General features: G+C 34.8%; 5 protein-coding genes and 1 pseudogene across 5 annotated transcripts; 2 read left to right on the forward strand and 4 right to left on the reverse strand.

The window, feature by feature from the left end:
* Window positions 1–16567: 16567 nt before the first annotated feature.
* LOC147395008 (GDA1/CD39 nucleoside phosphatase family protein) lies at window positions 16568–21917 on the reverse strand. The gene is made up of 8 exons (XM_086453766.1): window positions 21139–21917; window positions 19791–19903; window positions 19505–19612; window positions 18149–18203; window positions 17761–17901; window positions 17576–17673; window positions 17256–17452; window positions 16568–17148 (listed from the first exon to the last, which is right to left on the reverse strand). Exons 1-8 carry the CDS (start codon window positions 21752–21754, stop codon window positions 16878–16880), a joined length of 1599 nt encoding a protein of 532 aa, XP_086309892.1. The 5' UTR covers window positions 21755–21917; the 3' UTR covers window positions 16568–16877.
* A 1992-nt stretch (window positions 21918–23909) lies between these two features.
* LOC147395009 (pentatricopeptide repeat-containing protein At1g08070, chloroplastic pseudogene) lies at window positions 23910–26087 on the reverse strand (annotated as a pseudogene).
* A 7069-nt stretch (window positions 26088–33156) lies between these two features.
* Window positions 33157–37304, forward strand: LOC147395010 (protein DEHYDRATION-INDUCED 19 homolog 6-like). Its single transcript, XM_086454177.1, has 5 exons — window positions 33157–33341; window positions 34114–34256; window positions 35116–35193; window positions 35299–35540; window positions 36941–37304. Exons 1-5 carry the CDS (start codon window positions 33263–33265, stop codon window positions 37041–37043), a joined length of 645 nt encoding a protein of 214 aa, XP_086310303.1. The 5' UTR covers window positions 33157–33262; the 3' UTR covers window positions 37044–37304.
* Window positions 37305–37823: 519 nt separating this feature from the next.
* Window positions 37824–39336, reverse strand: LOC147395011 (cryptic loci regulator). The gene is made up of 2 exons (XM_086454178.1): window positions 38832–39336; window positions 37824–38310 (listed from the first exon to the last, which is right to left on the reverse strand). The coding sequence occupies exons 1-2, from the start codon at window positions 39213–39215 to the stop codon at window positions 38116–38118; spliced, it is 579 nt and encodes a 192-aa protein (XP_086310304.1). The 5' UTR covers window positions 39216–39336; the 3' UTR covers window positions 37824–38115.
* A 497-nt stretch (window positions 39337–39833) lies between these two features.
* On the forward strand, window positions 39834–45466 carry LOC147395012 (uncharacterized). Its single transcript, XM_086453051.1, has 2 exons — window positions 39834–40225; window positions 43823–45466. Exon 2 carries the CDS (start codon window positions 43912–43914, stop codon window positions 44830–44832), a length of 921 nt encoding a protein of 306 aa, XP_086309177.1. The 5' UTR covers window positions 39834–40225; window positions 43823–43911; the 3' UTR covers window positions 44833–45466.
* Window positions 45467–52903: 7437 nt separating this feature from the next.
* LOC147395013 (uncharacterized) lies at window positions 52904–60370 on the reverse strand. Its single transcript, XM_086453096.1, has 9 exons — window positions 60203–60370; window positions 59731–60107; window positions 57398–58110; window positions 56638–56843; window positions 55520–55600; window positions 55335–55421; window positions 55071–55203; window positions 54902–54973; window positions 52904–53253 (listed from the first exon to the last, which is right to left on the reverse strand). Exons 1-9 carry the CDS (start codon window positions 60233–60235, stop codon window positions 53057–53059), a joined length of 1899 nt encoding a protein of 632 aa, XP_086309222.1. The 5' UTR covers window positions 60236–60370; the 3' UTR covers window positions 52904–53056.
* Between the last annotated feature and the right edge of the window lie 578 nt (window positions 60371–60948).

Raw genomic sequence — 60948 nt, forward strand, 5'->3', positions numbered from 1 at the left:
AAGCTTATGTTTGATTTATTGTTTTTATCCTCACTTGAGCACTAAGACTATTTGAATAAGGATCCATCTCTTGATCCAATTCCCTTTCATCAAAACAGTTTATTGGAAACAGTAAGTACCATTAAACTCTCATTTGAGTACTCTTCTATTATATCGCATCTGTTATTTGTTAGGCGTTCCAATGGCACTGTTTTTCCAATTGAAGCATATTCCCCCCTCCCCCACACACCAAAGCAAGTTCAGTGGAAGAGGTTTTGGCTATCACATTGCAACAGCGCAAAGCTAGCTAGACAATTGAAGATGATTCTAAAGCTTTCAAGTCCTCATAAAATGAGGAAACTTTGGTTGCGTAGACTCCCCATCTCACACTAAAAGAGAATCGACATGATGGATTTCTTGGAAAAATCTATTTTTTTGTTTCTCATGTAACAAACTTTTTTTTTTTTTGAAGTACTTTGGATCCAAATCAATAAAGAAAAATTCTTTACATTTTAGAAGAATATTTTTGTAGTTCCCTCTTCATATTCTTTATTGTTTGAATTCTCAAATGGAGGGATATCTATATGTGATAAGGGAATGCTAATGTTGCATCCTTTTTCCTTACTAATGGATTTGTTCATGAGGATAAGATTTCTGTTGCAAAATTTACTGTAGTTGTAAGTGGGTAGCTAATATAACTGAATTAGTAATGTTTGTATGCATCATTGTCACCTAAAGAAACCAAGTATCAGTAATATTTAAATAAAGTAGTACTAATAGCTAGGTGTTGTGGGGAGTTTATCCTCATACTATCTTGAGATACACATTCAATGGAGTTCTTCGTAGATGATTCTTCATTGACACAAGCAAAAAACTATAGTCCAATAGTGGGGAATTAATAAGTAAGAAGTTTGTTGATGTCTAATTTGATGACCACATCCTTGGGGTACATTCCTCATAGGGATCATCATCATCAAAGGTTTCAAACCTCCTAAATATTTGGGATCATCATCAACCCCCCAGACCTTACAACTAAATGTACAAATTTTAACCTAAAAATAAAATAAAATGTACAAACTTCCTTGATTTTTAAAATATTATGTACACATGATCTTTTGGAGATGAATCAAAATATGGATAAAAGAGGGGCACAATGTGAAAAAAAAAAAAAAAAAACCCATATTCGACGGTCCAATGCTGTTGAATTTCATAAAATTAGACGAACCAAAAGTGATTTTGTTTTTTGGCGGGCCAAAACCATCAAATTAATGGAGGATGGGAGAAATTCGATGGATCTAAGCTGGCAAATCTAGGGAACATAAAAATTTTCAACGACCCTGGGCCGTCAAATTCATTTGTGGGACTTGGCCCATCAAATTTTCATGTCGAATTTTCCAATTTTCATGTAGTGAGGAAATCTAATCCCACTCAGAAAAATGTCATGATCCATAACCACCAAATGTTTTACTTGGGAAACAAAAAACAATTAAAATTAACAAAAAGAAAAAGAAAAGAAAGAATAAGAGTTAAACACGGTTAATCTTCCTCCCTTCCATCCCCAATTAAACCACAAGAAACACGAGGCAGAGGCCTAGGACTCTTCAATAAACAATCATATGTTGACAGATATAACAATGTAACACCATTTTCCAAGATGTGTCTTCGATTGAGCTACTTACCAGTCAGTAGATATCAAAATGGTGCAGACAACTTCATACATATTTTTATCCAAACATTTTTAATTAATGAGGCAATGTGGGAATTAAGAGCAAAAAATCTCTTATTATCTCTTCAAATTAATTTACATATGGACCGAACAGTTTTTTCATCACCTCACTAACATTCATTAGTGTCTACATACGGTACCAAAAATCCACTCTCTTCCGTACATTGAAGAGCGTAAATGCTCTAAGATGCACCATAATCGTTTAATTAAGTTGTTTATTAGTGGAAATACATTATTAAAGAGCTCTGGTTGAGATATTTACAGTGTTTATGTCTTACAAACATTGTTATCTAATTTTAAGGATAACTCAGTGCATCTTACTCCCACTAATCGACCACAACTGTTGGCTAACTTTTTTTAGTCTAAATTTTACCAACAAGCCTCTTTTTAAATGAGTTCAGTAACTCGGCAATGGTAGGAATTATACCGATGTCTATGGCAGAATTGTCACCCATAGACTTTACAAACTACCAATTTTTATTTATTTATAAACTTTAGTTAATCCATGAAGTTCATTTATCAAGTCGATTCATTGTTTAGGTTCACCAAGGGACGATGATGTGTCATACACCCATGGGTCATGGGTCCACAATGGACATGAGGGACAAGTTTTCAGTAACAAATACCTCCGCAGATTTCCCCTCTAAGCAATTAAAATTCGAAATTAATTTTTTTTACTAAGCAAGCAAGATGATTTTACAAGAAAAAAAATTATGGTATAATATGGAAGGCGGTATGAAATATAATACTAGCCATGCGTCAATTGCTTTTTGGGCTCACTCCAAAGAAAGATGGCTTGCATGTGGAGGATGTGTATTGATTGATAGAAAATCAACATGATGACAATGAAATGTTGTTCCTTGATTGTCGAATTTCTTGGATGAGACCCTTGTCTTCATGGGAGACCCTTGGCATGACAGTTTTGGAGGAGGGTGATTATTCAATTCCGGAGTCGTGGATGCTAGACTATCCGATCATTGAATGAGGATTAGCAAGACCATATAATGAGACAATGAGGAGGATCTATGATCTTGTGCAGTCTCATTTATTGCCGGTTCATGATGTAGAAGACCAATTTATTTAGCGATGTATTAATTCAAAAGGCGATTTTAGTACAAAGAGTGCATGGGAGTCTCTTATGGCTGGGATTTGTGGATTGAGAAAATGTCATTTGGACCAGAAGAGGGTTCCTTCCTCATCATTCCTTCATAGCCTGGATGGCGATTAATAAAAGCTTCTTACAATAGAGAATCTACAGAAGAAAGGGATCTTTTTAACATCAAGATGTGTATCTTCCCGTTTACCTAGTGTGTTTGTCCAAGATTTATTGTGTGGGGCATCTTCTATTTCTCTCTATCATATATGGTGTGAGTGAAATAAACCAAACTTTACAAATAAAATGTTCAACAAATCAGTTTAGTTGAAATTCATCTCGGAGGATTTCGAAGCTTATCTTATAGGGCTGTTATCAAAGATGATGTTTCAGGTAGAAGCAGGATTTTCTTTGAGAAATGGGGGTGCCACCTATAGGATTTTCAAACTCCATTGAGGTCTATCTCTTGGAGAGTGTCGGAGAGCGAAGATGTCAAAATAAATATATATGGCTCGCTATCTTTGGGAGTGTTGATTTTGGCTTTATTAGGCCGTTTTACGTTTGAGGTTGGAGGAGGTGTTTCCTCTAATGATATCATCACCATAGAATTGCAAGCTATTGTAGAAGCTCTTAACTTTGATAGTTAAAAGAAAGTACTACTGATCAGATTGTGATCAGGACTCTTTGTATTTTTTTTTTTTTTTGGATTGATAAGCTGGGGTTATAGGGTCCCTCCCTGAACATTACATCATTGAGAATATTCACAGCATAAATCCTCAACAAGGATTTTCAACAATTCTTGTTGAACACACTCCACATTTTCAGTAACAAAAAAACCATTCCCATGAGAATCCAATTTTGCCAAAAAAATCAGCAGCCCCATATATTTATTTTGATTCTTCATATGTTGTTACTATCATTAATGGGGAGATTAATCCTACGTGCATTGATTTATGTTGTCTTCGTTGGGCACATCAGAGAACTTGGGGGAAGAATTTTTAATTAATGCAACTTTGAGTTTGTATTGGCGAGAAGCAAACAAGGTGGCTGATTCAGCTCTTACGTAGAACGTTTGCTTCTTGTGATTTCAAATTCTTTTGGAGGGAGACTACCAGGGCTGCTATTTTTTTTTTTTTTGTGCTAAATTAGGCGTTTTTATTGATCAATTTTATGTAATCGAGGATGGAAACCTTATTCCTCAAGAGCTGAAGCGTTTATTGGAGAAAGACCTTACTATTAACTACATTCGCTGGTAATGTACTTTTTAGAATCCCCAGGTTATTAATAATATAAAAAAACTACTAACCACCTATCTTACCTAGAAAAAAAAAACATAGAAAATTTTCACATTTCGCTTTCCACTAATCGACAACAATAAATACTTGATATGTATGGTGAGATTAGTTAATATTTTACACTTGACTGGTTCAAAGTTTTGGCTAAACTTGTTAATCCATGAACAAATCATCGGGAAAAACATTGGATTTTATGTTCTAGAATAAGATAACTATTGAGTCGAATAGCTATCATTTATCAGATCGATTCATAACCAACAACTGTAGGGCACAATTAATGGCCAATGCTTCTCTCCAAAAAAGAAGAAGTCTGGAGTTCAAGTCACTTTGAGCGATTTTCATTGAAATAATCTTTAATGGTTAGAAATTATCCGACCCAATTGACCTTAATCAATTAATTTGGTTAAGTCAGATCTGGATATATACCAGTTTAGTGAGAGCAAAATTAGTCGGATGATGAAATGCCATAATATTTTGGGTGGCATTTGGCTGCAAAAGTTAGGGAGCTAATTTTGTCCTATATGACTTAAAAGTTCAGCCCAATCTGAAACTTTTAAATCTGTCAAAAGTGGTTTACTAATCACTTTTGATGGGGTTAGAAGGTTTAGATTGTGCTGATTTTTTGTGAGGATGATCTCTTCATCATAGAGATCATCCTCACTAAAACTCAGTTCAATCCGAAACTTTTAAGCCATATAGGACAAATCGTTGGCTCCGCGTTGGCTTCTTACTCTTGCTTCCGAACCTGACCCGTAAAATATTTATGAGCTATTTGTAGGAAAAAATTCTTAGGCTTTGTCATTCTATTGCACCCATTTCCTGGGAGGAAGATTTCATCTTATTTTCTAGAACAGCATATGGATTTAATCACTATAAACAGATCATTTTCATGGCATTTCATCAATTTCGTAAGTGAAGATGAGATGGATAAAATGTCTTGCATATCGATTTATTTGTAGGAATGATTATCCTAATTCTTTCTAGCAACTCTATTCATATCACTATAAACAGCTCATGTTCATGGGACTTTATCAATTTCGTAAGTGAAGATGAGATGGATGAAATGTCATGAACATAGATCTATCTGTAGAAATGCTTATCCTAATTCTTTTCAGCAACTATAGCCATTTTCTATGAAGTAAGAGATCATTGAAAATGGGTCTAAAATGGGTCTTTGTAGAGTGATTTTCAATCGATCAGATCTTGGCAATAGACAGAGATGGAACTGAGTCTAGATGAGTACTATTTGGGTTCTTTGCTTCTCGATTGATTTTTAATGCAAATGTTTTAATTATATTAATTTTTTTAAGCTATGGATGGTGAAGTTGTATTCGACCTTATCTTTTCATCCTCACTTGGGCACTATCACTATTGGAAGGATCCATCTCTTTCTATTTCATCGACAAACAGTTTATTGGATAAATCAAGTACTATTGTACTCCCATTTAGTTCTTTTATCTTCCATTTTATTTTCAGGTTCGGGACTCCAATGTTATTTTATCATAACAGAAGACCCTATAAAGTTCAGAAAAAGAAGTTGAAGCTATCACATTTGAACAGAGTGATCATCCAAAATGATTCTCAAGCTTTTCAAGCTCTCATCAGTAATGTGTGGAGTGTGGACTATCTTTATGCTGGAAAATATCCATATACAAAAATACAAAATGATGAATTCTTGGGACAAGCTATTGTTTTTTTTTTTTTTTCCATTTCTGATGTAATGATGAATTTTTTTGAAGTGCTTTGGATCCGGCCAGATCAATAAGAGCACTTCTTCACCAATTAAAAGAAATATTTTCATGGTTTCATCTTCATATTCTTTATTGTTTGAACTCTAAAAAACTTGGGTATTTATATATGACAAGAGGAATGCTCATGTTATTTCTTCTTCTTCTTCTTCTTTTTCTGTTTTTTTTTTTTTCTTTTTAGTATTGGAGTGTTCAAGATGATAAGATATTTATGAGAAAATTTTCTGAAATTGTAAATTGTTACCTAATATAATTATATTACTTTTGTAAACATGCATTACTTATTAGTGGGATAAAGGAAAAAAATAAAAGAAAAAGAAACAAAGTTTCTAAGAATTACAAAGAGAAACATATGGCTTTTATTGTGAAACAACGAAACAGTAATGAGAGCAAAAAACACACAAAGATTTACGTGCTTCAGCAGTGTGCCTATGCTCATAGATCAGAACCAATCTTCTATACTAAGAAATCAAAGTAGAATAGTACAAAAAATACCTAATGTTTTAATCCCAAACCCTGAAACCATGTACTTCCCTCCCCTTCTCTCTCAAACCCTAGAAGAAGAAAATCCCTATAGCTTTTACAACCCTAGATATCTCTATTTTATACAATTGCACGTCACTAAAATGTGTCTATCTCCCCAATAATAGAAAAACCTCTTAAGAAAATCTTACATAATCCCCTTTTTAATACCCCTAAAAAGGAAATATAATACAAGACAATTGCACAAAATTTATAAGGTTCGCTAATCACCCAATTTGATGACTAAATCCTAGGACTCACTAAAGCATTTCTATATTCTCAATCTTTTTACAAGTTTTATTCGTGTTTCCTCATACAAGTGATAACTGGACAGAAAAGAGGAACAATACCCATTATATACAATATGCATGGATGAAAAAAGGAAAGGCTTTTGAAAAGCATCATCACCTCAATCCTCACCCCAGACGGCCTTGGTACAACTCATGAAGTTGTGAAGGGACCCCTCTTACTTGCGAGTATAATTGCATGTTATATCACTACTATACTTCTCACAAGCTCTTATGGAAAAGAATTAATATTTGATTAAGTCAAAAGCCAAAAGCCAACTCCAATTTAAGTTTTTAGGCTTGTAATGGTTTAGAATGGCTTTGTGATTAAGCTTAGAAGTAAAATCTCCCTAGCTTAGCCTACTTTTCCTCGGCACTACTAACTTTTAATCGTAGATAACATCTCAATGGGGGGAAGAATTTTGAACCTAGAGAATCACATGCTTTTGTTACGCCAAAATAATGAAAAGAGAACAACAAGAACAAGGGTGGTACGAAAATTAATACAAGCTTCATCTATCAAGGATGAGGTTTTAATCAAATTACTTAGACCAAAGGGGATCAACCAAGGAATATAGCCGTAATTTGGCCTACAAAATTTAAAATTCGGCCTTCTTGAAGTCCACTTCTATTTTCTTTCTTTTTAGAAAAATAAAATAAAATTTGTCCTACATGTGTAGCGTATCAAGCACATCATCAAGCCAAGGAATCAATCAATAAAGAACAATATTTCAACATTATCTTGTTGATTGCCTGGACACATCCTCCATTGTGCCATCTTTCTTTAGACTGAGAAGTGTGGACTTGAGGCAAGGACTAAGGCTCTCTTAAAAGAAACCCTATACATACTTGAAGTGGGGTCCATTGTAGTTCAGTTTGGGAGTAGGGTGAATTGCTTGATTTGGAGATCAAGTTGATGCTTGAGTATCTGATCATGCAAAGGAAGATATAGGAATGAGTGGCATAGATAATCTTGTGCAGTCCCATTCATTGACGATGTGGAAGGCCAATTTATTTTTCGTGTCAATTCCAAAGGTGAGATCACTATGAAGAGTGTATGAGAGAGTCTCTAAGGTCGGCCGGTTGGGTTTGTGTGGATTGGAAAAACCTTTATTTGGAACTGGATGAAGGTTCCTTGTCATTCCTTCATAGCCTAGATGGGGATTAATAAAAAGCTTATTACGATAGAGAATCTATGGAAGAGATGTTCATTTTGACTCCAATATGTGTTTAGAAATTTAGCATGCCCCTTAGGACTCAAGACCACAACGACCTTGGCTCAAAGCCTGTCTTCTCCTACTAATACATACTGAAATTAATCCTACATGACTAGCATAGCAAATTTAAAATAAAAAATCACCTGAGGATGGGCTATTCATGCGCTAGGTGAAAAAAGGGGTAAATTCGACTCCAAGGTTCGTTGAATTTACCCCTTTTTCACGTAATGATGTGGCAATGGATTGTGGGTTCAAGATCAACACAAGGATACCTAAAGTTTCCTTTTCTAAGCCATCAACACTTAAAATTTACATTAGGTTAATGTGAGAGAATTTGGACTATTAGTTAATAGAAAATGCTAGCTTCAACCCATCAACATAACCATTGGGATGTTAGAGAGTCCCAACAATACATATCCCTAGGTAAAAGTTTGTTAATCCCTAAAAGATCGGAACTGATTTCTAGGAAATCTGCATTTTTTCTCAAATCCTAACAGTCATGTTGATGGAGAACCACAATTATGGGTTGAGGTTAGAAAAGTCCTTAGTTAATAGGAAAGATACAATATATCTTTTTGTTTAAATGCATTTATTATCCTTCTATATATGCTCCATTTATTATCCTTCCATATATGCTCATGGGTGTGCCTACATAAATGGCCACTAGGAAACCACCGTCTTCACCAAATATTTGAAGTGTTACTTACTACAATGAGATTTTATTTATGGTGTTTCATCATTTTCCTGAAACCAAAAGCCCTACTTGCAACAATTGGTGATGAAATGCCATAAAAAATGAGCTCTTTGTAGGATAAGTTTCTTTGGTTTTGTCATTCTATTATCACCACTTCTTTGGATGAAGATTTCTTCTTATTTTCTAAGTCAGTGTAGGGATTTAATCACTATAAACAGATCGTGTTAATGGCACTTCGTCAATTTTGTAAATGAAGATGAGATGGATGAAATGTCATTAACATCATCTATTTGTAGGAATGATTATCCTAATTCTTTCCAACAACTCTCTATATCACTATAAACAGATCGTGTTCATGGCACTTCATCAATTTCGTAAGTTTGTAAAAGTGAAGTTGAGATGGATGAAATGTCATGAACATCGATCTATTTGTAAGAATGATTATCCTAATTCTTTCCCACAACTATCTATATCACTATAAACAGATCGTGTTCATGGCACTTCATCAATTTCATATGTTCGTAAAAGTGAACTTGAGATGGATGAAATGTCATGAACATCGATCTATTTGTAGGAACGATTATCCTAATTCTTTCCCACAACTATCTATATCATTATAACAGATCGTGTTCATGGCACTTCATCAATTTCTTAATTTCGTAAGTGAAGTTGAGATGGATGAAATGTCATGAACATCAATCTATTTGTAGGAATGATTATCCTGATCCTAATTTCCAGCTATTTCACTATGCAACGAGAAATCAAAGCAAATGGGTCTACGTAGAATGATTTTCGATCTATCAAATCTTGATGATAGACTGAGATGGAGTAGGACATATCGGTCCTTTGCTACTTTTATTAATACCAAATACAAATGACTTGATTATACTTTTTTTTTTTTTTTTTTGGTAATTAAATCTATGGATGGTACATTGTTGTTTTATTTTTATTTCTCGAGCTTATGTTTTATCTAATGTTTTCGACCTCACTTGGGCACTAAGACCATTGGAAGGATCCATCTCCTGATTCAATTCCCTACCATCAACAACATTTCATTGGAAATTTTGCTATTAAATTCTCATTTGATGACAATTCCATTCTCTCGCATTTGTTCTTTGTTGGGCCCTTCAACGGCATTGTTATTGCAATTGAAGCATATTTTCCTCTATTAGGCGTTTGTTGCGGATCAAATGGGTCTCCCAGACCGTAGGCGTTTGTAAAGTTTGTTAGTTTTTTTTTATTATTATTATAATATTCCTTTCTTGATTAGAAAAAAAAAAATTCCCCTCTGCCCTTCACACCTTAGCTGATTTCCTCTCTATATAATTAATATTTGAAATCATTTTTTTAACTAAGCAAGCAAGATGATTTTACAGGAAATTATGGTATAATATGGGAGGGGACATACCCCTTGATCACAAAATGTGATTTGCTGGGATCACCAAACATGCATCTTTTGTGCACCAATCTGAAGATCGGATGCCAATAAATCACAAGGGACCTCTGATTTGATGACCCATATTAGTATATGAAATCTTACTATTTACACCTTCAGAGATTTAATTCTTTGTGTAAGCACATTTATTATCTTGTGGACCTTTTGGCTAAGAAGTACATTTATAATTTATATTCTCTCCATCTTTATGAGTTCCTATATAAATGGTCACCATGAAACCACCTTCTTCACCATGGTTGAAGCGTTTACTTTCTATAGGAGATCATGTTTATGGCATTTCATCAATCTCTTGGAAGCAATAAATTTGGTGATACATGAAACGTCGTAAACATGATCTTTTGGTAGGAAACACTTCTTAGGTTTGGTGAAGATCTTATGATGATCCAACTCGATAATTTCACCTTCTTGATCACTATGGTTGATGATAAGGTCCCATAAAACCATTTTTTGGGGCCATAATTACATAAGAATTATCAACACCTAATTGCTATTTGTCCCAAATAAATATAAATTATATTAATTTGTCAAATTATTTAAACTAATAGATTTTCTTATTATTTGTAGGTAAAAATGGTAAAATTCGGAGGCAAATATTTTTGTAACAGTTTTTGTTACAATATACAAGTCAAGAGGGAGCATCCAACCAAATCTCGGAGCAAATAGTCCCCAAGTCACCACACGGCGGTAGACCCCTAGTGCTTTGTGGTAATCTCGAGGATTTATGCCTCGAGATTAAAACTAAACATTTTAGACGCTTTGGCTGTTATAACTGAAGGTCCTTTTCAAATCAACTCAAGCAAAAATCCGATCTAATAACCCGAATTAAAAAAACTATAAATTGAAGGGTTGTCCTTAAAGGAAGGGGTCCCTCTTCTTCTTCCTAATTTTTCTGTATTTTATTTTTTTTTTTTTTTTTTTGAGAGAGAATTCTTGTAGTAGTGAGAACATCAAGAGTTATTTATTCATCTTTCTTATTTAATTTTCCTCTGCAACTTTCTTGTAAGATCATAGAACTTGGAATCAAAGTGCAACATAGAAGTTTCTAATCCTCTTTTCCACCAATATTTTACTTGTTTTACTATTGTTGCAACTTACTCCTCATAATGATCGGCTAGACTCTCCTTAGAAAGGTTAATGACGTCGGAGCGAGCTCATCTCAATATTGCTATTTTAATTCTATTATCCCTTCTTTAATTGTGTCTTTGTGATGCTCTTATGGTGAGATCATCTAAATTATATCTAATATTCTAACTTTGGTGATTTATGCTTAGATGAGTTCAAGCTTAATCATGCTTTGTGATGAATTTGAAATACAAATTAGATAATCTTCTTTAAGTTCAGGATTCATATTTATATTTTCTAGTTACGTTAAAGAAATAATCAATTTATCTTCCAATCCACGAACAATGATTTGTTACATGGATTGAGTTAAAATTAGAATTACTCAACAATATGATGACTTATAAAGGTTGATTTGATCTTTCTAAGCTTTTTTACATTGTTTTCAATCCCTATTTTTGTTTCAATTTCATTTTATTTCTTAGTTGCAATTTTATATCATGTTTTAAAGAATCTATTTTCAAATTCTGTTTTGGTTTCAATTCGAAGAAAAAGTTAAATCACGATTGTTCCTGTGAAACGAATCTTACTTACCAAAGTTTCTTATCATTTTTGTTCAATTTCACATCTGCAATCAACAACTACAATTCATTGATCAGTTGATGAATGTCATAAACAATTATCTTTTTTAAGGAAAAGTTTCTTAAGGTTTGGTAAAGATCTTACAACAAATCAATTCGATCGTTTCAAAATAGTGCATGGAATCTAATAATAAGAAGACCACTAAAAAGAAAAAGTAGAAGAATCATAAGCAATAATCTCTCTTAAGTACCTGGTCTCTATTTTTATTTTATTTTTTTAATGGACAGCTTAGTTTCCTATTTCAATATTTATTTATTTTTTATATTCTTTAGCTAGTTTTCTAATCCATAAAGGAAACCACCTTAGGAGAAGAACAATTTCCAATCCCAATCAGAGTCAAGAACAAATGAAGATCAATCATTGGAAGAGGAATCAAAAAACAATATCAAAACGTTGGCCTGCGTCAAAGAATGGGATAAATGGAAGATTAAATCTAAATTTGTATCAAGACCCAAAAAGAGGTAAATCAAGGAAGGAAAAAAGTTATGGTCCTATGATCCTATCAAGGCCCCTCAAATGGCTCAAAATTGAGAGCAAGAAGATGAACGTTTATATGCTGTTTTAGAGCGTTGGGTCAAGTGCAGATTTTGATTTCGTTTAATGTTGTTTAAACTAGTATAGTTTGATCTTTATGGATTTTTGATGTTTTATTTTTTAATCTAATTTGTGTTTTTTTAGGGGAATGCCCCTATCTGTCTATAATTCCTTTGCTTGCTTAGCCAAAAAAAAAAAAGTTTGTAAATATGTGCATCTTTTTTAAGGAAATCTCTTATCCTTCTTTAATATACTCATATTGAGAAGTCTACTTATTTAGAGAAACTCAATTTTGTATCAAAGCATCCATCACGGAAGTGGTACGTTGTCACTGTCATTAACAACATGAAACCATCCTTATCTACTTTTCCTCAATTTTTCTCGGCACTCATTAGCTTTAAACATAGAAGATGACTCTACGGTGGAAAGGATTCTTAACCTACAGAATCACGTGCTTTTGTAGCTCAAAAACAATGAAAAGATAACAGGGATAGCAACATTGGTATGAAAAATAATACTAGCTATGTGTCATGACGACGAGGGTTAATCAAGTCACTTATACCAGGACAAATATGGCTAAAATTTGGCATACAAGCGTCAAATTCAACACAATTTAAGTCATCTTCTATGCTTCTTTTGTTCTTTCTAAATTTTTTCCCTACATCAGTGAAGCCTATCAAGCAAGTCATCTCCCAAGGAATTGGACAACATTAATATTTCTTCGTTATATATCTTATAAATTGTCTGGCTATTGATGCACTACATAATCTTGTGCTGATTCATCCACTGTCGGTTCAAAATGTGGAAGATCAATTTATTTGGTGCATTACTAAAAGAGTGCATGTGGGAGTCCCTAAGGCCAGCTTGGTTAATATATGTGGATTGGAAAATGTCATTTGGAATCAGATGAGGGTTCCTTGTCATTCCTTCATAGCCTGGATGGCATTTAATAAATAGCTTCTTGCAATAGATAATCTGCGGAAGAAAGAAGTGTTTTGACATAAAGATGTGTCTTGTGTTGGCATCTATCCTCACGTTAACGACCATATTTTTGTAGATGCCCATATGTCAATACTAGCCAGATTTGGAATTCATCTGGTTTGAGGAAGCTGAGTTGATAAGAAATCTTCTTTTTCCTAGTAAGTCTGTCCAAGATTTATTGTGTGGAATTTTCTATTACTACCTATCATATATGGCTACATGAGCGAAATAGATGAATCTTTGGAAACAATCAGTCCCACAAATTAGTGTCGTTGAAATTCATCCCGGAGGATGTTTGAGGCATATTTGATCGGGGCTGCTATCAAAGATGATATTTCAGGTAGAAACGAGTTTTTCTTTGTAAAATGGGGATGCCAAGAGTAGTTTTTTTCAAACCCCATCCAACTCTTATCTTTTGGAAATATTCTTATTCAATTGTAAAATTACCATTAATCCATGAGTAGATCATCAAGGAAAAAAAACATTGGACTTTAGGTGCTAGGATAAAATAATTATTAAGTCGAATAACTGAGATCATTTATCAGGTCGATTCATCGTATATGTTCACCAAAAGGTGTGCCCACTTGCCAAGTTTATTAAAGTTTGTCACTGTTGGTGACATGGCCTTGGTTCAAAACCCGCCTTCACCTGCTAATTATTGATCAATAATCTAGCATGCCCAGGAATGGGCTATTCAACCTTGGATTGTGGATTCAAACATCAACACGCGCGAAGGCCAAGTTTTCACTAACACCTCAAGTTTCCTTTCTAAGCCATCAGCATTTGAAATCTACATTGGGATACTATGAGAGATTTAGGACTATTTGGTTAATAAAAAAAAGATATGTAGATCTTTTTATGTAAATACATTTATTATCCTCCCATGCTTATGAGTGCCTATATAAATGGTCACTAGGAAACCACCTTCTTCACCAAATAGTTGATGTGTTAACTTACTATAAAGAGATCTTGTTTATGAAGTTTCATCGATCTCTTGGAAGAGGAAAAAAAAAAAACCCAACTATCAATGATAGGTGATGCCATAAAAAATGAACTTTTTGTCGGAAAAGTTTCTTAGGTTTGCTTCTATTGTTCTCACTTCCTCGAACAAGATTTAGTCATCTTACCATTTTTAAACAGTGTGTGGAATTAATCACTATAAATCGATCGTGTTCATTGCACTTCATCTATTTTGTAAGTGAAGACGAGATGGATGAAATGCCATGAACAACGATCTATTTGTAGGAATGATTTATCCTAATTCTTTTCAGCTATCATGTCTATTTCACTATGTGATGAGAAATCATTGCAAATGGGTCCTTGTAGGATTATTTTCAATTGATCAAATCTTGATGATAGACAGAGATGGAGCTGAGTATAGATGAGCATATATGGATTCTTTGTGAAAAATTGTAATAATTTATAGGAAACATCAATTACTATAAACTCTCAATTAAATCTTCTTTTATCTTCCATTTATTCTTTGTTTAGGAACTCCAATGGCATTGTTGCATTTCAACACAGAGCAAAGCTAGCAAGATCGTTGGGTTATGAACAGGTTGTTGCCGAAGGTGATTCTAAAGACTTTTCAAGTTCTCAAATTATGGGGAAACATCATCGCATGGAATCTCTATCTTTTGCTGGAAGAGACTCAAAATGATGAATTTGTTGGAAAAAGCTAATGTTTCATTTTGGTTTCCGTTTTATTCGTTAAGTTACTTAACCGCACCCACCATCCAAGGCAATAGCATGTCTGTCCAAATGTACAAGCTCGGATACTTAGATCCAGTGATGTACATGTGATGTAAAACAGCTAAGAAATATTAAATCAAGAAAACTAATTACAAGCTTTATGTTATTTGACTATGTCTACGTCCCCAGATGAGAAAGTTCCACTTCATTTTAAGACTAATTACAAGCATTAGTAACTGTAAGTTTCCCAATCCGAAACCAACTCTATTGCCCTCCCTACACCCAAATTTCCAAAGACCGAATGGCTTTTCCTCATATCTCTAACATTCATGATTGTTAATTATATGCCTGGTCGCAATGAATCCACTCTCCTGCACATTGAAGAGTGTTCTTGCTATAAGTAGATCATGTTCTATTTTAATTACTTATTTCTAATTATTAAAAAAAAAATTGATTTGTTATTAGTATACATCTGATATTCAATTACTAGTAGAAAAAGAATTGCAATATGTTTTTAAGTACATTTATTATTTCTCCATGATGCTCATGAGTGCCAACATTAATGGTAACTAGTAGTAATGTGTGATGAAATGACAGAGACAATGAGCACTTAATAGGAAAAGTTTCTCAGGTTTGATTCTAGAGTCCCCATTATCATTATCTGAGAGGAAAATTTCATCTAATTGTTATCAATAGTGTAGAGGGTAAAATTGGTAATTAATCAGGACCCTACACGTGTCCTGATCCAGACGTAAATCAGGACAGGTTAGAAGAGAACTTGACTAGAGTAAATGGTACCCAGGTCAGATCAGCAGGTCAATCCAGTCTGCTCTGACAGTAAGGCAGAGGAAAGTTGATAAACATGCGTAGACCTTGGACTATTTCAGCCTTTTAAAGGATAAATCCCAAGAATCCAAGAGCGCAAAGCAAAGTATTCCTAATTCTGTTGAGTTTCCTTTTGGATAAGAGATTCCCCAAAATCAGATCCCGAGTTTGAAGGAATCTAGATGGGATTCCTATTCTAGGGGAAACCTTATAAGAAGGGGAGAGATTGAAGGAAGAGGTGTTCTTCCTTCAGAAAACTTGAGAATCTACCTATCTTTTCTAATAATCTAACTTGAGTGTTGGAGGATTCTTGGCAGGTACCACATCTTGAGAATCTACCTATCTTTTCTGATAATCTAACTTGGGTGTTGGAGGATTCTTGGCAGGTACCACATCGGTGCCATCAGACAACAGAGGGAGCATTCAGTGGAGCTGCAAAGCAGAATCGATAAAATAACCCAGAATCTCCTCTACAGATCGATATTGAAACCTTAAGATTTATGACATCTATTCCTCACATTTGATCATTCTGACTCTTATGTTAGATCTTGAGATGGCATAAATTATTACATGCTTCTCAAAGTATACTCGGAAATATCTTGCCAAAAGCTATTTCATTTTAAAATTTTCAACGAAACAAATCTACTTGTGGAGGCAATTTTGAAAATTCAGGCAACATAAAGGATGGTTGCCTTTCTTCTTTATGTTACCACACCAAGTCTAAAACAATATTATACATGTCCAAATGAAGTACAAAAGTGCCTTGGTGTTTAAAATGTCATGCATAAGAGTTCTGTTGGAGATGAATATAGAAATATCGATACAAAGGAAAACCTCTCTTTATCATTATATATAAGAGCTCTGGTGGAGATACATATAGAAATATTGATACAGTGGATATCTATCTTTTACAATAATGACCTTGGTTTGTAATTTCCTGTCCTGTGAGAAATCCTGACTAGAAAGGTCAAATGGCCCCATGAATATGATAACCTCCCAAGGGTTTACTTTGGGTACCAAAAAAATAAAAATAAAAATGAAGGTTAAACAACGCTAATATCACACGCTTCCTCCCTCCCATCTCCAAAGCTCAAGAAATGGGCAGTGTTCTAGTCTTCAGGAATCGATCATCTGTTGACACGTGTAACAATGTAACGTCCTTTTTCAAGATCATAGATTGTCTTCAATTGAGGTCTACGCCACTTCGCTACTGACCAAGCTGTAAATATCAAAATAGCAGAGACACCACATAATGACAACAATGTGGACGAGTTATAACCGAATATGTAGACAATCCAATCAGGTTGTTCTCTGTCCGAATCAGTTGTACTCTGCAAGATGAAAGCTCCTAAGGCCCAATCAAGTGGTATATCCCCCACCTGATTTGCAAATCCAATCCTGTTCAACAATAATTCCAGTAGGACTTCAAAAGCTCATCACAAGCTACATTTAAGTATTATGAGGATTGCAATATAGATCAGTCTAAGTCACTTCGAGAGTAATACCTTTTATCATCCAAAGCAATTCCCAGACTGTCATGAAGTAGAGCTACAATATATGCTGAAGAGAAGCAATACCGCAACAAATCTTCATCGTCAAGAGAGTGGTATTTCATTTTCAACTTTGACCAATCTTCTTCACAAAATTGTTGGCCAGCAGACATCAGATCAGAAAGAAATGCAGTTGGAGTCAGCCCAAAGAACTGTTCCAACAGGGGAAGAAATCTTAAAAACATCAGAGATGGTCAATTAATAAATTCCTGAATTTATCCAAAAAAAATCTTGTATTGAAGTCTAGAGTGGAAAATTAGAACAAGAACTACAACCTTTGATGTGTAGAAGAAATTCTCAGTAGCCAAGAACTTCCCTTGCAATTCAGGTATGAAAGTTGAACCTATGCGGCACTGCTGATAAGAGCATTTCTCTGCATATCAAACAGAAGAGATCAGTTATTTTTTACTAAATTTTAACAAAATTCTCTGGTTTGCAAGCAGACTGACAGCATTGCAACCTGTTCCTTTATGTAACAGCGTCAGTGCAGCATGTCTACACTCTGTGAAGTTACCACCGGAATGGAGAGTTGGAAGGCTGGGTGAATATCCTTTAGGAGTACAAGGGTCTACATTTAATTCATCTCGAATAGATTCTGATGCTGCAATAAGGGAAAATTGGTTAAGAATTTCTGAATGTAAAAGCCACACACAAAAAAAAAAAAATGACAATAAAATACAATATGTTTGAAGATAAATACTTATTCCATCTAGTAAAAAATTATAATGATTGAAATAAATAATAGAACAGGAAAAAAGATGTCGGGAGCCTTCACCTCTGGAAAACATTAATCTTTGCTTTATCATTATATGCACAATGTAAAGAAAAAAAAGGGCGTAACCACTCACACGATTTAAGGTGTCTCGAAATAAGCAAGTCCTGTAATGAATCGTACGCAACATTCTGTAAAAAATGGATAATTTATGAACTCCTATGACCATATTTGAGTGCCTAATTAAACAGAGGAAAGAAAATGATAGCAAGAACTAAAAAAGAAAATTGTTGATGCATTACTTCAGACACATACCTCAAAGTAAAAGATTTATTGGAAGCACTTGACATATTAGTAGAATATAAACACATACTATAAACCGATAAAAATAAAAATAAAAACAAAAAGATATTAAATGGATTTAAAGAGAACCACAATAGCAGACAAAGTTACTCTGCCATGCTAATTATACAAGCAAAAAAAAAAAAATTGGTGTGATTCTAATCATGGTAATAAATGGATTTAAAGAGAACCACAATAGCAGACAAAGTTACTATGCCATGCTAATTATACGAGCAAAAAAAATTGGTGAGATTCTAATCATGATTAACTCACAAGTGCTAATTTTTCAAGGCTAAATGACTCATAAACCATAAGGTCATGACATGTACGTGATTATGTGACCTGTCCAAGGTATTACCATGCCACACATGTAGAGGGGCAGGTAGGATTTACTCGTGACTTTAACTTGTTAAAACCCAATTGAAAAAAAAAATTTAAAAATCTAATTTTGTGGCATCCGTACTAGTTTACATGCCCACTGAACTTGAAAGAAAATTTCTAGCAAGAAGTCATGACTATAATTTGATAGAGATTCTAGCAAGTGGATACTACATTACATTTTTTCCCCTCATATGTTTCTGCATGCATTTACTAAGTTGTCATTTTCATATTTGAGGTAGCATATCATTATTTTTTTACAACTAGCTTCTATGTAGTGAAGGTTGAAGGTTCTAAAAGGATAACAGAGGCCGAACATCAAGGTCTGGTACTTGAATGCTTTACATCCTTGTTAATCCCCCCCACCAAAAAAAAAAACGAATGTAATAATAATAATAATAATAATAAATAAAATAAAATAAAAACCAATCCTACATTTACATCTAAAGTATGATTTCCAAAAGAAAATTTTTCTTTTGGTAATTCTAGTAGTTTTGGTGCTAATATTCTAATTAAAAAGCGACCCGAACGAAAATATTAAGAAATCTTAACCAAAATACCTCATTAACAAGTTATACAAACAGAAAAACATAGTGGAAGAAAGTTAGAATAACCATGCAGACAACATAAGATATTGCAAACCAAGCAATAAGCAAACATCGTATGGAACATTTTGAATACACAAGAAGAGTAAAAAGGGTATTCAAGATAAAAAAATAAAAAATGTACAAGTCCCACTATGTAAATTAATAAGTTTGACGTAAAAAATCACCTGACCAAAATCAAGCAAGCTGTGGCTATAGAGGTTGTAAGTGAACTTTCCGAACTTAAGTGTGCGTGCAAACGCAGGCGGAAGCAGCTCACTTGAAACAAATGTCACCTGGAATTAGAGCACCATCCATTTAAAACAGAGATTTCATATCACATGCCTCTACTTTAATTGTACAAAGCATGCACAACTACCTTCCAGCAAGGCAGCAACACTAGAACTGGATAAAGTTGGGATGAAATACATTATCACGAGTAATCCTGTAAAAGTAAAGAAAAGGAAACTAAACCTGAGCAGATGCCCCACCAAGTTCAATTATCCCAGTAGTTTGTTGAGGATCACCTCCAAGAGTGCCAAGGGCGTAGTTTGCCGCAGCCCAAGCAAAAATTCCTTCATCAGAGCCTATAACAATCATGTCATCTAATAGTAAGCTTCTAGATTATGGACAGAAGTCTGAAAACAGATTACAAATACAGCAATGGGAGGATGAAGAATCTTTTTTTTTTCCGATAAATAGAATTTTATTGAGAGCTAAGATGTAGAATCTTGAGAAATTTTTCAAGATAAGAAGTAGTAGTTATTTTAACTAGGGGAAGGCACGCAACACACCTGTTGTTTAAGTTATAGCATTCCTTAGTTTAATGATATGATTAATAGATTTTGAAAAAAAAGAAAAATTACATGCATGGATTTAGAAATCTAATTTCAAAAGAAAGAAAGTTTAGCCGATCGAAAAGGAACTCAAATCTTAAGATGTGTCTAAATTCCTACATGAGCCTATAAAGATCGTGCCATCTAATATTCAGCTTCTAGCATGGACTAGTCTGAAAATAGATTACAAATGCAGCAATGGTACAATGAAGAATTTTGAGCAAATTGTTAAGTTGCAAAGTAGTAGTATTCTGAATAGGGGAGAAGCACATGATGCACGTGTTGCTTAAGTCGTGGCATTGTTCGGTTTAATTATCTTAAGGTAGGCCTAAGCCCCTCCCATGGATACCCACCCCAAAAAGTAGATTGTTAAGCAGACCCACAATTCAAGCCATCCAACAAACATCCATCTCACCCATCAAAAAAAAGAAAAAAACAAGCATCAATCTAGATCTGAGTAAGCATGAAACTCTCTCTCATTTGACAGGCCTCACAAGATGATTTAGCACATCAATCAGGATCCGTACAAATTAGAGATGCCGTTTGGGTTTAAAATACATCTAATAATCTTTCACATATCACGTTAAAACCAAATTAGAAAACCATGTTAGTATGTTACAATACAAAACCAATGCCCATCACTAATGACAAGAGTGAGGAACAGGTGCAGTTTGAAATCTATACCAATACACCAATCGAAGATGCGGAATGAGAGAATTTTTGCTTATTACAATGGTTCTGCCTTTTAAAACATAAATTAAAAGATTTATTTATTTTTTCTTTAATTAGTGAGTAAGGAGAAAGTTAATTGCATTTGGCACATTTAGAGGATTGGGTTTCTTCAAATTAACCCTTCTCTTCTCTTCTACTTTACGTTTCTTTAGTCCATTTTAAAAGTAGAATTCTCATATATTCAACTTTAAGGTGATTTTGAATCAACAAAAAAAAAAAAATTACGATGAAAGTAGCGAAAAGAATTCTGTTACCAGTGATGACAGAAGCCCAATCATCCCGAAACTTGAAACCCGAAGACCTCAGAACGACCCTACATGACTCCAAGATCCGATTTTGAACTCTCATACTTAATCTCCGCAAACCCGCAGTCGCCATAAGCCTAATTTCAGTCTCTACCCAATAATCCTTAGTAATTCTTCCCTTCCCAAACTCCAAAAGCTCCAACAAAGACCTTCCAGCACTTTCTGGATCCCCAGAAAATGAAGAAAGACCTGGATTTACTTTCATCGACGCCATTCCCTCCTTCCCAAAGTCAAAAACTGGCTTACCTCTCTCATCGATCGAGAACTCGAACACATGAATCCGAGTCCCTGTACTACCACCATCAATAATAATCCCAAATTTTCTCCTTAAAGATACAGAATTACGAGAACCTCTTGGGATCACAAAGAGATAACAGAATAGAGCAAGAATCACTGTGATGATGACGAAAATCGAGAGATTTCTTCTGGTTTGTTTCCAATTTGATGAAGAAATTCGAGAGGAAATGTTGGTGGATCGAAGGGCGTTGGGTCGAAGTTGGAGTTTAATTGAATCCATCTTTGGGTGGAGATCAAGTGCGGGAGTGCGGGCAATCGTTCTTCGCATCAAAACCCCAGATCTAAGAGATGGAAGTGAGGGATTAGGGTCTACGAGAATCTAGGGTTTTCGAAAATGGTGGCGACCGTACATGGAGAGAGAGGCTGTCGAGGAATCTTCGCTCTCTCTCCCTCTTCTCGCCACTCCTCAAGAGTCAAGAGGAGATACTTTCCTTTTGTTTTCTATGCTTTTGAAAGGAAAATGAGAACCTATGTTATCAGTTTGGCACACCAACTTTTGCTTTTAACACATCATTAAATGAAATTAAGGGCAAATTACCATTTAGTGTGTTGAATAGGACAAAACTCCGAATCCCATACATTATTCATTCTAAGAAAATTTTATTGGCACACCAAGAAATCCTAAGGCCCCTAATTTTAGGAGCACATCTTAAAATTAAAAAATTAAAAAATTATTGTGATTACTTCATGTCTAAGGGCACCCCGGCACTCCTCTCATCTTCCAACGAGTTCTACAACTCAGGCAACTCCATAAAATTCGATGACGATCGAAGAGAGAGAAGGAGGAGGAGGAAGAGGAGAAAATCAGATAGAGAGAGAAGAAGAAGAGATCAGAGAAGGGACGATTGTTTTGCGTAGCCATGTATTGGTTCGCTAGAGGACATAGAGTCGTCGAAGAAGACACACGAACCAAGAGTTCCCTTAAAAATAATTTTTTTAATTTCTTTCTAAAATTTGACCCACTCTTAAAGTTTGGTGGCATGTCAATAAAATTTTCCTTCATTTTAATTCTCAAAATATGTTTTCAAGCAAGTTCATTAGTGGTATTCTAATTTAAAGTGATGATCTCATTGATAATTACCAGTGTCTGGTTGTTAAAAAATAAGGATATTTGTCTTTAAATTTATCAGCAAGATTGTCACTTGACATTAGAATACCGAACTCACTTAAAAACATATTTAGAGAATTAAAATGAACAATGTATTGAAATCAGATTTGTTGCCAAAGTTGGGTACGTTTGAAAAAGAAATTTGACTAAACTATTTGAGAGATGTAAATACTCATTCTTTATCTTTTACTAGCGCACCCCATTTTTCTTCAATTGCTTGAGGAAAGTCAATTAACCATGTTCTAGAGTATCATTGATCGAATGTTTTTTACATCTAGAAAGAGAGGACCAAATTTATTTCTTTCTATGAATTTTTTTTCCATAGTTTTATGGAGAATTTTTGAAGGGGGTTCTATTGCCACACCACTTTCTTACCTAGAGTGCTCCAACTAATTTGATTTCACTAGAAAGTAAGGCACATCTTAGGTGTTTTATGTAAAAGTTGGTGTGATTGAAGAGAGAGCGACCTCATTTATTTTCGTCATATATTCTCTTCAAATAAGAGGGAGAGAAATGGATAAGATTTTTTTGTGAAAGATTCATTCATGGTGGATTCTTGAAATCTTTCTTACAAAGTCAATTTTTCATTCAATATTTTTTTTTTTTAATATACGATATTTTAAGGGTGGATCTCCATTTCGAGAACCGAATATGATGAAATTCTAGTTTTAGTATATTGTTCATTTTAATTTTCAAAGCATGCTTTTCGAGTGAATTCGCACTTTTATAAGTTACGAATTCGTTAATTAAATACCAACGATCTTGCCTTATCAACGATCTTACTAGTAATTTATCAACGAATTTGTTGATTATAAAAATGACAAATTTAGGAAAAGCATGTTTTGAAAATTAAAATGAACAGTGTACCAAAATAGAATTTGGACATAAGTTGTGCATGTTATTCATTTGGAGAAATTCTATTGCCACACCAACTTTTACATACAACACACCAATTTTTTTTTTTTTTTATAGAAAATAAAAAAATTTAAGCAGTCGTTTACATATAGATTAAGCAGTTTTTTTTAGAGTTTCTTCTCTTAGACTTTTCAAAGAAGCCAAGAAGATGTCTTTGGTTTCTCAACTTCAGTAGAAAATATATCATTTGATTAATTCTTATGCGAGATTTAAAAAGTTGATGTGTTAGAATTATGGTTTTAAAACTCATTCAACATGAATTATCCTTAACATTGACTTAAAATTACTCAATCTCTCACTTAAATTTTATAAAGTTTATTTCTTTCTTTTTTTTCTTAGGTTACGCAATCACTCAAACAAAAGATTTCACGCTGCGACTGTGTTAAGGACTGCAACTTGATGAATAAAAAAGGGCACTTCATTAAATGAAATTATTAACCAACTAGGGTTTACCAATAATCATTACAAGAGCAAGACCCGTCTTTGAAATGATGGAAGCGGTTTCGATCCCTAACGACAATCTCTCTATCAAAAACCTTTGATATCATCTTCGACGCAGTGTGGCAATCAGTACAAACTCTGAGGTTCTTCGATATTCTAATCGTAGTTCCGGGTGATGTTCTAATAAGACCGAAGGCAATGGCTAACTTCTCACTATGGTGAGACACCGAAGCTTCCTTATCGTCTTCCTCTGCATCTAATCTTGCCTCTGCTGTGTTAGCCACATAACCTGCCGACTTAATTCGCTTCATCATGTTCTCAATTGCAGCATAAATCTCATTCGATTGAGGATGAGCACTATCTTCGGCAAAAAACTCATGAATCGCCCCATCAATCTCAATCAAACTACAACCCGGTGTCTTCTTGATTCCTTTCTCCTTCATTCGGCTCCTTACCCTTAATGCATCCTCCCACCTACCTATTGATGCATAGATATTTGACAAAAGTATATGATCCCCACTATGTGTGGGCTCCAATTTAACTAATTGTATCAAAGATTCTTCTCCAATATCAACATTTTTGTGAACCCTACATGAAGCCAACAACGTTCTCCAAACAATGGCGTTAGGTTCCATGGGCATGTTCCTTATGAACTGATGTGCCTCTTCGATCAAACCAGCTCGACCAAGAATATCAACCATGCAACCGTAGTGCTCAATTCTTGGCTCAATACCAAAATCTCTACTCATGCTAACGAAATACCCACGACCTTCCTCTACCAAGCCTGCATGACTACAAGCAGAGAGGACTCCAATGAAAGTCACGTCATTTGGTTCGACATTCTTTTTCCGCATTAGAGAGAAGTAATCAAGAGCCTTTCTTCCTTGCCCATTACTAGCAAGCCCTGTGATTAGCACGGTCCAAGACAAGACATTTTTTGAAGGCATATCCTTGAACACTTCGATTGAATTCTCAATAGAACCACATTTCGCGTAGAAGTCCATTAGAGCGGTCCCAAGGGTAACCGTGAGCTTCATTTTCTTCCTCTTTATATAGAAATGAACCCATTTCCCCGTTTCAAAAGCGCCCAAAACCGCACAAGAAGAGAGAACGCTAACCATCGTAATCTCATTTGCATCCACGTTTGACATTTGCATCTCATGGAATAGATTAAGTGCCTCTCTACACCGACTAGATTGACTATAACCAGAGATCATGGCACTCCATGCAACAACATCTCTTGTGGGCATCTCATTGAACAATTTCCTTGCAGTATCGACCCTACCACATTTTGCATACATATCTATAAGCGACGTAATCAAATTCAAATTCCCCAATAAACCCTTTGCATCTATATACTCACTAATCCATTCCCCTAATTCCAAATTCCCCAATCGCCCACACGCCGTTAGAACACTAATCATGGTGACTTCGTCAAATTCAACATGAGAATCCAACATTTCACGAAATAATTTTACAATCTCCTCCCAGTAAGCACTCTTAGAGTACCCAGCAAACATAGAATTCCAAGTGATGACACCTCTTTCAGACATTTCATCGAACACCCGACGAGCAACTTCAACTTTGCCACAATTACCATATAAATGGATCAAAGTATTCTGAACAAACCCATGAGACCCAAAACCGAATTTGACGATTTGGGCATGAATTTGTTCCCCTTCTTTCAATGCTTGTAATCTAGAACAAGCTTTTAAAATGCAAGGAAAGGTATACTTATTGGGGTTTACCGAATTTTCTCGCATTTGTTTGAATAGCAATATTGCCTTTTCTGGGGATTGTTTCGAGGTGAAACCTCTGATCAAGATGTTATAAGCTGCGGGTTGAGCTTCTTCGATGCCATTAAAGATGGCGAGAGCGTAATCCATGCTTCCAGGGAGAAGAATTGCAGAGGATTCGAGGAGGTTTTCGACAATGGAGGGGTTGATGAAGAGGCCAGTCTTGATGATGTGGGCATGGATTTGATTGAGATCTTTGATTGTTTTGCATTGTTCCAGAATAAGGGTTTTAGGGTTGTTGGGGAATTCGGAGATGGTAGTTGTGACAGTAAGGGTTTTGGAGGGACATAGTGGAAGAGTAAAAGCCATCTCTCTCTCTCTCTCACCCTCTCACTCTCAGTCTCTCTCTTCTAAGTAAGAACAAACTCAAGTCCATGGACTTGGTTTGGACTAGGATTTTGGACATGGTTAATTAAAGTCCGTTTAAGGCCCAGTCCATTAACACCCCTAGCTACTCTGCACTAGGTGGACTTAAATAAATATGAGATCGACTAGTTGCAGATCACCTAATGCTGATTGCACTCCATCACTTAACCATTTTGATACTACTCTACCTTCTTACTTTGGAATGATCGAGCAACAGATTGAATTAGGGGTTAAGTTGATTCATTCTATCAAATAGGAGTGAGTGAAAAGCTCTCTCTCCTGCTCCTATTTTTTTTTTTGGAAGGATGACTTGAAGAAAAAGACTAATGATTTCCCTCTCGGTCCTCTTTTGAATCAAATAAGCATCGTTTTGTGTGAGTCATCCAGAAAGATAGATAAAATAGCCATCACTCCCGTGTTTTCTGTTGATTTTAAGGAAGCAAAAGCCCTAATCCTACTCATTCAATCGGTGCTCACCTTAGTCCCATGTCCATCCTACTCATTCAATCGGTGCTCACCTTAGTCCCATGTCCATCCTTCTCATTGCAGCACCACATATAGGGTGTTGGTAGGGAATTCTTTGTCTCTTTGAATTAAAACCAAATCTTTAGATAATGAAAAGATATCTTCTTGTTGTTGTTTAAGTAATATTTCTTACTTAAGGAAGAGGAGAGAGAGAGAGAGAGAGAATTATTTATTCGAATAATGTTGAAGTGACCTCAAGATTGTACTTCATATCTCACTTTCGTGACATAGAAGTGTGTAGGAACCAAAGAGAGAGATTATTTAGTTGAATACTGCCAAAGTGACCTTAAGATTGTGCCTTATATCTCACTTTCCTAATATGGAAGTGTATAGGAACCATAGATGTTTTTCATTGAGATGTAAGTGAAAAAGTTTATGTGGTTCCTACATACTTCCATGTCAGGAAAGTGAGATATGAGGTACAATTTTGAGGTCACTCCAGCACAACCCTACTTATTTACTATGTAGCTTTTTTTTTTCTGGGTCAGGATCCCTTGACTCCTAAGAATGACTCATGAAAAAAACATATGATCCCAATCATTTAAATGCAAAATCCAATGATTGAGAATTATCATCAGGATATTTTTCGAGATTTGTGTTATCAAGATACTCATAAATCTCAACCATTGGATTTTGTGATTAAAGGGTTGGGATCATGTGTTTTTTTCATGAGTTGAGTCAACGGATCCCAACCCTTTCTTTATATAATATAACCACTAAAACTTAAAATAAAATTATAACAAATAAATATATTTTTTAAGATAGGGATGCAATCAAGAATTTTTGAGATGCAAGTAATTAGTCTCATGAATATATATTAATGGAAAAAAAAAAATAGCCTCAAACCACTATCAAACAAATAGTTGAGATGGGATGCCAGTTCGGTTGTCTCCCTCTCCCCTCTGCCGTACAAGGAGATGTTGGAATTTAATCTTAACACAAAATTCAAGGATAATCTCCGACTTCATTATCTTTTTCTCTTCTCCTCATTTTCAAGAATATCCCTCCAACATTATTGTATTTCCTCTTCTTTTATGCATATTTCTTTGACTTTATATATTATCTTTCTTTTTCTGCCTCTTTTCTAATAATATCCTTCCAACTTTATTGTCTTTCCAAACAACATAGGCCAACTCTTATTCTTGTATATTTAATATTTTAAAATTGAAAAATATTACTTTAATTTAAAATAACATTAAACATATAATATTGAAGTGACCTCAGGCTGGAACCTCATATCATACTTCTTGACGTAAAAAAACGAGTGAAAAAACATATACGGTTCATATCCATTTTCACGTCAATTAGTGCACTATGAGGTTCTAGCTTAAAGTCACTCCAACACGTCTCTTAACCATAATATATAATTTTTCTAAATTTCTAATCCAACTCAGGATTTCCCCACTTGGAGTTGGTCATACAAATTTCAACACTAACTCAAGATTAAATTGTCTAAGTTTCAAATCAAAGAGTTTTAGAACATTGGTTGTATCCATTGAATCTATCACAACCTTCAAATGAAATATTAGAAAAGACAAAATCCAAAGTCATATATCAACATAAGAAACGTCTTGAATTTCATTTGTTGATAAAGTAAAATTGATTAAGATTGTGGGAATATTATATAACAATTATGACTTTGATGGTACCATTGAAAAGAAAACCTAAAGTAAAAAAAAAATTGCAATAATCATGATTAATTGAAGGTAATAAGAAAAAGGTTCTAAGATTCCTTATTCGCTTCTTTCCGAATCCTCCCTAATTTTTCCACTGAAACTTGATGGTCTATTATTAGAAAAAAAAAATATTTTTTAATATCCCCTCACCTTATTTTCACTTGGTGAGACTAACAATTTAAATCATTGAGATCAGTCTTTGTTCCTATCATCAATCTCTACTATTGAACATGAATCATCAAAATTAATAATTCAAATTGTCAAGATCAACCTTCTTACAATCATCGATCTTGACATTTGAAAATGAATCCTCGAGATCAATGATTCAAATTGTCAAAATCGACAATATGATTGATTGATCTTAATTAATCATTTGAAATATCAACCTGGATGATTTGAGACGGTCTAGTTTAAGTGCTACACTTGACGTTTCCGTCAGTCCCTTCATAAGCTATCAAATTTGATTTTTATTCCAAAAACCCTAGGCCCAGAAAGGCGATGGTCCTTGGGATTCACATCATACAAATCTCAATGACATTCAAAGGTTGGATCTAGGAACAACTGCTACATTATTCTCCTAGTGAGGATAGCATATATCATTCTTTTTAGAGAAAATATGCCAAAGCACCATTTGAGGATCCTCTATAATACATATTGGATGTCTATCAATGATTCCCTTGGGAAATTCTCTAAATTTTGTTGAATTTAAGTCGTCCAGAATTTCTGAGAATGTGATGCTTGATATAGAAAAAAACAAAGGAATCAGATGCAATCTTATCTTCTCGGAATATAAATTACTCTATAAAACAAAACAGATTGGCTTACAACTCAATACACGTTTGTAGTCATCGAAACAAGTATGTCTCATAGAAGAGTTGCCTTCGAAGAAGAAATGGACCATCGCGATGGTTGGCACCAAAGTGCCCCAGATGGGTATCAGGTTCGTGTTTCTACGACCGAATGGGTCAGCACCGTTGATCCTCCTCGTTACCCAAACCTTCACATGATGTTCAACAACAATTTACACCAACAACATGTAAGGCATCACGAGGAACACGTTCCCAAGGATAAAGAGGTAGTTCATGCAACAAAGCATGTGCACTTTGAGGAAGCTAAGGAAGGAAAACACAAGGTTTATGATGAAAATATTGATGTCGAAGCAAACGATTTCATTATGAAGAAGCATAAAGCCTTCGAACTGAGTAAATTGATGTCGATGAGGGGGTATTAAGAGGATGGAATTTGTGTAAGCTTAGATTAATCATCCATGCCATTAGTTATGTAGGTCATGGGTGATTAAATAGGCTATTCAGCTAAATAATGTTTCCAATATCCACTTAATTACGTATATAAACCACATATTTAATACGAGCTTTTTTTGCCTTTTTAATGGATGTCATGTTGTATAAATCAAGTTTCGGTTGAAAATCTAACTAATCAAATTTATCGAACTCTTCTTGCTCCATCTCTTGCCAACCCAGACATGAATCGTCAAACCAAGACATCAGGTGATCCCGCACCCTAGCTTCCAACTGACATGAATCACTTCTAAAATAAAAACATGAAAAAAAAAGTTATGTCGAGGCCTAGAACGAGATAAATTGTGAAGAGATGTTGTTTAAGGGGGGTGGATCTAACTTTAGTTCGAAATCAGACTTTGCTATTTTTTATTAATTTTTATCTTGCTTATTTGAATTGTTTAAGTGTCCTTGGAGTTGAATTCATTTAGGATACTATCATTTTTTATGAATCGTGATAATCTGACTCCCCCCTCACATATTCCCCCATACTCTCCTGATGTGGTATGTGCATAGAACCATAGCTTTTTTCCCCGGCATACATAATTGCATATCCCCATAAATTTATGCAGTCTTGTATCCCAAGAAAAAAATCTATGATTCCATGCACACCCCACGTCAAAAGAGTAAAAGGGGAGTATGTCAGAGGGGGAGTCATCAGGAAATCATTATTCTCACTATTTTGATTTTTGAAAATAAAGAAAAACTTTAGAAAGGTTTCAAGGAATAAAACCCAAAAGTCAATTCTACAAATCTACAACTCAGCAAATTTGGAAAAATGTACAATTGGATTTCAGACCAAAGAACGAATGTATTTCTAATAATAAGGTAGAAACATCACCACATCCACATTTTAATATACAATTCCTTATAAAAACCATCATCTCCATCCAAGATAAAATAAAATCCAATTTCTCTCCCATACCCATTTATCATAAATCAAAACATATGGGTACCTCCCCCGGGCACGTGCAATGCCCGCACATCACACACACCAAATAAGCGAGGATGCACCCCCACGAGTGACCCCAAGGAAACACTGCTCATATAGTGGGTATCAAACTCACTACCTACGGATTCTCAACGCTTATTGGATTCAAAATTGCCATTGAGCAGCCCACTCAGGCCTGATGATAGAAAGATCTAGGACGGCCCAAGATGATCCCTCGAAGCATTGCATTCTAATTGAACTATTGAACAGCACTGATCCCTAGGAAAGTTTTTTTGGGGACCATCTCAGCTGTGGATTGAGGTTTGACAAGTCAAAATAAATGCAACTAACAGAAAATGTCCCACAACTTCTACTTAAAAGCTTAATTGGGGACAATGGTTTATAATGGATGGATGTCCACAATTTCATTTTCAGATACACATCACACCTAAACCTTTTTCAATGTAGAATGAAAGGTTGCTATAACACTACAAGTCATCGTCTCTGTCCAAATTATTAAAGATATTTTCTTTGTCAAGTTTTACACGTGTCACAATGAGCTCTACTAATTCTTTGATTGATGTTTACTAGAACGGATCTGTCATGGTTTGGGTTAGCATGATATCCACAACCCAAATTCCTTATATTAATGACTTACGACCATGATTTTAGAACTCGTTTTGATGTCCTGTCTCGAGCAAGATATTCGATTTATTTGAGTTGTGTCAGACAAGATTAAAAAAATGCCTTAAAATTAGAACAAATCTTGTTTTTGAGACGGCTTGTCAACTAGTCTCGTTGGTGGACAGTACTGAGACAACTTGACTGAGTCATCTCGATCTCGGACGAGATTTAAAACCATGCTTTAAAGATGTCATCTAATACACTTTCAATTATTTTGTCATTAATTTATTATCTTAGAATTATAATAAAAATGTTTTAATTATTATTATTATTAATTAATAAATAAGAGTATTACCATTGATTTACATTACCTTAGAAACCCTCAAATGCCAAAAGTTGGAAAAGAATGAGCTTCTGATCGATTTCTCACACTTGTCAAAAGTGCTTTTAAGATATTACCAATTTTATTGTTAAAAAAGTGATTTTAGGTGCAAGAAGCGAAACAAAGAGAGCATCTCGATCTTGTACCTAACCACTATTTTAATGATAAGGATCTCATTTTAGGATGGATTGTTTCTTGTAGTTTGGTCATCAAGACGCTTTATGGTATGAAATTGTTATTGATTGGGAATCGATCTTCTGTGCAAAAGCCATAAGTTGAAAATGATTCAAAAAATAAGGACTTATTTGTTACAACTTTTTCGGAGAAGCATGTTTGTTAGTAATGGCTTTTGCTTCACTAACTTTTGCAATAAGTCCAAAACTACATTTTTGAGAAGTCTTGTTGGGGTTGCTTTCGCTCATGAGCCACTATGAAAAGTCAACACCGAAGAACATATGGGAATGAAATGACGATTTCATCCCTCATTCTTCGTAATTCATCAATTAAACAATAAAATCAATTCAACCTCTCTCTACTACTTTTTCATCAACTTCTTCAACAAAAAATTTCACCTGGACGCAACTTCAGTTTTTTGCTTCTCCTAGACACAAAATCCTGAAACAAAATGTGGAATCTGTAACAAACAGACCATAAATTGTCCTGGCCAACTTCATATTTTCAACATTCGTAAAAATGTTACAAGACCTAAAGTTTGATATTCTGAGATAAAAATACCATCATTTTTTTATTTAATGATTGCATTACCCCCTCACATCCATAATGTTCTTAAGATATTAAATTAATAAAAAATATTGTAATAGTAAAAAAGAAAATTTTGTTTATGAAAAAAACACTATAATCAATTTTACGGATCTCATCAAATTGATTAAAAAAGAAGTTCTTTTACAAAAGGACTTTCACCAAATGAACCATTATTGTCAAACAAGGCCTCAATAGATAGAAAATATAAAAGAAAATAGGACTTTTCTTTTTGGATCTAGAGCTACCAATGAATTGGATCGAGTTCAAAACTAGAAAATGCCCACTTAGTAAGTTGGTAAGACGTGTAGAAAGTGTTCCCATGTCTTAGGTTTGACTCACTTGGACTCCAATTTCACGATTACCTTTCAAAAAAATAATAATAATAATAAATAAATAATTCAAAACTGAATCAGATTGGATAGATGATCCGATCAAATCCGGATTAAATCCAACTTGAAAGAACATAGCTTATGGGCCATAGACTATACTTTTGGGTATGAACCCCAAAAACCATAAATGATTGGAAGCAAAATATTAATTTATTACGAATTAAATATTAGTAAATAATAAACCAATCAAATATTTCTAACCACATACAAGTATGGCCACGTGTCCTGTTAAGAATAACGACACTTCACCAGCCATCAGGACTTGAATGTCATTAAATTTCAAAGTGTTCACATATGCTAACCGACAAAAACAATCTTCCAGTCTTCCAAAGTGTCTTTCTTAATCTCTCACTCTCATCTGGTCTGTGTTGCCAACTAATTCAATTCTTAAATTGACACGTGTCAAAATAGCAATCATTATTTTTTACTTTTTATTTTAGAGATTGTCAGACCCTTATATATAGGGGAGCAAAAGAAATTCTGGTGTTTCTGTTTTTCCATTTTCGCCGGGAACTGACACTTTGGCCGGAATAATTGACACATTCCGTGTAGAAACTGACGCCATGGACGCCTATTTCTGGGCTTCAAGGATTCAATCAGCCAAGCATCTCACTTCCATGCAAGCCTCAAGGCTCAACTCTGGTACATAACATAACCCCCAATTTCCTCTTTTTCTTCTAATCTCTTCTGTACTTAATTGGGTTTACAAGAGTTATCTTTGTTTGGGAAATTGGGAATCTTTGATTGGAGTTGAAATTATCATTAAAGTTTTATTTTTTTGGTGGGTATTTGATCATTGGTGGCAGTTAATTGGGTTTGGATGCTGTTCTTGAGGGTCTACTTTTGCAAAATTTGGGGGATTTGGGGTTCAGTTGGTTTAATTTTTTTAGTAATCTTGAAAGCTTATCTGAGTGATTATACTATCTGGGTTTAAGAATTTGAATAGTTCTGATCTTTTTTTTTTTTTTTTTGGTAAATTTGTTGATTTATCTGTGGAGAGGTTTTTCTGATAAAGAAGAGAATTTTATCTTTTCTTTAGAGATACTTCAGGTTCTGATAAAAATCTTCTTGGGACATTGGCTTTTCTGGGTTGGATTTTGTTAACTGAATTATCAATTGAGAGTGATACTTTCATTGTTGTGGGTGTGGGCAAGGTTTAAAATGTCGTACCGATTGAATGTTTCGATTAATTAAAAACTGATACGGTATCAACAAATATATACCCAAATTATGTTTTGTATCGGTCTTGGCTGATACCAATATGTATCATCTGATACATTCTGATATTTTAAACCACGGGTTTGGAAAGTTGAATTATGGATTTATATTTTGTATTTTTAACTTTTGTGAACTTTGTAGTAACTTGGTTCTGAGACGATTGTATTTATCAGAAAGTTGTTCTAATATCCAACAGAAAATCATTTGAGCTTGGATGATTATGAAGGAGATGATGATGCACGAGTTAGCTTGCCTTGCCCCTTTTGTAATGTTGATATCGAACTGCCCATACTCAGTAACCATCTACAGGAAGAACACTGCTTCGACATAAAAAATGCGGTAATTTCTTCACATTTAATGAGATCTCTATTGGACTATTAACATATGTACTTGAAGACATAATTACACAGACCAACAGCTATAATGGGTTGGATGACTAACCGACACATTTAATCCAGGTGAGGAAATAAACATACTACGCGTTAGTAGGTGCAGGGGCAGATTTAGAGTGGGGGCTGTGGGGGCAAGCACAAGAGTTTTCAAATTCTATGGATTTATGTACTATTGAAACAGTTTTTAGCGGTGGATAAAGAAATCTGTCACTATTGCCCCCACAATTTTTTTTTCCACTCTTAGTTGCCCCCACAACTATTTTTTTCACTCTTAATTGTCCCCACAAATTTTTTTCTACTCTTGGTTGCCCCCACATGAGCAAAATCTTGGCTCCGCCCCTGAGTAGGTGAGCACCAATTGTTGAGTTTAACGCAGCCGAAACCCACAACCTCACAAGTACATTGATCACACATATGATCAAAATTGATGCAATTGTACAAGATCAGAGAACAGAATAGAATAGGATCTTTTGCTCAATTAAATTTTTTTTTTTTTTTTTAAAGAAGTTCCTAATCTAGGCAAGCAAGGTGGTTAGTAGTCAACATGAAAGTGGGTTCAACAAGATTTGAACTTAGGTCGTGGGATCAACACTCCACATGCCTTAGCTAAGTTGGCACCTGCAAACACTTTTATGTACTGTTAGTGATCTGAAATACAATTAATTGAGACCAGTAGAAAAAAAAAACTGACTAACTGTATATGTTAACATATTTATGTTGATTTTGTATATCCAAGTACATAGTTCCTCAAGATGATTAGAAATGGTCATCTTTACTAGTTGTCACCATCGCGTTGCTATTTGCAGGTATGCCCTGTATGTGCAGAAAATTTAGGAAAGGATATGATTGGACATTTTATGTTGCAGCACTCACATTTGTTAAAGGTACTAATCGCTAGGTTGGGATCATGGGTTTAAAATTTATTTGTTCTGGTAAACAAGAGTTTATATATTTGACATGTTCGATTATTGTCATTGTGTTGTTTTCAGCGAAGGCGAAAATATCACAGATCAGGTCTATGGAATAATAGTTCAGGAATGATTGGCAAGGAACTGCGAGACCTAAGCTCTTTTCTTGGAGTAACCTCGAGAAAAGGTGGGAGTAGTACACTTGATTCTACACCTGATCCACTGCTCTCACCATTTCTATGCAGTGTAGCTCTTCCTGACACCAAGGATCACTCAGACATAAACTCCAGTATCGGTGTGTCAAACACTTTGGATGTGAAAAGGTATTTTCCTTACAATTGATGGTTTTGTAAGGAATTTAAGTGTTAGGTGTTATGGTTTCTTATATTGTGATAATTCTCTGTGCCTAGAACTTTACTCCTTTTATGTAGCTGGAACTCATCCTCAAGTTATTTCTACTATTAATTCTTATACTGCAAACTAGTGAAATTTTCTGCACTGCATGCATGATTATATTAAAGAGGACTAATGATTCTAGAGCATGTATTTCCAGCACAAAAATAAAAAATTATGCTTATGAAAATGGTTGATGAAACTTTAGGGAAGTGAACCCAATAGAAAAAGAACGATAAATATGGTATTTAGAAAGTTGTACATTTGTTTTCCTTTTTCTGTAGGCTAGTAGATGGAGGCAGGTATTGAACCCAGGTCTGTGGCATTACTACTCACTGAGTTTCCGAAGTAGTTTTTGTGCTTCAAGGAACTTTTCATTTAATGAAAAAATTATTTGGTACATATTTCCACCATAGCATGTGGAGTCCATGTTATAATGATGTATACTATAAGTTTAGTACCAAGATCTTCAAAAGTTTGGAGAAACTTTATGGGCTATTTGTTGATTGTTTTGGTTCAAAGTGTGAATGTTAACCCATGATGGTAGATAAAATGGGAGGCACATTATGAGAAGTGCTGGTTTTATATGCTTTGCATGCTTTTTAGTCATTTTGTGTCTTAGGTTTTTTGAGGGAGCTGTAGTGTTTGGTTTTTATGTGTTTTCTTTCTTGCTCTATATCTTATAACTCCACCTCCCAGACACATTTTTCCTTAGTTTTTTTTTGTCTGAGTTGATTCCCAAAATACCCCTTCTTAGTAGTCCTATATTCCTCTATTGCCTACACCTTGACTCATGTTGGCATTCTGCATCATGTATTCCTTGTGCTCTTTAAAACATTGTTCTATGTTCTTTTGTGCTCTACCATTCAAGCATGTACTAGAATGGTAAGGGTTCCTCTGTCCCGTGGTTTACAAGTGCATGTTGGCTTTATAATCTTCATGTATGGGGATAAATGTGTGACAATAGCACCATATAGAAGTATGGGTCATGTCTAATTTTGAGAATCATGTAATTCCGCAAAAGTTGATGTTAAACTGCTAATGTTGGCTGTGTATGAATTTGTTATCAACTGGAAGTTAAGGAATTCTTTTAGGGTAGTTTGAAATATCTACTGTAAACAGATCTGTGACGTTTATCATTAGGCTATTGCCCAAATTTGCCCCTATAATATAAACTCGTGGCATTAACGTCATTTAGGGTAATTTCATAATAATAGTAACAACATTGATGTATGAAAGATGAATATGTCATGCAAAATCACTTCCCTTCAAGTTTTAAGACTCAATCCATAGCATTTTGGAAAATGGCTGACGATTTCTCTCAATGCAGCACGGAATCATCTACCTCATATGAAGCTCGAGAAGAGGATTACAAAAAAAGAAGCCAGAGAGCCGAATTCATTCAGCAGTTGATCCTATCAACCATTTTCTAGGATCCATCATATATTAATCCTACAATCCAGTTGTATGTGAGAGTTGCCACAAACACTTGGTTTTCCTTGCCAGTGAATGCTTTAGGAACCTAAGTAGATGCTACATTTTCTATTAAAGAAAAAAACTTTCTTGGAAATAACAAATACGTCGTAGCATATCCACTGTTGTAGCTAAAGAATGCGATTACATCTATCAATCTATTTGCATATTTATAGTCACTGTTTAAAAAGTTCAGTAATGAAGCTAGTTAAAATCCTTGGGAGATATTATTGTTAATTGTCACTTTTACATTAACCTCTTGTGTATGCCCTAGATTCAGTTATTCAAAGCTTTCTTTGATGAACAAATACTAGGTATCATCGCCTTTTTTATTTTTAAGCTTCAATGGCATCTTTTCCCAAAAGTCATTCTACATTTGGTATTTCATGTTTTGGGTATGTGTATTGTAACATGGAGAGTGATTAAGGAATCTAGGGTTTCAGTGAGAGAGAATCGTATGATATTTGACTCTATTTGGAATGAGAAATAATCCAGTTTTTAAAGGAAATGGGCACTCAATACATTGATCTGATCTCATAGTTATACATTTGTTGAGACCAAGATGACTCGCCTGATTCATCTCGGTATCATTCATGAAGATGCATTGATCTGATCTCATGGTTATAAATGTTGTCAAGACCAAGATGACTCGCCTGATTCATCTCGGTATCATTCATAAAGATAATCAACGTGATTATTCGTAAGGTTGCCAAATAGTTTGGGTGTGTTCTCTGTATTTGGCAAGTAATCTTGACCTCCTGTTCTAAGCATTCGAATTACATAAATCTTGTTGTGCTGTGTGTTTTTTTCTTTATTTTTATGGTTCGATATAGGCTACGCATTCAAGAGATTGTTAAAATTACACCTTGAGTTTCTCACAATGCAGCCTTTGAACTTCAACCCAGTTTACATACTTTTCAGTCCAAGTCTATAGTTTTCTGGGAGTTAGCAAAAGAGAGGAATGTACAAAACTGTGGATGAAAGATTTAAATTTTAAGAGAGAAATAATATAGCAGAAAAAGATAATTACATTCAAGTGTTCTGGGCATTATCTTCATTGTTACAGTAATCTGGATCTGATAGAGATTCAATTAGGGCATCCGGAGTTGCCCATACTGGAAGGTCAAATAGAGATGACTTCAAGCCCTCCTCCTCTGCCTTGCACAGCGCTTCCGCTGTGTCACACAGGTTTGAAACATCCTGAATTATGGCTTCTTGAGCTTCCGTCTGCAATTCAGAAAATTCGGATGAAATCCACTAAGAATCTAAATTTCAAAGAGAATTCAGATCCAACAAGAGTGTGGACGAAAAATTGAATTTTTTTTTTAAGGATTTGCTTTTGCTTTTTCATGAACCTTGAATTCATTCCTAATTCTCACAGAAATTCAAGACAATGTAAAATGCAATTTCCCGATCAGAAATCCTCTCTCTCTCTCTCTCTCTCTCTCTCTCTCTCTCTCTCTCTCTCACGCGCACACGAAAGGCAGGTCTTCAAAATTTCAAATTTCAAAGAGAATTCAGAGCCAACAAGAGTGTTTTAGAAGATCTGAAAAAAAATAATTAGGGATTTGTTTTTAGCTTTTTCATGAACCTTGAATTAGCTCCCAAATTCTCAGAGAAACTCAAGTCGATATGAAATGCAATCTCTCTCTCTCTCTCTCTCTCAAACACACGCACACATACGTGAAAGGGCAGATATTGGAAAAGCGAGTAAAAACCCTAACAAGGAAATGGCACAAAGAGATCACCTGCAAGAGTAATTCGTCGATCGAAGGCTCGCAAACAGATTTCTCGATCTGTTGAGGAACTACAGATGACGATTCGTGGTGGTATTGATGGAATTTGTTGGTAGACTCTTCCATACCCCGCAAAGTGTTCGACAATTGTTCCCAATGATCAATCTCTCTCTGATACTGATCTCTAAGCTTCATCAATGTCTGCTTCTTCTGATCCCTCCTCCTCTGCCTCAGCTCCGCCTCCTGATCTGAAGCAGCAGTAGCAGCAGATCCAGAAGGAATGGAGTCGTCTTCATGTTGTCTCTTTCTCTTTCTTCTCTTGTAAACGAAGCCATCATCGTTGCAGAGCTCCCACTCATCTACCTCCCAAGCTGCTACCGCTGCTTCGGCGGCCATGGCTGACGAAATTCAAATTTCAAAATAAAAAAGAATTAAAGATGAAAAGTGTGGGAAAAAAAAAAAAAACAAAGCTCAGAAGATTTCAGAGAGTATTGTAGTTTCCCGCCATTCATTTTGGGGACTATCAGGTGTTATAAAAAGCACTTTTTGAGAGCTGCTATTCGCACCTCAACTTTTACTATCACACCGCAATTTTAAAATTTTTATCACACCCCAATTATAGATTAAAACACACTTTTCAAATATTATGAAGATTTGGCTCAAGTTATTATAATCAACATTAACAAAACATGATAACACTCAATTAAACATGTTTACAATTATGCTTATGCTCATATAAAATCCTAAACCCAAAAATTAGAAATCTAGCAAAAATAAAAAGAGAGAGATGTTATTAGCACTCCAATTTTTACTTATTCTCAATCATTTTCGTTTGGGCTTCTGAAACCGCTTTTTTCGTTTTTTTGGCTTTTAAGCATAAAAAGCCTAATCATCTACATTCGTTTCATGCCAACAGATTTTAAAAAAAAAGTCAAAAAATGACTCTTTTTAGAGTCGTCCCGTGCGCGCTTCTTCATAAGGCTCTTGGGCGAAGTCATTTACCGAAAAATGGTTCAAGTACAATTACCTAAATACCCCCTACCTTTAATCGAATTTCCAACTAAAATATAACCTAAATCGATCGATTGTGGCAACACCCTTCTTGCCTTTCTCATCTTTGTCTACTGTAAGAGCCTCACCCAAACGATTGGCAATCAAGATCCCTTCTCCCCTCTCTCATCTTTCCCTCAAGTTATAAGAAATCGAGAAACAATTTATGTTTCTCATCTTCATCTCCTGCAAATTCATCGATCGACTATCGCAGTTCACCTCTTTCCTCTTTCCCTTTGTCGCAGAGATCCCTTCCTTCTCTCTACCATATTTTTCTCACAACTAACCAAACGAAAAGCCCTAATGACAAAAGACAGATCTCGTCCCTTGCTCTCTGCCATTAACAACCAATTAAGGTATCGATTTTTCATGTCTCGAAATTTTATGTTGGGGTTTAGTGCTGAATGAGTATTTTCTAGGATTTTATTTAGGATTGCAACTTGGGATTCAGATTTGGAGTTTTATTTCCCATTTTATTTGGTGGTTATTTGTTTAATTAAATTTTTTTCTTTTATGATTTTGAAGAGTTTTGTGTGTGATGTAATTTTTGTTTTTTTTGATAAGTTAATTTAGGAATCAGGTTTGGGAGTTATTGATCATGTTTAGTTGATTGATTGTTTATAAATTTGAAGAATTCATATTTAAGGTATCGATTTTTTATTTGATTAATTATTCGCTTGTATTTTGATTAATTTCATATTTTGATGGATATGTGAGATGAGATGACAGATTAGTGGAAAGGATATGTAGCCATACCAATATGCCAAAATATTTGGATCTATTAATGCGTTATATTCTAGATTTCCAATATGAGATTACCCTATTTGTTAAATTCAGATTTTCTCTCGTTTCCCCTCTGTGTCTACTATCTATATGTTCGATAAAATGACTGACTGACATGATATTCCTTGATAATGGTGGAGATCATGTGTTAACCATTCTTCCAGCTGGTTGTGAGAAGTGCGTATCTCATTGATGTAATTTCTCCATTTGGCAGGTTTTTATTATAGTGACAAAGTTAGGATTTGATATTTATTAAGTGAGGGTTCAATTCGATTAATTCTAATAAATTTGGAAAAGTTTCGTGAAGATTTTGTCAGGGAATATGAATATTGTTTTTCGGTTTTTTACCAAAACCCATTATCTTCAACCTCCCTAAAAATCTTATCTCGTTCTTGAGATTTTGTTATTGAATGAACATAAAATTTGAGGGTGAAGGGTAAAAATGTTATCATATTTGATGATTAATCAACAAATATCTGATTGATTCATCGATTCACCAATTTAATCGGGTAGTCCCTTATTCAAATAATATTTTGAATTTTTAGAAAAAAAAAATAGAGAATTTTGTGCCTAGCTAATTCTTATGAGTATGTCCGAATGAATGAGTGTATTACATGTGTTGTATGTGTATGTTTTCTTTTGATAAGTTGTGTTACTTGTTTATAATAGAAATGAAAATAAAAAATGTCTTACATGGGATTGTTAGCATGGTTCAAGTTTTGTGACTTGATGAGCTGAATTATCTCTAGCCAATTATGAAAACCATTGCCATTAGTTCATCACTCTATTAAATTTACATAACTCAATTTTATCTCTCAAACTACTGCAAAATAAAATGCCCGTCTTTGTTTTTAATAAGTGAAATCCATAATCAAGAAAGATGGAATTGTTATTCTGTTTTTTTTTTTTTCTTTTCTTTTCATTTTTTAGTGTTTGGCATGCTCATTGGCTTTTGGAATCCATTAGGATGAACTTTGCTTGAGAGGTATTGCTAATAGTGCACTTATTCACTCATAATCATATGCAAATTTCCAATATTTTTAGATTGTATATTATGCAGGTATTTTCTTTATTAGGAAAATTTCATATATCCATTTTAAGAGGAGATGCTGTCGAAATTTTGATAAAATCATAAAATTTATACATTTATTTAAATTGAAAATAATTATTTTAATAATTTTTTAATATAAATTTATATATTAATGTAATTATATATTTATTGTATTCTGGTCATTTTTTGTGCATTCTGGGTGCATTATCAACATTAAGGATATTTTGGTCATTTTACCAGAATCCAACAATAAAAAATTATAAAACGAACAGGCTTTTTTGGTTTATGTGTTTTTGTAACGAATAAGCTTCTGCTAAATATGACTTTTCTAATTCTTAGCTTCTGCTTCTTCTAGAAGTCAACTTCTAGAGTTGGAACTGATTTCTGTAAATAGCAGATCTTTATTTTCTTTATTCTTAATTGGGTTGTAATAAGTAAGAGTCTTGATAATTTGACTTACTAATTCTGTACTCACTTTAGACTCCCCCATCACATCACCTTACAAAATCATAAATATCAAATTACAACGGAAAATATAATGAAATTAAATCATAATTTTATCTGATTTATGAAGAAATCGAGTAATTAGTATCCATTTGGATTCCTTTGTTCTTCTTGCCTTTTGATTGTTTGTCCTTTATACTATAGTTGTACCAAAGTTTACTAGTTATTTACATTTAATATCTCTTCTTAATATCAAGGTTGGACCAGATCTGAACCTGCCACCCCTAGATTCCTCCCTACTCTCTGCTTTTCTCCAAAACCTGTAAAGAAGTTAAAAAGTTGTAAAATTTTTATAAACCCCACATTTGAAAACCAAACCTTTCCTAATAATTTTTATTGTTCTCCTTTTCCCCCTCACATGGTATCTCATGGCCTCCAAAGTCTATTTTGTAAGAGATTTAAACTCCAAACTTTTCACCATGTATGAAAAACATGCATATATATATTTTTTTTTACAGAAATAAAAAGTATAATATAAGCAAAATCTATGTTACTTAATTCATGGGTTCACTCAATTCGAATTTAGGTTTGTGGTTCGTCACTCTAGAATGAACCCAGCTCGTAGGGGACAGATTGAGATAATTCATTTCTTGGTTTGCTTTGATTCCTTAATTGGTTTTCTAGTTTGGTTAGCCTGTGCATATGTACAATTCTAAGTAGAGTCGTGATAATCTAACTACCCCACATGGCATACTCAATCAACCCTCCTGATGTGACATGTGTGAGAATCATAGATATGTACTCCTGGGGATACACAACTGCACATCCTTATAAAAATGTGCAGTTGTGTATCCCTAGGAGTATAGATCTACACTTCTAGCATATGTCATGTCAATCCTCATAAAAAGGTGCAGTTGCGTATCCCTAGGAGTATAGATCTACACTTCTAGCATATGTCATGTCAAGGGGAGTCAATTGAATATGCCTTGTGAGGGAATCATTTTATTACAATTATTCTAAGTATAAAAGTCATAGTCACTTTAAACCTATGAAATTATCACTTTAAATCTACAAAATATTCATTTTAAAACTTCTGTAATTAAAATGAACAATGAGTCGAAACTGTAGATTCGTCAAATTCAGCTCAAGAAATAGTAATTCACCCAAAGTTATAAGTTCAATTATATTGTTAAGTTTTTTTTTAAGTTAAATAGAAATAAATTAATATAATAATCCAAATTTTAATATAAACAATGAAAAAAAAACTAATAATAAATTGGTTTGGTAACATAGAGCAAAACCACCTAGAATTTTAGAAGTGGTCTTGATTTTTTTTTTTTTTAATAAAAAATATAAAAAAAGCCTGCCGCCAGGTTTACAAATTGTTGAATATAAAAGAGTCGTTCTTGTTGCACTCACACGCCTCTGCTCTCAAATTGCCAGTTTGGAAATTTATTTATTTTATTCACTCTTGATGATATATTCTGCCAAGAAAACTACTGGCATCATCTATGAGTAAGATCTCTCTTTCAAAAACATTACCAATCAAAAATTATTTCACTTTAATTCATCTCCATCTTTTCTTCTTCTAGCTTTCCATCTATTCCTCTTCTTTGATCCAATTAGGCCTAGTTGTTATTTTTTTCTAATTATAATTCATTGGGTATGATGCAAGAACCAATTGGAATCCCGACTTGTTTCTCATCGGTCAAGAAGCTAACCGATGATCCATCCATCGTAACGAGGTCAGGCCAAAGTGTATTCATGTCCATATACCGAACAAAAATTGTGAATCAATGTCGTTTGATCACCATTACATGGTCCAAGAATTTGTTACACCATGGCCTATCTGTCTCAATTGAAGGACCAAATGGAGACAACCATTACAATTGCAAGTTTGAGCTAAAGCCATGGTGCTTCTGGAGGAAACAAGGGTCGAAGCATTTTCGAGTCAACGATAATGTCGTTAACGTGTTTTGGGATCTCAAGAATGCCAAATTCAATGGTGAGACTGAACCACAATCCGATTATTACGTCGCAATTGTTTGCAACGAGGAGGTCGTATTATTACTTGGTGATATGAAGAAAGATGCCTGTAGAAAGACCCGATCACGCCCGGCTCTCGTCGAACCCATTTTGATTTCAAAGAGAGAGCACATATTTGGTAAGAAAAAATTCTCTACTAGAGCTAAATTTCATGAGAAAGGAAGGTTTCATGAGATCTCCATACAATGCAACAACAATAACAATAAGAACAATGGGAACAATTGTTTTGGTGGATTTGATCCTGAAATGGAGGTAAGAATAGATGGGCATTTAGCAATACATGTGAAGCATCTACAATGGAAATTTAGAGGTAATGAGTTAATATTTGTTAATAAAGTTAGAGTAGAAGTGTATTGGGATGTTCATGATTGGCTATTTAGTCATGGTCTAAGACATGGTTTATTTATATTTAAGCCAACATTATCATCATCATCTACATCTCCATCGACATCATCAACGACGACGATGACAATGACGACGACATCATTGTCATCACCACCACCACCACCATCATCATCATCATCATTGACATCTACACCATTATCATTTGAGACTTTTGGTTCTAGTTCAAGAGAGGGATATAATTCATGTGGGTTATCTGGGTATTGTTTGTTTCTCTATGCTTGGAAAGTTGAATGAATGATATATGAGACCTTTCATCATCTACTAACATATGATCATCATCATAACCATTATCATCATATGTTCATGGAAGATGAAGATGAGACTCTTTGGAGGAGAGAGAGGGGAAGAGAGAGAGAGAAAGAGATGATGAGAGAGAAAGAAAGCTGAGGTGGAATCACATGGGAGGAGGGGGGTTTGGAAGTTAGTTACAGCTGGAACTGAATAAATGGACAATTGTTGACAGAACAGATTGGATCACAAATTCATGTTTCCACACAAACCTATCTCTTTGTTTCTCTCTCTCTCTCTCTCTCTTGATAAGTGAGAAATTTTTATAATATATTTTTATTTATTTTATTTTTATAAATGAATTCTGAAATATAAAACTAATGATGTCAGATCCAAATGGACTGAATATATGTTACAAGAAAGCTGATGTAGTGATGGGGGCTTTGATTTAGTAGATTGTGATGGAAGCACTGAATGTAAAAGCTTGTGTTTGTGCAGTGCACATGGATGTGCCCTTCTTTAATGATCTTTTCTCTCATTTTCTGTCTTCTTTTGTTTTTTCCCTTTTTCTGTTTTTAAAAGTGAGTTGCTATTGCCACACCAACTTTTACTAATGCTACACTAACTGTGTGCAATTCTTTAGTGACTTACATAGGAATTGGTGTGGCATTAGTAAAAGTTGGCGTGACAATAACAGCTTTCTTTTAAAAGTCATTAATTCTAAAAAATGTATTTGTAATGATTTTCTAACTCCCCCCCCCCTCCCTCCCTCCCTCTCTGCAACCCTTGTCACAGGACCACATATCATTTGTCTCGGGATATGCACAATCACAAATCTTTTTCTTATGTATCTCGAGGAAAATGATTTATGGTTATGTGATGGGGCGTATGTTGGGGGAGGGGGAGGGGGAGGGGGAGGGGGGCATGGTTTTAAAACTCGTCCGAGACCGAGACGTATCGCCCGAGTTAACTCGGTATCAGCGGTGAACGAGACCAACTCACAATGAGTTATGAGACGAACGCGTCTCGTGAGTTATGCGAGTCGTCTCGGACGATATTTTCCCAAAACTCGTCCGAGACAAACGAGATATCCGAGATATTACAGATTTTACATTAACTCGCGAGACAAACGAGTTGTATCGGACGAGATTTTCAAAATCTCGTCCGAGTTAACCGAGACAACCGAGTTTTGTGAAAAAAAAAGTTAAAAATGAAATTTCTATTTTATTTTTACAAGCAATAGCTATTGAGTGATATTATTACTTTCTTGTGATAAATACTTAAATGTATTTTTGATAATTTGTTTTATTTTTTCTTTAGAAGTTTTTTGATAAAATTTCAGTAGAAATTTATACTAATCTTAGGAAACATGTGTTTTATTTAATGGGTAGCATTCAATGACTAACTTTTTGGCAAAACATTTTTCAAAACATGAGTTAGAAGTTTTGGAATGGGCTGATTTTTGGTGAGGATGATCTCTATGGTGAGGAGATCATCCTCACAAAAAATCAGCCCATTCCAAAACTTCTAACCCATGTTTACAAGTTGAAAAATCGTGGACCGTCCATTTTTTGTAAACTATTTTTTATGGGGTTAGAAGTTTTGGATTGGGCTGATTTTTGGTGATGATAATCTCCTCACCGTAGAGATCATCTTCACCAAAATTAGCCCATTCCAAAACTTCTAACTCATGTTTTGAAAAATGTTTTGCCAAAAAATTAGCCATTGAACGGGACCCTTATTTAATTACCTTGAATTTGATTGATAGGTATATTATAATTTTTTTTAATTTTATATTTTTGAGGGGTTCATTTTTTTAATAGGAATCAATTCTGAATTTTTCCTGATTTTTTCAGATTTTTTAAATGGTTAAAAACCATTGTTTTAATGTTGAACGAGACGACTCGACGAGACGAGACGTATCGTCCGAGTCAACTCGGTATCAGAGGTGAACGAGACGAGACCAAATACCGAGTTTAAAAACCATGGAAGGGGGGGGGGGGGGGAGGTTGTTCATCTAGGGTTTGATTTAGATGAGTATACCTCACCTCACAAGTAAACAATCTTTTCTTTCTTTCCTTTTTTTTTCTTATTTCAAAATTTTGATTAGAAGGCAAAATAAGTTAAGAATACATAATTATATTTTTGCAATACTCTTAATAATACACTAATGTCCAACATTCTCCAATTATTATGTACTTGAAGGTGACATGTGCAAATGCACATGTACCTAAGGGTTTATTTACAATTTAAAAATTAATCAAAGGGCATTTTTAAAAATTACATGAATATTTTTATAATTTTGAAAACAAAATCACCTGGTTTCAAAAAAGTGCTATTGCAATTTTCTAGGTTTTTGACTAAAATGATATTAATTATATTCTGTTTAAATGTTAAGGTGAGGGTATTTTTGGAATTTAAATTTTGTTGTCGAACCACTCCTACTCACCTTCTCTCATTATAATAGTAAAATTTTGAATAATGATTTTCTGACACCCACCCCCCCTCTCCCGTGCGCTCCTTGAAATGATATGTGTCAAGACCATAGATTTTTTTTCTTCGGATACACAATTGCCCATATTTATGAGGATGTACAATTGTGTATCTCGAGAAAATTTATGATTCTAGCCCATTCCACGTCAAGGAGCGTATGCCAGAGAGGAGATCAGAAAATCACAACTCTAAAAATTTTTGTAGTGTAATGCACACGATAAGTTTATCAAATAAAAATTCAAAGATTCGTGAACATTGTATAATTGATCGGTGCTTACTGGTGATTTCAACTTTATACAAACAATTTGTAATTTGTAATTTGACCTAAGAACGGATTTTCAGGATTATCTCGCCCCCCCTAAAATCACGACCATTTTGTCCGGGCCATTGTACTTAGCACATCATCCAAGGATTATAAGTAGGCCCACCTCAAAGAATATCATTAATTATAATATAGAAATTATGTTTGAATGTGATTTTTTTTTTTTTTAAACATTGATCATCAAATGATGTTGACTGATCACAAGGTCACCTTCTTAGATGGATAATTCAAATGGTTGATTTATTAAAATTTCAATAGATTGTTGTGAGTAGGTAAGGTGGGTGATGCATCATGTCTCATTGTACCATCCATTGGCTTCTTTATTGCTGTTGTCACCTATGAGGGTAAAATAATCCTTTAAAGGAAGGTTTGATTAACTCAAACCAAGTTTGATGCAATGTGTCAAACAAGGGATCAATTTTGAAAATCCAATCAGTAATATCTTTCCATCTCGAGATACACAATGAAAAAATCTATGGTTTTGTGCACCTTCCACGTCAATTGAGTCTAAATTTTCAACTGATTTCCTAAAATTAAAAATAGATTGAAACTTTTTAAAAATGGACTTCAAGTTTCGAATAATTTCCTACAAACTACAAATAGATAGTAAGAATGTAAGGTGTGGATTAACTCTTTATTTTGTGTTGTATGATCGACATGTTACGAGATTTCTTGTAAATTAAATGTTTTTTGTCGGGTATTCGACTAAGTACTTATCAAGATTTTGCCTCGACAAAGAAAGAGAGACAAAAGCCAAGTTCAAAGAGGAGTCAGAATGCTAAATCAAAGACGAATTATTATTATTTGATAACAGACTTGGGAAGTGCTTTCTTGTAAGAGGGGAAGCGACTCAAACCCACTTTTAGCTCCCAATATTTATAGTAATTCAACATAACTCAAAGTTATGTCTTTTTCATATATTATATTTTTAACTAATCGTGTTTTTGGTAACACTTTTGAAGTCTAAATGGAAGTGGTCCACCTTTAAATTCAAATTTCAGAAGTTTTATTTTCGTTTGTTTTGTTTCAGATTTCAGACTTCAGAATCGAAATTCAAAAGTTTTGAACCAACAATAGGGGAACCTTGCATGAAACTTCTGAAGTCCGACACAACATATCTGACAGGACTAACCCAAGGTTTTGTGCACCGACCCACACGGTACGCACAATTTTGTATTCTAGAGGGCGTGAAGAGACTTGAAGCCTAGATTTGAAAATTGTATTTTTCTACCCATTTTTCATACATTCTTAAATACTGGTTGGGTTCATAAGACCATGATTTCAGTACACATCTTAAATGCATGACTTTATCGGTTGGAGCATTCTTAAGTGTGATAAATAGCAGGGTCCACCAATCCAACGGTCTTAAAAAAAATTGATAGAGATCTTGTTTATTCCACTCTAAAAAGTCCTAGTTTCTTTAATTTTCACTTCTCTTACAATTTTAGTTTCATTTAGGCCATCTATGGACCGGATCAGATCGGACCCCAGCAACCAATTTATTTTGATCAAATATAAATTAGGTGGACCCAATCAAAAATCACCAAAAGTCAAGTATGGGCCCGGCACATTGACACTCCTACCAAATTACAAACCCCCATCTTTGAAATTGATCGAACAAGAAATTATTTTGTTCGAATCTTTTTGATTATTCAGGAGTTGGGATATGATCGAATCATTGTAATTAATTTCATTTATCTTTCCATTCTAATTGAGAAGTTTGATTTAATCGCGGAGAAGTATAATCATTAATTACTTTATTTGAACCTAATCAAGAATGAGAGAAAGAACTAAGGCCCTATTGAGATATTCATGAATAATATTTTTCATTAAAATAAATCTTAATAAGACTCCGCTTGATTCGATGTCTGACACACTTCATAGGGATGTGAGAGTTCTTGATTGGTTTAGAATTTGTAGGATTCTTAGAGCATTTAAATATATATAATTTTCTCTATAAAAATATATATTTTATAGAGTCGTGATAATCTGATGTCCCTTTTCGACATACACCCCCATCACAGAACCGTAGTCATTTGCCTTGGGATACACAATAATTTTTTAATGATTTTTCATATCCCGAGGCAAATTATTTATGGTCCTGTGATGGTAGGAGGGCATATATCAGAGGGGGAGTCACAAAATTATTATTCTATTTTAAATGTTAAACGTCATATAAAATACAATATTAAACAAAGTCGATGATTTTTGTCGCTATACTCGACTACGCAAGAGAGGCACTCCTTATCAAGATGTGTTGCGGATTGAAACAAACAACCAGAGTTGCTTATGTCCTTATGCCAACCCACTTGATATATATTTTCAATAAATGACAATCACTTTGTTTAATATAGACCTCAACTTGCAAATATTTTTCTAATACAACCAACAAGTATTTTGTAGCCCATTGGTTCACAAGTACTGCCTCTCAAACATGATTGATAAAGACTGGAGTTGGATTCATACCACTTTGGATTAAGTTGAATTTTTTTTAATCACCACCACCACAACTCAGGAAACAAGGGTCTTGACTTTGAATCCCTCCCCCCTTAAGAAGCCATCCCCTCGGGGATTTATCCCAGAAATTACCTGGTGTGTTTGGAGAAGGGGATTGCACGTGCCTCAAGGATTATTCGAGTGCTTTAAGAGGCTAGGATACCAACTCTCCAATTTGCAACATGTGGCATAATCTTTTTAGCTTAATAACCAATAAATGCTTGGTGTAATCTCTTCAACTTTTACATGTCACACCAATTTTCAAATCAAATAAATTGTTCTAATTGTTGATGGCTAATCATTGTTATTTTAATGGTATCCCATTGGTTCAAAAGGTTTGAGGAAGAGAGAAAGAGTTTTTTTTTTTTTTTTCTTGAAGGGGCGGGGGGGCTACCTATAAAATTAATTTGAGTTGGTTCAAGTCTATTGTTAGTTTATCAGTTAATACCTCTGACAAACCAAGGTCAAGGTCAGAGTTAGGATTTTCTTACAATGGAGGCAAACTATAGTTAATGGTACAATTGAAAAACTTGAAATGATGATTTGAGAGAGAAATTCAGAAAATTTTTGTTAGAAGTTAAAGAAAATGATATTTAGGACATTTCCAATTAGTCTATGAGAGAAGACCCAGTTAAAAGGTAATCTTCGGGGGAGGGTAATTGCCCCCAGTGATTCCGTACTAAGGTGGTGTTTGTTTGCGCTATTTTTCAGTGCTTATTGTTGAAAAAAATTAAATTCAGCACTTTTGTCAAAATAGCGCGTTTGTTTACTCGTGCTTATTGCTGAAAATAAGTGAAAAAAATTCAGCACTATTTTGATGCTGAAAAAAAGTGCTGAAGCGGTAAGCACTTCGCTTTTTCAATACGGACAAGTATGCCCTTTGTTTTTTTGAGCATAGACAACTATGCCCTTATTCTTAAAAGGATATTACCTCTTATATCCCATGGATAAGTATATAGACACCCCACAAATTAATAAACCACACCATAGCTAAATTATTTTGTCTTATATGGGTTAAAATTTTTGGAATGAGTTGATTTTTGGTGAGGATGATCTCTACAATGAGGAGATCATTCTCACAAAAAATCAGCACATCTTGAAACTTTTAACCCTATCAAAACAAGTTCAAGAATCGTAAATTGTCCATTTTTTTTTTTTTTGAAAACTATTTTTAACGAGTTAGAAGTTTCAAAATAAACTGATTTTTGGTGAGGATGATCTCTAGACCATATAAATTATCCTCACTAAAAATTTGGTCATTCCAAAAATTTTAATCCATATAAAACAAAACAAAAAATGGCTATAGTGTGGGTTGCCCTTATTAATTCATAGGGTGCTTTTATAATTACACATCCTTCATTTCCATCGAAAATTATTCATAAAAAATTAAGTTCTTTTTAAAGTTGATTTCAAATTTTGGTGACTTGTATGACATTATTATTTTTAATTTGAAATTTGTGGGCTTTTATAAATAGAAATTATTATTTATAAATTGAAGATTTAAGTATTATTTATTATTTAAAAATAAATTGTATTTTAATTTTATAAGAAATAATATATTTTATTGTGTTTGATAATAAATAAGCATTTAAAACATGCAAACAATGTATAATATAATTGTAAGGGTAACAAAGACAATTTATCAGTTTCACAATGTGTAACAACATGATTCAGCATCTAAACGAACAACTTTTTTAGCACTTAAATTCAGCGCTTAATGCTAGGCATGCTTTGGTTGGTGTTTAAAACACCTTAGGTTCCTACCCAAGCCATTCATGCAGTCCAATGCATTTGTTTCTTAATCAATTTGTGCCACGTAGACACTGTTCCTATCTATAGAAATGAGATATTGTATGGGATCTTGACTCCCTGCAATTGGAATCGAAATAATTTGTGTCTAGTGCTATTGCTTTTACGGTTAGGAGTGCTTAGTGATGTTTAATGTTTGGGATAACGCCTTGACGATGATGATGGGGGTGGATGTTTGATGCCATATTCTTGCATTTTTTAAATTTCATAATTTAATTGTTGAGGAGACATTTTGATCGTCTGGTAATTAGATTTGTATTCCAATCCCAATTCCACATAAAGGAGGTGAGTTGAGTCAGGTTAACAATGTCAAAGCCCACAATATGGAAACAAAATCATTGATGCCGAAAAAGGATTCATGCTTTGGGATAAGTTGTAGACAATGAGGAGGGTAACACCACGGACTGAGGAGAATACATGAAAGGAAAAGTTGCTATAAAATTTACTATTGTCTTACTATGGTAAGTCCACAAAACTAGATGACAACAATATTGCAATCCATTTAGTATAAGGTACCACTGCTTCTCATGCTAGTGTAAAACCCCCAAGTATGAAAAAAAAAAAAACGAAATAGCAAAGACGACAAAAAACACATAAACACTAGGATTTACATGGTTCGACAGTGTGCCCATGTCCACAGATCAGACCAATCACTCTTTTTTGTGCAAGCCCATGGACTTAACTCATCCTCACAAAACCGGCTTGTAAGGTGAGGATTGCCCCAGGTTTATATATAGACCAAGGTCTTGATATCTAGGCGATGTGTGACTATTGCTCATATTTTTCTCTTAAGTTTGCAGCCCTACAGATCTCTATTTATAAAGCCGGGAGTCACTGAAACACGTTTATCTTCCCAAAATAGAACCCCCCCCCCCCCCCCCCCCCCCCAAAAAAAAAAAAAAAGAATCTTAAGAAAATATTACACGATTATCCTTTTCATAACCCTAAATTTTTTTGGCCCGTAGCACAATAGGATATAAGACAACTCATACACAACAACAAGAAAACCATATTGCCAAATGAGACATAATGAAAAAAATAAAAGAAAAAGTGAAGCATAAGTTGTGAGCTATCATATTGACAAGTATCAGAATCTTCCTTGCTACCTAACTATGAAAGTAGGGGAAAAAAAAAGGAGGGAAGAGGATGTGTGTTACCTGATTTGGGTGACGCAGTGATCATCTTTGCACCTTTTGCACCATTAGAATTCTTATCTGATATTGGAGTAATGGTTCCTTGATAATTGTTGGACCTTGGTTTTCTCATTGAGACTTTGTGCTCCATTTGATCCCCATTTTCATCATCACCTATAATCACAAGTTGTGTAAATATGCACCATTCAAACTAGAACACACATTGTTGAATACAAGTGAACAACCCATATGAAAAAAACAGGACAAAAAAAAAGTGGGTTCATGCCCCAAACACACGCACACGTTGCACAAATGCTTATTCGGTAAATTATCCCCTGTTGAAAGTGTTAGAAAAATCTTTAACCAGGTTCAAATGGAGAACCAATACAAGCATATATACATGCAGTATGTTAGGATGAAATGAATATAGCCTACAAAATCTTTCCCATATGGTTCAATAAGTATATAAAAATACTTGTATGAGATTTCATGATCACATTGAGTGCTCTACATCTCTAAAACTTCTTAGAATCAATGTTTTTAAACCCAAGGAGTGGGGTGCACAATAAAAGATTCTAAATTAATTAACAAAGAAATTAATGGAAAGCAACCACTGTTGAGTTTAGTCCCACATCAGACACACATTGCCTTGTCTCTATCCTTATAAGCTCCTGGGCCTCTCCACTCATTGCCAATTAGTTTTGAGTTGGACCCCCCAGACTTATCATGGTATCAAAGCAGGCATTTCTTTCCTCTAGGTCACCCAGTTCATATCACCTTGTGCTTTGGTCCAGTCCAGCCCACACGTGTGGGTCGTGTTGAGTTTAGTCCCACATTGGACACTCATTGCCTTGTCTCTCTCCTTAATTGTCTGATAATGCAATGAGAATATAACAAAAAATAGCTTACTCTCATTAGGACGCTTTCCATAGCTGGTTTTTAGAGCTTCTAAAATGAACCATCTTGCTGATCTTGCATCACTAAGAGGAAATGAAAAACAAAAGAAAACAATTCATGAGCTTGAAAAAAATAAAAGAAAAAGTGAAGCATAATTGGTCAAAAAGATCATTTCGCTAATTAGGGGGGAAAAAAAAAGGACTGTGTTCTATTTTGTAGATAACTTTGATGCACTAAATTTTATGTATTAGAATGCCTGATAATTGTTGACTTGTCTGAGCTTTGTGCTCCATTGATCCATTTTCATCATCACTATAAACATTAAAAGCAAAAACAGAAACACATTTTGAATACAAGAACAAATATGAAAAAAACGGACAAAAAAAAATGGTTCATACCAACCAGACATTGCACAAATGTTTTCAGTAATTATCCCCTGTTAAAGTTTAGAAAAATCTTTAACCAGGTTAATGGAGAACCTCGCATTTAAGCATATGTTAATGAAAGATATAGCCTACAAATCTTCCATATGGTTCAATAGTAATAAAAATACTGTATGAATTTCATGAAATTGATGTCTACATCTCTAAAACTTCTGTCTGTTTTCGATTGAAGATTCTAAATTATACAAAATAAGGAAAGCACCCATATAAAAACACATTGCCTTGTCTCTATCCTTATAAGCTCCTGGGCCTCTCCACTCATTGCCAATTAGTTTTGAGTTGGACCCCCCAGACTTATCATGGTATCAAAGCGGGCATTTCTTTCCTCTAGGTCACCCAGTTCATATCACCTTGTGCTTTGGTCCAGTCCAGCCCACACGTGTGGGTCGTGTTGAGTTTAGTCCCACATTGGACACTCATTGCCTTGTCTCTCTCCTTAATTGTCTGATAATGCAATGAGAATATAACAAAAAATAGCTTACTCTCATTAGGACGCTTTCCATAGCTGGTTTTTAGAGCTTCTAAAAATGAACCATCTTGCTGATCTTGCATCACTAAGAGGAAATGAAAACATATATTAGGTCAATTCATGATGCTTAGAAATTTTCAAATTACTTCATAGATGGTATAGAAAAAGCGTAAAATACATACATTGGTCAAAAAGAGCATTTCGGTAATTAGGGGCAGAGCCAACCAACAACAACTGCACTGCCTCCGCGTCTCTATTCGTAGATAACTTAGTAGATGCATCTAAATTTTGTGTATCTAACAGAATGCCTGCAAGCTGACAAACAAGAAGACTTGTCTGAGCCAATATATGAAGCAATCTATTGATCTAGCATGGTTTCGAAATGGAATGTTACTAGAGAACATTAAGAAGCAAAACAACAGAAATATCAGTTTTTGGTAATTTACAAGAAGCTTTTTCAGAATGGGGATTTGAAGCAGATCATAAGCGTCTTCACAATAATTATCCGTAAGAATGGTGCACTGGGATCCAACCTAGACATACAACAATATGTTTTTAGTAATTCATGCCCATAAAAGCTATATCAAGTTTAAGCTTTATTTCAAAATATTTTTGATTAATTTGTACGAACCTCGCCATTTGTTTTAAGGACATCTTGTCCAATCACCAAGATATTTAATTGGCGGCCCATCATGAGATCTTCCAAATTCACCTGATTCCAGATTGCAGTAAAATAAATAAATAAATGATCTATTCGAAATTGTTTACATGGAAATTGCATGTATGGACCATGAAAGCTTGTGTTCTTGTTCTTCGATTTTGAAGACTTCTGTCATACAAAATAATTCACCCATATAAAAAGTCACCATAAATGTAGGAAGACTGGGGAGGGGGGATTTAAATAGGTGTGGATTAAGTGAAACTTGCGCCGTATTTGTTAGAAAAATCCTAAAAACATTAAATTTTGAGATAAATAAGCATCCTAATTTCAAAAATCACAAACAATATGAATAACCACTCAAATAGGATCACCATGGTAAAATTTTGAGAAGAATGTCTAGACTACCCTCATCATTATATATGTTACTATAAGAAGAATGTTCCAAAGAAGTTGATCACAGTGAATTTGTACAAATGTTTAGATATCCTCATTATAAAGGCAATCTCAGGTTTTTATGTTTTGATTTCAGCTTCACTTTATCGGTCAATCCCTTATTGCATTAAAATTCTTCATGTCTACATTAAATGAAGCTTCCAAGCACTTTATTTTTTCTTTAATAAGCAAGTGGGATAGTGGTTAGGAATTAGTAGGTGAAGGCGGGTTATGCACCCAAGTCGTGGTATCAACACTCAGAGACTTTAACCAACTTGCAAGTTGGCGCCTTCAAGCTTCCAAACACTTCCACCCATGCTTCACTTGTATATATGTAACACGATGAACTTATTTTCATTGTTGGAGTGTTGAATACTAGTTCAACACATTGGCTTAGCTAAAAAATTAACTTCTTTCCAATAAAAAAATACCCTTACTAACATTAAAGACTTTTTCAGGTTTTACCATAGAATTGAACAATGGGTTATGTGTTAAAGGTCTAATAAGTCTCATATATTAGGGATTTTCACTCATAGTTTGTCACGACTTATAAAGAAGAAACCATTATTCCAAGAAAATATCTTAGCTTGTGATATATAACATGACGAGGTAAACAATTTAATAATAACAACTAGTTTTTTTTTTTGGGAACTTACCTCGTCGGCGAAGAGCAAAGCATTAGCATCAATCCCGACATGGTGGAAGAGCCAAGCAGCCTGCCTTTTCTTCCACATCCATCTCCTCTCCATATTCATTACAGGTACCACCACACTCCCACTTCCAACATCTTCCTCCTTATTCTCCTTAATCCTCTTCTCCAACAACCACGCGTAGCAAATAGCAGCCACCATAGAACTTGTACCTATAATCACCAACCGTATCCAATCGTCAACGAGGGGGAAAAAAAAAGGTAGAATTAACAAAAACGGATATTTTGTTAGAGAATGAGATGCATTGTATCATTGTCAGTGCATCTCATCATAAATGGAAGACTATGTGAATTAGTGCATCTTTCCCAATAGAGTCGGTGCGTAAGAACCATATTGCATCTATGGTTCTTACACACTTCCATGTCAGGAAAGTGCGACATGAGGTACAATATGTTGAGTGTTGTGTTATTCGCCTCCACTCCTGGGTGTCACGTGCTCACGTATCGTACCCCAATTTATTCATAGTTGCACCTTCCCTTTCAGATCGATCTTTTGGGATGAATGGTTGTCAACACAATAATGAAGTCACTTGAACTTCATTCTTCCCAAATCCCAAGATAAAAGATACTAATTCATATAGTCTTCCATTTATGATGAGATGCAGTAACAATGATACAATGCATCTCATTCTCCAACAAACTCCATGAATTTTTTGTACCGAGATACATTTTGAAATTTAAAAAAAAAAAAAAAATAGAAACTCAACTGTTCGAAGATCCTGGGAGTATGATTTTTGCCTTGGCATTGATTTCTCCATTGGAAATCCTCCCAATTTCAGACTTTTGCTCCTTGAGAAACCTATTAACATCTTGAACTCCATCTCCCGCGTCCTTCAACCTTGAATTCGAATCAGGCCTTGGAGATATCTTATCGAGTGAACATGTCGAGGATGAGATTGATCTTCTATGAACCGATACAATAAGATTCCTTGGTGGTGACAACACTTGGTTATCGGAAACAGAGCACGTCGACGATGAAATTGATCTTCGTGGATCAGATTCAATAAGGTTCTTCGGTGGAGACAGTAATTTGGTGTCTGCCACATGAGTTGTTGGAGTCCTAAAGGTTCTTCTTGATGTTATCAGTTTAGCGGCAGATTGTGTTGTAGAAGGATCTTCACGGAATCGGGATTTACGGATTGGTTGTCTCGGTGGCTTGGCCTGGACCATTGGATCTTGGTTTGAATTGGGTTGATCGAATTTGGAGGAGGAGTCTTGATTGTTTTGTTGTTTGGGGAGGTCAGAGGGAGTGTTGTGGGGTTTGAGGATGTTGGAGAACCATTGGTGCACCGTCGAAGCAGGGGATGGGGATATCTCTATGGTTGGTTTTGGGTGTGGCTGAAAGCTTTCGGACTTGTTTCGATGGTGGTTTGCTGATTTCGTTAGGATTTCACCACTAAAGCTTTCCACAGTTCTATGCCTGTTTGACAGTTAAGTTAGTTTCAATTTGGGTTCTTTTAATTTACTTCCTTTGTAAATTGACCATTTTAGAATTATCCCCTTTGATTCAGAAAACTAGACTTCCACACTTTGACCGTTGACTGTCATTGAGTCTAGTCCAAATGTACCAAATTGTCCTATTTTTTTGAGTCATGATATTCTGACTCCTCCACGTGACATACTCAATAAACTCCCCAGACGTGGGCTGTGCCAGAATCATAGATTTCCTTTCATCGGGTTACACAATTGCACAAATTCATGGGGATATGCAGTTTTGTATCTTGAGGCATAAAGTCTATGGTTCTGGCACACCCCATGTTAGGAGAGTCAATTGAGTATGCCATGTGATGGAGTCATATTATCACCACTATTTTTTCCATCTTACAATGTGCTCTATTTGAAAAGATAGCAAAAGAAACCCTTTAAACTATCACAATTTCTCTTCAGGTTTTTAATACAAATATTTCGACGATCAAGTTAGTTTTGAAATTAATTAAGTTTTAACTTGTGAAAAACTCGAAATAGCAAAGTCAACACAATCGCACAAAACACAAGGATTTACATGATTCGACAGTGTACTTACACCCATGAAATAGAAAAAGAATAAGGACAATCACATCATAAGTTTTACAGTCATAGAGATTTTTATTTATATAAACAATTAAGAGTTACCAAAACATGTAAAACTCCTCAAAATAAAAACCTCCCTCTTAAGAAAATATTATATGATTGCACTTTTCATACCCTTTAAAAAATTCAGGTTGAGGGCTCCACCCCCACCCATAACTCTGGGTAGCACAACGGAATACAAGATATTTACACAACATAACTCTCATTCACAAAAAATTCATAGTTGTTTGTCGATGGAACCTGGTGGGAATCAATATAGTGAAAACCTGAAGGAAAGTTGGGGAAGTTTATACGATTTCAATTCCCTAGACCTTTGATTATCATTTAAAATAAAGTCTATGTTTAAGACTTTAGGTATGAAAAGATTAGGACAATATTTTAATTTGATTTAAGATATGATCAACTAAACTCATAAATTTCAAACTCAAATTCAACAGTGAAAAATTATCTTTTGGAATCAGGATTTAGAACGATGTCTACACGGCAAGTTTTATTAGGTGGTGTTTAAAACACATTGGGCTCATAAACAAACCGTGCCAGTAAACATCGTATATGTATTAAATCCAACCAAAAAGTGCCAGTAAACATCGTATGTTGCTATAGGAACAAGACACCATTCTAAAATTATGCCATCGACATCCCTTTGAGATGCCACATGGAGATGTGTTCAAGGAATTGAACTTTCGTTATTAACTTGGTTTTTTCTAGTCTCAACTCCAGGTTGAGGGTCTCCATCAAACAACGGTTGTAATAAGAAGAAAAACACAAATTACCTAATAATCAGATTAGCATTTTTCTTCAAATTTCAAACTTTCAAGAAGCAATAAGTATATCGCACGACCAAAATGATTTGATGTAATCCCATGATCGTGATCTTGATGACTTGTATTAAGATCGAACGGTCCTGATTGAAGACTAGTATGGAGTATATATATAAGTTGCATGCATGGTGCATGAATGCATGACGTACCTTCTGGCAGACCTAGAGAGGGGGTCTCTACGATCGAGATCTCTCGCCCCAGTTGAAGCAAACCTGGGCGACCCAATGAGTCGAGAGGGCGATTCACACCGAGAAGGAGAAGACGCCACCATACGTTTGGCTTCCTCGAGCCACTCCTGAGTTAACCTGCTGTTACTGCTGTTTCTTGGACTCGGACTGGGACTACGCTCTTCTTCGTAGTCCATAAAAACTCCTCCACCCGACACGTTGTTAGTTTTAGTGTCTCTATTTGTACTACCAAAGAACCAATCGTTCATTAACTCGGTGAGGTCTGGAACTGGCTCGGGCCGACTCGGTTGCGTCTCCATTACCATTTGCTTTTGCAAGCTTATAGCCCCTCTGTTTTCCTACAAAAGAAAATAAAAGCAACAACATTAAGAAACTTGAGTTACATACAGATTTTGATTAACAACTTCAATGAGCTTTTGAGAATTAACACCACCTTCCGTACATCTCGGTTGAATCTCCTATCCATCACTACTGATCTCAGACTCTGTGTGTGTGTTTGTGTGTGACTGAGAGAGAGAGAGAGAGAGAAGGAGAGAGATCAACCAGGGCTGAGAGCACGAGAATTGTTGGTGGTGTCTGTTATATATAATTTTTAGGGTGATTTGGACCATCCCCCTCCATGTGTTTGATAAATATTTGAGATACTCCAATGGTTCGACACTAAGGACATGCCCCTTGACTTCGTCATCTTAGTATGCTAATAAAAATGACTTAAATGCCCTTGTCTTCAATCTATAACTAAAAACTCGTTTACCTTCTCTTCCCAAAACATGTCATCTTTGTATAGGATAAATTTGGACCCTACACATGTCTGGATATGATTCAATGGTCGAGTAATAGAAACGTTCCAATACAAGCTAGGCATGTGATACACCAAGAAGCTCAGTATCTTCATGACTTAATCGAGTAAGATGAGTGTCTATTTATCCTTAGGAGAGAAAGGTCAGACCTTTAGTGCTTCAGTTTAAATTGGGAGGATATTCTGAGATTCTTGGAGTGGTTCATTATATCAACCACGTTCCTTCTTAAAAAGATAGTTTTATGTGAGGTCTTTCCTTTATCTACTTGAAAGATTTAGAAATGAGTCGTGATACTCTGACTCCTCCATGTGGCATACTCAAAATACTCTTATGGCGTGGCATGTGCTATAAACATAGATGTTTTACCTCGAGAAACATA

This window comes from Akebia trifoliata, chromosome 9, assembly GCF_017979445.1.
Source record: "Akebia trifoliata isolate Shusen 1 chromosome 9, ASM1797944v1, whole genome shotgun sequence".
Taxonomy (NCBI): Eukaryota; Viridiplantae; Streptophyta; class Magnoliopsida; order Ranunculales; family Lardizabalaceae; genus Akebia; species Akebia trifoliata.

Excerpts from the sequence above, each read along its gene's own strand:
- LOC147395012 (XM_086453051.1), top strand. The coding sequence starts at position 43,912 with ATGTCCATATACCGAACAAAAATTGTGAATCAATGTCGTTTGATCACC.
- LOC147395008 (XM_086453766.1), bottom strand. The coding sequence starts at position 21,754 with ATGCGAAGAACGATTGCCCGCACTCCCGCACTTGATCTCCACCCAAAG. Across the intron at positions 19,613-19,790 it reads TTGGTGGGGCATCTGCTCAG|GTGACATTTGTTTCAAGTGA; the intron begins GTTTAGTTTCCT and ends CTCTAATTCCAG. Across the intron at positions 17,902-18,148 it reads TTCGAGACACCTTAAATCGT|CATCAGAATCTATTCGAGAT; the intron begins GTGAGTGGTTAC and ends CCCTTATTGCAG.
- LOC147395013 (XM_086453096.1), bottom strand. The coding sequence starts at position 60,235 with ATGGATAGGAGATTCAACCGAGATGTACGGAAG. Across the intron at positions 55,422-55,519 it reads TCCTTAAAACAAATGGCGAG|GTTGGATCCCAGTGCACCAT; the intron begins GTTCGTACAAAT and ends TTGTATGTCTAG. Across the intron at positions 53,254-54,901 it reads TGGAAAGCGTCCTAATGAGA|GTGATGATGAAAATGGGGAT; the intron begins GTAAGCTATTTT and ends TTGTGATTATAG.
- LOC147395010 (XM_086454177.1), top strand. The coding sequence starts at position 33,263 with ATGGACGCCTATTTCTGGGCTTCAAGGATTCAATCAGCCAAGCATCTC. Across the intron at positions 35,194-35,298 it reads AGCACTCACATTTGTTAAAG|CGAAGGCGAAAATATCACAG; the intron begins GTACTAATCGCT and ends TGTTGTTTTCAG. Across the intron at positions 35,541-36,940 it reads AACACTTTGGATGTGAAAAG|CACGGAATCATCTACCTCAT; the intron begins GTATTTTCCTTA and ends CTCTCAATGCAG.
- LOC147395011 (XM_086454178.1), bottom strand. The coding sequence starts at position 39,215 with ATGGCCGCCGAAGCAGCGGTAGCAGCTTGGGAGGTAGATGAGTGGGAG. Across the intron at positions 38,311-38,831 it reads TCGACGAATTACTCTTGCAG|ACGGAAGCTCAAGAAGCCAT; the intron begins GTGATCTCTTTG and ends TCTGAATTGCAG.